This window comes from Hylobates moloch, unplaced genomic scaffold (assembly GCF_009828535.3).
Source record: "Hylobates moloch isolate HMO894 unplaced genomic scaffold, HMol_V3 SCAFFOLD_5, whole genome shotgun sequence".
Taxonomy (NCBI): domain Eukaryota; kingdom Metazoa; phylum Chordata; class Mammalia; order Primates; family Hylobatidae; genus Hylobates; species Hylobates moloch.
In genome coordinates this window covers 96,172,765-96,244,241 of record NW_026652280.1, presented here as the reverse complement: position 1 = coordinate 96,244,241, position 71,477 = coordinate 96,172,765, and the positions used below count along the sequence as shown (strand labels likewise).

At 44.5% G+C, this 71,477-nt stretch overlaps 2 protein-coding genes across 3 annotated transcripts; both read left to right on the top strand.

The window, feature by feature from the left end:
• Positions 1 to 24,096: 24,096 nt before the first annotated feature.
• On the top strand, positions 24,097 to 55,808 carry CADM3 (cell adhesion molecule 3). Of its 2 annotated transcripts, XM_032154045.2 has the most exons (10): positions 24,097 to 24,343; positions 42,604 to 42,705; positions 44,769 to 44,909; positions 45,408 to 45,560; positions 46,253 to 46,390; positions 46,697 to 46,867; positions 49,192 to 49,282; positions 49,716 to 49,885; positions 52,586 to 52,711; positions 53,593 to 55,808. In XM_032154045.2, the coding sequence occupies exons 1-10, from the start codon at positions 24,262 to 24,264 to the stop codon at positions 53,709 to 53,711; spliced, it is 1,293 nt and encodes a 430-aa protein (XP_032009936.1). In that variant the 5' UTR covers positions 24,097 to 24,261; the 3' UTR covers positions 53,712 to 55,808. The 2 variants fall into 2 exon arrangements, with proteins under 2 accessions (XP_032009936.1, XP_032009937.1); XM_032154046.2 differs by lacking the exon at positions 42,604 to 42,705 and having other exon boundaries at positions 24,098 to 24,343.
• A 1,762-nt stretch (positions 55,809 to 57,570) lies between these two features.
• On the top strand, positions 57,571 to 59,240 carry ACKR1 (atypical chemokine receptor 1 (Duffy blood group)). The gene is made up of 2 exons (XM_032154047.2): positions 57,571 to 57,712; positions 58,189 to 59,240. Exons 1-2 carry the CDS (start codon positions 57,692 to 57,694, stop codon positions 59,176 to 59,178), a joined length of 1,011 nt encoding a protein of 336 aa, XP_032009938.1. The 5' UTR covers positions 57,571 to 57,691; the 3' UTR covers positions 59,179 to 59,240.
• Positions 59,241 to 71,477: the final 12,237 nt, after the last annotated feature.

The window sequence follows — 71,477 nt, the reverse complement described above, 5'->3', positions numbered from 1 at the left end:
GATAGTAATAATGATAATAAAGATATTTTGAATTGTCTCATTTTAATCATCAACCAACTTTCCTAGATTGTTGGAAGAGTGATCACCATTATTTTTCTTTTACAAAAGAAGAACCTTGATCAAAGACATTAGATGGCTTGCCCAAAGTAACTCAGCTTGTAAGAGGTGGGACTAGGGTGAGCTACCATACAGTGTCCTGACTTCTGTGACCTCTACATGGAGGCCTCAACAGAAGGTGTCTGCTAAGAGGCACCAGCTGCCTTCATTACAATTTGTTCCAGGAAACAAAATTCTGAGACCTTTCCCCCTAACTTTCTTCCCAGTCTTTGTAACCATCAAAGAGTGCCCTAAGCATAGGACAGGATGGCCAGCCAGTCCTGAGAAAGGCCACAGAGTGAGGTCAAAGGTTGTGCTGCTTAAAAGAGAACAAACAGCACAGGCAGGTGAGTAAGAGAGCTCTCTATGGGTTCTTCTTTAGTGCTCATTCTCCTCCCAGCTACCTTAAGACATAAGAAACTGATTTCCAGATTAAACAAGATCAGTCAGCTTGGCATTCACAAGTCTGGTCCTCCATTCCAGGTTTTCCAACTCCTAATTTGGTGCTTTTTAAAATTTCACTACAGTGTTACTGAGTCACTCTTCTTAAATTTTTATTTTTATTTTTTTAAATTGACCTATAATATCGTATATTTTTACTATGCACAACATGGTATTTTGAAGTACATATACATTGTGGAATGGTTAACTCTAGCTAGCCATTATGGAAAACAGTGTGAAGGTTCTTAAGACATTTAAAAATAGAGCTACCATAGGATCTGGCAATCCCACTACTGGGTATATTTCCAGAGAAATAAAATCAGTATGTTGAGATATTTGCTTGGAATCCCCAACATAATCTTTTTTTTAAATTATTATACTTTAAGTTCTAGGATACATGTCCAGAACGTGCAGGTTTGTTACATAGGTATACATGTGCCATGGTGGTTTGCTGCACCCATCAACCCTTCATCTACATCAGGTATTTCTCCTAATGCTATTCCTCCCCCTGCCCCCCACCCCCCAACAGGCCCCAGTGTGTGATGTTCCTCTCCTTGTGCCCATATGTCCTCATTGTTCAACTCCCACTTATTAGTGAGAAGATGCGGTGTTTGGTTTTCTGTTCCTGTGTTAATTTGCTGAGAATGATGGTTTCCAGCTTCTTCCATGTCCCTGCAAAGGACATGAACTCATTCTTTTCTATAGCTGCACAGTATTCTGTGGTGTATATGTGCCACATTTTCTTTATACAGTCTAACATTGATGGACATTTGGGTTGGTTCCAAGTCTTTGCTATTGTGAATAGTGCTGCAATAAACATATGTGTGCATGTGTTTTGATAGCAGAATGATTTATAATCTTTTGGGTATATATCCAGTAATGGGATTGCTGGGTCAAATGGTATTTCTAATTCTAGATATTTGAGGAATCGCCACCATGTCTTCCACAATGGTTGAACTAATTTACACTCCCATCAACAGTGTAAAAGTGTTCCTATTTTTCCACATCCTCTCCAGCATCTGTTGTTTCCTGACTTTTAAATTCTAACTGGCATGAGACGGTATCTCATTGTGGTTTTGATTTGCATTTCTCTAACGACCAGTGATGATGAGCTTTCTTTCATATGTTTGTTGCCTGCATAAATGGCTTCTTTTGAAAAGTGTCTGTGCATATACTTCGTCCATTTTTGATAAGCTTCTTTGTTTTTTTCTTGTAAATTTGTTTAAGTTCCCTGTAGATTCTGGATATTAGTCCTTTGTCGGAAGGATAAATTGTAAAAATTTTCTCCCATTCTGTAAGTTGCCTGTTTACTCTGGTGAGAGTTTCTTTTGCTGTGCAGAAGCTCTTTAATTTAATTAGATCCCATTCCTCAATTCTGGCTTTTGTTGCCATTGCTTTTGGTGTTTTAGTCATGAAGTCTTTGCTCATGCCTATGTCCTGAATGGTATTGCCTAGATTTTCTTCTAGGGTTTTTATAGTTTTGGGTCTTATGTTTAAGTCTTTAATCCATCTTGGGTTAATTTTTGTATAAGGTGTAAGGAAGGGGTCCAGTTTCAGTTTTCTGCATATGACTAGCCAGTTTTCCCAACATCATTTGTTAAATAGGGAATCCTTTCCCCATTGCTTGTTTTTGTCAGGTTTGACAAAGATCAGATGGTTGTAGATGTGTGGCATTATTTCTGAGGCCTCTGTTCTGTTCCTTTGGTCTATGTATGTGTTTTGGTATCAGTACCATGCTGTTTTGGTTACTGTAGCCTTGTAGTATAGTTTGAAGTCAGGTAGCGTGATGCCTCCAGCTTTGTTCTTTTTGCTTAAGATTGTCTTGGCAATGCAGGCTCTTTTTTGGTTCCATGTGAAATTTAAAGTAGTTCTTTCTAAATCTGTGAAGAAAGTCAATGGTAACTTGATGGGAATAGCATTGAATCTATAAATTACTTCGAGCAGTATGGCCATTTTCACGATATTGATTCTTCCTATCCATGAGCAAGGAATATTTTTACATTTGTTTGTGTCCTCTTTTATTTCCTTGAGCAGTGCTTTGCAGTTCTCCTTGAAGAGGTCCTTCACATCCCTTGTAAGTTGGATTCCTAGGTATTTTATTCTCTGTGTAGCAATTGTGAATGGTAGTTCACTCACGATTTGGCTCTCTGTTTGTCTGTTATTGGTGCATAGGAATGCTTGTGATTTTTGCACATTGATTTTGTATCCTGAGACTTTGCTGAAGTTGCTTATCAGCTTAAGGAGTTTTGGGGCTGAGACGATGGGGTTTTCTAAATATACAATCATGTCATCTGCCAACAGGGATAATATGACTTCCTCTCTTCCTATTTGAATATGCTTTATTTCTTTCTTTTGCCTGATTGCCCTGGCCAGAATTTCCAATAATATATTGAATAGGAGTGGTGAGAGAGAGCACCCTTGTCTTGTGCCGGTTTTCAAAGGGAATGCTTGCAGCTTTTGCCCACTTGGTGTGATATTGGCTGTGGGTTTGTCATAAATAGCTCTTATTATTTTGAGATATGTTCCATCAGTACCTAGTTTATTGAGTGTTTTTAGCTTGAAGGGATGTAGAATTTTATCAAAGGCCTTGCCTGCATCTATTCAGATAATCATGTGGTTTTTGTCATTGGGTCTGTTTATGTGATGGATTATGTTTATTGATTTGCATATGTTGAATCCATCCCAGGGATGAAGCCGACTTGATCGTGGTGAATAACCTTTTTGAGGTGCTGCTGGATTTGCTTTGCCATTATTTTCTTGAGGGGAATCCCCAACATAATCTTTACACAAAGAATGCAGGGAAGGAAAGAGCAGAACACTTTGCATTTATTCTTAACTGGTAAACTAGAAAATCAAAAGCATCAAATAACCTCTTACTGGAATCACAGAATGCTCAAAATGGAAAAGGGTTTTAAAATAATCAAGTCTCTTTTATTCATGGATCAGCTGAATTTTTGTCACATATTCTTATTACTCTTAAAAATTTAGAGAAAAACTAATTTGAAGATCAAACTGATAATGCTAAGTGGGTGAATGTTTGCTCTTTATACTCTATATTTCTATAGTCTGTAATTTTTGTCAAGCCTCTCCATCTGTAATTACATAGATTAATAAACTCAGAACCACAGAAATTAAATCATGTATCCAATATCACAAAAATAGACAAACAGTTATGACCCAATCAGAAAACTATAGACTTTCAACTTGGGATACCCAGGGTTTGAATCTCAGCTGTGTATGATGATGGACACCTAAAGGCACCTAAATGATCTCTGAGATTCAAATTACTTATCTGATTTTAAAAATCCACAGAATTGGCCGGGCACAGTAGCTCACACTTGTAATCCCAGCACTTTGGGAGGCCAAGGTGGGCGGATCACTAGGTTAGGAGTTCGAGACCAGCCTGGCCAACACAGTGAAACCCCATCTCTACTAAAAATACAAAAAATTAGCCAGGTGTGGTGGCGGACACCTGTAATCCCAGCTACTCGGGAGGCTGAGGCAGGAGAATCGCTTGAACCTGGGAGGCAGAGGTTGCAGTGAGCCGAGATCGCGCCACTGCACTCCAGTCCAGGCGACAGTGCGAGACTCCATCTCGAAAAAAAAAAAAATTTACAGAAGTAATAACATCTATCTTGTAAAGTCATTATAAGAAGTAAGTGTGATAAAGAAAGAGAAAATCTTTAGTAGACTAGTGCCTGACAGCCTTTATTTTTAGAAAGAATAGTTAATGCTTGGGTTCTTTCCCCTTTACCCCATCCATTCCTCAACTGACTCCACTCTAGCAACTGTTAAATGTCCTCACTAAAGTCACTAAGGGCTTGTTGCTAATTGTCAAATTCAATAGTTTCACTTCACGTTTCTGCAGCATTCCACACTAGTGACCCCATCTTCACCCTTAGAAATGCTGACTCCTCTTGCTTCTGGGGCATGCCACTCTCTTCTCATTCACCTCCTATCCCTTGGTCCCTCCTTCTCAATCTCTTTCACCAGCTCCTCCTCTTCCTTCTTAAATATCAGTGTTCCAAAGAGTGACACTTATCAGACTGCAAGGCAGAAGGTTAGCAGTACTTTTATATTATTAAATAGCAGAGAAAAGAGGTGATAGAACAGGATATGACAGAATAGAAAAGAAAATAGCCAAGGGTATCACCCTCTAAGAAGACCATGTATTGTTTCATGAAATTTTTGTATCAGCTACATGTGAATGTATATACATAGGCAGATGAGTTGTGTTCAAAAACACTGCCATACACTGTACCTTGGTGCTCTTCTTTATATCTTCTCCCTGGGTGATTGTAAATGGCATGTGTACTATATGTACTACCAGTTATGAGCTGAAAACCCTTAAATCTGTATCTTAAAATCAGACATATTATGTGAAATCCAGATTGGGATACTCAGCTGCCTTTAGATTGCCATCCCTATGTGACTCACAGTGATCTCAACTGTAAAATGTACAAATAAGAACTTACATTTCCCCATAAACCTGTTCTTCATAATCCACTAGTTTATTCATTTTTTTTTTGAGACGGAATCTCACTGTGTCACCCAGGCTGGAGTGCAGTGGTGCAGTCTCAGCTCACTACAACCTCTGCCTCCTGGGCTAAGCAATTCTTCTGCCTCAGCCTCCCTAGTAGCTGGGATTACAGGCACCTGCCACCATGCCCAGCTAATTTTTGTATTTTAGTAGAGACAGGGTTTCACCATGTTGGCTGGGCAGGTCTCGAACTCCTGACCTCAGGTGATCCACCTGCCTCGGCCTCCAAAAGTGCTGGGATTACAGGGGTGAGCCACAACACCCGGCCTAATCCACTAGTTTAATTAATGGTTACCATCATCCACTTACTCATTTATTGATTTATTTGCTCCATAAATCCATAAATACCTACTGTATAATAAGAAATGTGCTGAGTATTGGAGATATAAAGATAATGATTATATCATGTCTATTCTGAAAAAAAATCACAGTCAAAAACAGAAAAATAAACCGTCATTAAACAAAGTTGCCCAACTCTAGAAATCATATGTCCAGCATGCTACAAAAACAAAAATGGGCAAATGAATCCAGTCTGAGGAGTCTAAGAACATTTTCTAGAGCTACAGACCTAAGCAGAGGTTCAAAGTAAGAATAGCTGTAAACAGAGCAAAAGAAGAGGTTAGGGATGGGGGGAGAGATTTTGTGTGTGCGTGTGTGTGTGTCTGTGTGTGTGTGTGTTTGTATGTGTTGGGGGAGCCAAGGAGATAAGACAGGAAAGCATGAGTAAAAATGCAGCAAAAACCATCTTGTCTGTGTAAGAAACTACAAGAAATGAGAAATATTGCTGAAGTTCAAAATCCCAGGCAAGAAGTGACAAGGCATGTGGAAACAAAAATCAGATCATGCAGATCGACATATCTCACGTTAAAGGCCAACTGTAATCCTGTAGGAGATGCAGAGGCAGTGAAGGGTTTTAAGTAAGGGAGAACAATGATTTGATTTGCATTTTGGAAAGATCACACTGGCTGCACAGATAATTTCAAGAGTGCACAGTGAAGAGGCTTTTTCAGTAGTCAAGGTAAGATATAATGCAGATCTGAACCACAGTAATAGAATTGGCTACATAACAGTAAATTGAAAGAAGATTGGTTTGATAAAAACAGTTTCGGGGAGACAAAACTGGCCATCCAGTCTCTTAAGCCAGAAATGTGGAGTGACTCAAGGCTCCTCTTCCCTAAAACTTTATCTTCCAAATTTAATCAGCTACTAAGGTCTATCCACTCTGTCTCTTTAATAGGTCTCAAATGTATGCCTCACTTTCCATTCCCACTGCTCTTGGCTTAGTTCAGATAGTTCATCCTCTGTAGCCAGGACTATTTGTTTGTTTATTTATTTATTTACTTATTTTGTTTTTTTTTATTATACTTTAAGTTCTAGGGTACATGTGCACAATGTGCAGGTTTGTTACGTAGGTATACATGTGCCATGTTGGTTTGCTGCACCCATCAACTCATCATTTACATTAGGTATTTCTCCTAATGCTATCCCTCCCCCAGCTCCCCACCCTCTGACAGGCCCCGCTGTGTGATGTTCCCCACTCTGTGTCCAAGTGTTCTTATTGTTCAGTTCCCACCTATGAGTGAGAACATGCGGTGTTTGGTTTTCTGTCCTTGCAACAGTTTGCTGAGAATGATGGTTTCCAGCTTCATCCATGTCCCCGCAAAGGACATGAACTCATCCTTTTTATGGCTGCATAGTATTCCATGGTATATATGTGCCACATTTTCTTAATCCAGTCTATTATCGATGCACATTTGGGTTCATTCCAAGTCTTTGCTATTGTGAACAGTGCCACAATAAACATACATGTGCATGTGTCTTTATAGTAGCATGATTTATAATCCTTTGGTATATACCAGTAATGGGATTGCTGGGTCAAATGGTATTTCTAGTTCTAGATCCTCGAGGAATCGCCACACTGTCTTCCACAATGGTTGAACTAATTTACACTCCCACCAACAGTGTAAAAGCATTCCTATTTCTCCACATCCTCTCCAGCATCTGTTGTTTCCTGACTTTTTAATGATCGCCATTCTAACTGATGTGAGATGGTATCTCATTGTGGTTTTGATTTGCATTTCTCTGATGACCAGTGATGATGAGCATTTTTTCATGTGTCTGTTGGCTGCATAAATGTCTTCTTTTGAGAAGTGTCTGTTCATATCCTTTGCCCACTTTTTGATGGGGTTGTTTTTTTCTTGTAAATTTGTTTGAGTTCCTTGTAGATTCTGGATATTAGCCCTTTGTCAGATGGGTACATTGCAAAAAATTTTCTCCCATTCTGTAGGTTGCCTGTTTACTCTGATGATAGTTTCTTTTGCTGTGCAGAAACTCTTTAGTTTAATTAGATCCCATTTGTTTATTTTGGCTTTTGTTGCCATTGCCTTTTGTGTTTTAGTCTTGAAGTCCCTGCCCATACCGATGTCCTGAATGGTATTGCCTAGGTTTTCTTCTAGGGTTTTTATGGTTTTAGGTCTTATGTTTAAGTTTTTTAATCCATCTTGAATTAATTTTTGTAAAAGGTGTAAGGAAGGGGTCGGGTTTCAGCTTTCTTCTACACATGGCTAGCCAGTTTTCCCAATACCACTTATTAAATAGGGAATCATTTCCCCATTTCTTGTTTTTGTCAGGTTTGTCAAAGATCAGATGGTTGTAGATGTGTGGTGTTATTTCTGAGGCCTCTGTTCTGTTTCATTGGTCTATATATCTGATTTGGTACCAGTACCATGCTGTTTTGGTTACTGTAGCCTTGTAGTATAGTTTGAAGTCAGGTAGCATGATGCCTCCAGCTTTGTTCTTTTTGCTTAGGATTGTCTTGGCAATGCGGGCTCTTTTTTGGTTCCATATGAACTTTAATTCTGTGAAGAAAGTCATTGGTAGCTTGATGGGGATAGCATTGAATCTATAAATTACTTCGGGCAGTATGGCCATTTTCACGATATTGATTCTTCCTATCCATGAGCATGGAATGTTTTTCCATTTGTTTGTGTCCTCTTTTATTTCCTTGAGCAGTGCTTTGCAGTTCTCCTTGAAGAGGTCCTTCACATCCCTTGTAAGTTGGATTCCTAGGTATTTTATTCTCTTTGTAGCAATTGTGAATGGGCGTTCACTCATGTTTTGGCTGTCTGTTTGTTATTGGTGTATAGTAATGCTTGTGATTTTTGCACATTGATTTTGTATCCTGAGACTTTGCTGAAGTAGCTTATCAGTTTAAGGAGTTTTGGGGCTAAGAAGATGGGGTTTTCTAAGTATACAATCATGTCATCTGCAAAGAGGGACAATTTGACTTCCTCTTTTCCTAATCGAATACCGTTTATTTCCTTCTCCTGCCTGATTGCCCTGGCCCGAACTTCCAATACAATGTTGAATAGGAGTGGTGAGAGAGGGCATCCTTGTCTTGTGCCAGTTTTAAAAGGGAATGCTTCCAGTTTTTGCCCATTCAGTATGATATTGACTGTGGGTCTGTCATGAATAGCTCTTATTATTTTGAGATATCTTCCATCAATACCTAGTTTCTTGAGAGTTTTTAGCTTGAAGGGGTGTTGAATTTTGTCAAAGGCCTTCTCTGCATCTATTGAGATAATCATGTGGTTTTTGTCATTGGATCTGTTCATGTGATGGATTACGTTTATTGATTTGCATATGTTGAACCAGCCCTGCATCCCAGGGATGAAGCTGACTTGATCATGGTGGATAAGCTTTTTGATGTGCTGCTGGATTCGGTTTGCCAGTATTTTATTGAGGATTTTCGCATCAGTGTTAATCAGGGATATTGGCCTAAAATTCTCTTTTTTTGTTGTGTTTCTGCCAGGCTTTGGTATCAGGATGATGCAGCCAGGACTATTTGATATTTTAATAATCCCTCACTTGTCTACCTGTAACCATCCCTGCTCCCTTTCTGGCAATCAGCCACACCACCAACAGATCAATTATAATTTTTCTTGAAGGCAAAACCCCTTAAAGTTCTCTCTTGTCTAAAGAAGAGCCTAAAAGCCATCTGTGATCTGATTCCTGTCCATTTTTGCAACATCAGTTACTATTATCCCTCAGCCTCCCCTCTCAGCTTACATTTTACAATAAGTACTTAGAGTTCCCAAAATGAAAAAAAAAAAGGTTCCTTTTCCATACTAATATGACTTGGTGTGCTGCAATGGTTTCTCTTTTTGGAATGCCTTTCTCATGTCTCCACCCTCACATCTGTCTGGAAGACTGCTCCCCCCCCTTGAAGACTCAGTTTCAATCACCTCATTTTTTATAATATCTTCCTGACATCCACCACAACCCCAAGCAGACTGGATCACACCCATCTTCACACCATTACTGCACCCTGTGCATATGGCTATCGGAGGACTGAGCACTCCATAATGTACTCAATTTTGTGAATCTCTGTTCCTACCAGAGAGAGAGAAACTTGAGTTTTTTTACCTTTGATAGTCTGGGCAGTGCCTGGCACATGGTAGTTGTTCAATATGTTTACCAAAGAAAAAGAATCAACAATCAAAACCACTAGAACAGGTCTTTGTCCTCCTAGCCACATATCATCCTATAATACCACAGTTCTTGATTTTTGTAATGCAAATGTTAGATGGGAACTCGTAAAATGACACTGAGAACTTTAGGCTTCTTCTGCTGGTCTACTTCAAAGTGGTAGAACATTCAACTTTCTCCAGAGCTCCAGTTTTCATATCCAGTCTATTCAATATTTCCTACTCCATGGGTTGCCCTCAGCTTAAACTCAATGTAATCTAACAAAATTGTTATGAATTGATTATGTCTCCTGCAAATTTATATGTTAACACTCTAATCCCTCATGTATTTAGATGTGAGTCCTATGAGAGGTGATTCGGTCATGAAGGTGGAACCCTAATAAATGGAATTAGTGTCATTATAAGAAGAGACACAGGGAAACTATCTCTTTTTCCACCATGTGAAGACACATTGAGAAGGTGGCTGTCTGCAAACCAGAAAGAGGACACTCAACAGGAATCAAATCCACCAGTACCTTGATCTTGGACTTTGCAGCCTCTAGAATCGTGAGAAACCAAAGTCTGTTGTTTAAGCCACATAGATTATGGTATTCTGTTTTAGCAGCCTCAAGTAAGACACTAATCCTCCTTCATTCCAAAATACAACACCCCACAAAAAGTTTCTCCTAATTCCACTATTTCTTTTCACGGTTCAGCATTTTCAAAGTCACTCAAAAGCCAAAACTGAGAGCTGCCTCAGCCTTCTCCCTCTGTCTTGCTTCCCATAACCAACAACAAACATAGCTCCTCTTTTCCATTCCCAATTCCACTGCCCTCGCTCAGGACTCTTTTACTTTGTTCCTGGATTTGTATAATCATCTTTTAACTCATATTCTTAGAATAAGCTTTTAACATAAAAAAATTAATCATTCAATACATAAGCACACCATTATTATAAAAATATGAAGTATATAATATGGACAATTATAATCCACCTTATGACTTAAGTCTCACTCCTAGCCCAGAAAATAATTTTCCAAGTTTAACATGCATCTGAACAATAGAAACACTCAAGTGCCTACTATGTGCCAGGCACTATTTAAAGCACTTTAAATAGATTAATTTATTTAATTCTCACATCATGTAACCCTAGGGGTCACGTAAAATTATCTCTATTTTCCACACAATGAAAAAAAATACTGAGGCAGTTAAGTATCTTGCCTGAAGTCACACAGCCAGTAAGTAACTATTCATTTACTTAAACACATATTTATATGCATGTAAGATTTTACATACACATATGTATATGTTTAAGGCTTTTTTCCCATTTTACACAAAAGGGATAGCAGTATGTGTATTTTCTTTGTATTTTCACTTAACAACATACCTTCTGTATCTTTCCATGTTGGTAGATATAAATTCACCTCATTCTTTTTAACTGCAATGTGTTATTACAGAGTATGATATAGCATAATTTATTTATCCAATTCACTATTGATGAATATTTATGTTGTCTTCAATTTTTCACTACTGGAAAAAAATGATGTGATGCATATCTCTGCACATAAATCAGAGCACTCATGTGTGAACAGATCTATAGCATAATTTGTAGAAATAGCACTGCTGGTATTTCTATTTTTAATTCTGATATATTCTGCCAAAATATCTCCAAAAAGGCTGTGCCAATTTACATCCTCACTAACAATATATAAAGGTGCCTATTTCCCTAAGCACTTGCCAACACTGAGTATTATCCATCATTTTAATTTTTTAACAATCTGATGGGTTCTTTGATGCTTTTTAACAGTCTAGGATCTCTTTGGTGCTGTAACTTGTATTTCTCAAAATCCAAATGCCATTGATCATCTTTTCAGATGTTTATTAGACAATTGTATTTTTTTCTAAGAATTCCTACTCATATCCTTTGCCCAATTTTCTCTTGGACTGTTTGTCTTTTTTATGTTTATTTGCTGACTATTTTGCATGTTAGAAATTTTGATACTTTGGTATATATGTTGCAAATAAAATTTTCCCAGTCTGTGACTTACTTTTACATTTTGTCTATGGGTCTGCAATTATATCAGTTTTAAAAATTAGGCAGTAAATCTTATCAGTCCTTTCCTTTATCAATTTTAGGTGTTGTGTCTTGCTTAGGAAGGTCTTTCCCACTCTAAGATTAAGTATATTTTTCGACAGTTTTTACAAACATTTTTAGTGATGCTTGGTTCATAAAATTTAGCAGGAGTCCACCTGAAATATATTGTTGTATATGGCATAAGGAAAGGCTAAACCTATCCCATACCAACTGACAAATAGATAACCAATTATTCTAATGTCTTTAAACAATACAACCCTCTAGTCACTGATTAGAAGTGTAGTATATAATGAAGGTAGCACTCTTCATACACTAAATTTCCAAGTTGGTTTGTAACTACACTCTCTCTTCTGCTCCATGGTTCTATTTATGTATTCCTGTGCCAAGATTTCATGTTTTAATTGCTATAATTTTAAAGTTGCTTAGGATAGCTAGAAAATCATCCTCCCCCTTAGCCCCATGTGTTTAAAAAATTATGGCTATTTACTCTTGACTTTATCTTCCAAGGGAATGTTAGAATAGGCTAGTCAAGTTCCATAAAATATCTTATTGGAATTTAGCATAGTATCGCATCAAATTTATAAATTAAAAATTACGATCTTTACCACACTGAATCTTAGAATTAATCTCTAAATACTAATTCAATAACATAACATCCTGCTACAATTTTTTTTCCAACTGACATTGGGATAAAGATAAAGCTCTTCGGTGTCTAGTTTTCAAATCCCGCCTCCCAAATTTGGTTTAAACTAAACATCTCATCAAATTGATTTCCCTTATTTTTCATCCACAAAGTTTTTCAAACTAGTATACTGACTCTATCCTAAATAATCCTTCATTCCCTGTGCTAGAGATGCTATGCAATTAGGAAAGGGATAAAGCAGTTATATTCTTTGTCTACACATCCTCACTCTGAAGTGCTAACATTCTGGGTCTATCCAAGATCCATCATTACCCTTTAACAAGGCAAGAATAGGTATACTATTCCTTATTAACTTAAACAGATTTGAGTTTGCAGGGGGAGAAATAGAGCTTTTTATGATTAAATAATCTATGACAATACAGTCATCCCTCAGTATCTGCTGGGGATTGGCTGCAGGACGCCCACACCCTTGCTGCAGGATACCAAAATCTGCACATACTCAAGATCTACAATTGACCCTGTGAAAACAGCGGAACCAGCAGAACCAGGAAACTGGCATATAGAAAAAGTTTGCCCTCCATATCTGCAGGTTGCCCATCCGGAGAATATTGTTTCGTTGCAGATATGGAGCCTGGAGATACAGAGGGCAAACTGTATTTACTGAAAAAAAAACCCACGTATAAGTGGATCCACACAGTTCAAATCCATGTTGTTCAAGGGTCAACTGTACATTGTTTTTTCGTCATTCATGGGAAAGAGAACTTGGTGTTGAGCAAGGAAACAGATAATGTGATCTGAAGCTTGAGGAGACCTCACTGGGTCCAAACTCTCAACATGCAGGAAAGAATTCATGCAGTCTTTGACAGATCGGTAAATATTAAAAAGAAGTGAGAAAAGGTTAGAAGAACTGAGATAACACTACCTGAGAAGAGAAGACTAAAATTAAACTGAAAAATGTTTCAGGTGTGTGTTAAAAGTTGGAGGAGGTGGGAATTGGGTCTGCCAAGAAGTCTGGGAGAGGCTGCATTACAGCAAAGTCACCACACTGAGGGAGCAGAGGATCAGGAATGACAAAGGGTCAGGGTGGCCACACGAGGGTAGTAGAGAGCAGGTTAACAGAGAGACTTTGGCAAAAGTGAAAAAAGTTATTGGAACTGAAAATCTAGATCCAAGCAGTGCTTTATACTCGGACAGTGAACACAGGGCAAGATTCTATGGTACACTCAGAGAAACAGAGGAACATCTCCCTGCTCTAGGGTGAAGAGGTCACAGAGAAAGGTAACTAACAAACATGTATTGAGTTCTATCCTAGGAGTTTTACATAAATGTCCTCATTTAATAATCTTTATAAGCCCACAAGATCGACAATAACAATGTCTGATGTTTAACAAATGAAAAGACTGATCTCAAATGACATAAGTGGCACAGCTGGTATTTAAGCCCAGATGAGTCCACTTTCTAAATCCAGGCTTTCTCACTCTCCTGCACTCTTCTGCCTTTCCAATGAGTCAGAAGTGTCTCCTTGGAGCTGGGCCCAGAACCTGGCTAACTTTCTCAAAGCAGCACACACAGTCATTCCTAGGCCTTCATAGTCCACATGAAAACAAGCTATGGCCTTTTGTGAACATAGTGAGAACACTAAATGTATCTGCATCCATTCTTGGCTTAGCCACAAGGAATAGCAGCAGCAGTCACCAGCCTGACAGGTATGGGCACACAGGCACAGCGGTCCACAAGGAAGCCCTGGGACTGGAAACTGGTGGCAAACCTCAACAGATGTCACCTTGATAGGGCATACTACTTTCAGTAATAGCAAGCTCTGGGATTTTAGGGTTTAAAAAGATTTTAAGACCAAAATGCACCACAAGAAACAGATTAAAAATAATCTGAAAAGAAACAGATTGAAAATAAAGAATAGTAAAAAACATACAAGAGAGCATGGAATAGCATATCATAGCTTATCATGTTCAACTCATGACCATCAGCCATAGCCTCACTCACCTACTGGCCCTGTTCTGAACACAACTATTTAAGTGAAAAGGATCAGAGAAAAAGTACTAAAATGATAAAAGAACTAGCAGAAGGTTAAGAATTAGGACATTTCACCTAATGTAGAGGAGGTTAAGGGGCAATTTAATAACAGCCTTAAATCCTCTAGAGGGACATTATATAGAGGTTCATAAAAAGAAAGAGATACCTTATTTCACGAACCAGAGGAAAAAAGTCTTAAATGGCAGTAGGAGGTTTACTTTGGACCTAAGACAAAAGTTCTTGCTTGTAAAAATCAAAGTGTAAAATCAAAGAATGTGAACGCTCTTCTCCAAATCAACCAGCATTTAATAAGCACCTATTAAGTGCCAGGTACTGTTATGTGCAACATCCCCTAAGTTCCTGGCAACTCGACTTTGATCAAAGTTGACAGGGTTTGTTTGCTCATGGAACTTACATTTACTGGGAGAAGGAATAAAGACAATAATAAACAAAAGGTAAATTATTAGGAAAATAGTAGAAAATGACAAGTGATTGCAAGGGAATGAGACGGCCTTTTTGAGGAAGTTAATTTAGGCTGAGATGTGAAAGCAGAAGTGGCTTAGCATGAAGCAGGGCAGGAGCGTTCTGGTTCAGAAGGAAGAGCCAGTGCAACGGCATAGAATGGGAATGGGCTTGATGTGGTGGAGATACAAAAAAAAAAAAAAAAACCAGATACTGTGGCCATGGGGTTACATGAGGTTAGAGAGACAGGCAAACGCCAGATTACGCAGGATCTTACAAACAAGGTCAGCAATTGCTGGGGAGGAAGAGTCAAGAAAATTTGTTGAAAGACTCTGATATTTTTTGGTTTTACACCTTAACACAACTGTGTTCTAATGAGCTACTTACACATATGGTTCCCTCAGGAGTTAATGAGCGCTTGTCAGTCGACCCAGGCTATGGTGAGTCATTTCTCAGGTTTGTCAGGGCATAGGAATCACCTGGGAGCACCTGTTAGCACTATGGTCAGGAATCTTTATTATTAACCTAGAACCGAAATATCCTAAGTATCTGTATCATTTGTAACAGGTGGCTCCAGGTAACTGTTTGGATCAGGCACAGATGGGTATGCTGGTTTACTGGCATGACCAAGTTTTAGAGACACACCTAAATTAAGATCTCAGCCCCACCAGTTAAGGTGTGACTTGTAGGAAGCTACAAAATTCCTGAGCCTCATTTTCCTCATCTGTAAAATGAGAATAATACTGCCTACAAGTCATAGGGTTGTGCATAAGACTAAATGATAGAGCATAAGCAAGGTGCCAAGTGCATAGTAGGCACTCCATTAATGCTGAATAAATAAATACATGCATGAACATATGAAACCTATGGGTAAATAAAAAGCTAAATATATTCACATTCACTCTTTGTAATGCTTATTGTTTTGAGCCTGCAATGTTCCTTACTGCCAGAGAGAGCCCAAGATCTCGGATAATGAAGGTAGGATCCTGGATAAGAAAAAAACCTCCACATTCTGTCTCCTACTTAGCCTTTCTTCTTCTCTTTCCTCCCATTCAATTGGCCTAGCTGTTCTGACTCACCACCCCCTACCCCTTTCCCACCTCTACCCTCCCCTGAAACAGAAAAAAAAAAAAAAAAAAAAAAAAAAAAAAAAAAAAAAAAAACAAAACCTCACTTGGCTTTCCTCCCCCTCCAATCTGCCCTGGAGATGACCCCCAGCTTGTTGCCAGGGAGATGGTCTGGGTAACAGGTGCTACTGAGGGAAGGCTTTTTCTGTCAGGAACTGCTTAGGGTGACCAACCATCCCAGTTTGCTCAGGACTTTCCCAATGTTAGCACTGAAAGTCCTGAAAAACGACTCAGTCCCTGGCATACTGGGACAGTGCTCATAATCCTTCACACTTTACTCTACAAAAGCTTATGTCACTGCACACAGTTGTCAGCATCTGTGTGCCCTACAGCATTGTCCACACTGCGTATTGGTGTCTGGGTCCTGTAACAGTGTTCTGTGTGCTATCTCTACCTTACCCATAGGAGCTAAGACAGGACCACACTCACTGGGTCCTATTTAATGTCATGGTACTGGATTTGGGTCTCCAGAAGGGTCAGGCTTCTGTATCAAATGATGTGTATCCCTCCAATCCATCCATCCACTACTGCCAGAGTTATCGCTCTAAAATGTAAATCTGGCACTGACATTTCCCTGCTTAAAATCCTTCCGTGACTCCTTGTCTGTAGAATAAAGAGCAATCTCTAGCATAAATTCCTTTCAAAATTTAGCCACAACTAACCATGCTGCTTCCTATTTTACTGTTTTTGCATATGCCATACCCTCTTTTGTAATGTCTTTCATCCCTTAAACCTGCCCCACACCTAGTCTTAAGGTTTTTCACAAATTTACTCTTTGCCTCCTCTCTTCTCTCACTGTGCCTTATACATAATTTTACTGTAGCACTTATCACATGATGTAGTGATTATGTATTCGCAAGCCTATCTTCTCTACTGAACTATGAGTTCCTTGAAGGTAGATTTCATGACTTACTCATCTTTGTATTCTCAAGTGACTAGCACCAGACGTTGACATTTTGTTGTAGCATTTTTTAACATCCACTTCTATTTTATGATTCTGAAAAGAAAACCATGACTGTCAGATTGGTCTTAATTACCAAGTATTTTGCATCCCCAAATATTATCCTATCCCCAACCCTTGCATTATCCTTCACAGCTAAAATGAGTCTCAAAAATGGGGTGGTAATTGGGAATCAGAGTAAGACCACCCACTGAACATTGTATTCTATATATTTTTAAAAGCTAGGAGCTTATAAATTTTTTAATAGGCTGCAACAAAACATCCAGGTCAAAACAATTTCAGCTAGCATTTTGCAGGCACATAGACACGCAAAAAATAAAATGAAATAAATCGCCAGGCGTGTTGGCTCACGCCTGTAATCCCAGGACTTTGGGAGGCTGAGGCAGGTGGATCGCTTGATGTCAGGAGTTTGAGACCAGCCTGACCAACATGGTGAAACACCCTCTCTACTAAAAATACAAAGATTGGCCCTGCATGGTGGCATCCATGTGTAATCCTAGCTACTTGGGAGGCTGAGGCAGGAGAATCGCTTGAATCCAGGGGGGCAGGGGGTTGCAGTGAGTCAAGATTGCACCACTGCACTCCAGCCTGGGCAACAGAGTGAGACTCATCTCAAAAATGATAATAATAATAAATAAATAATATTTTTAGTAAATAAATAGTAAATAATAAAACTATAAATGAATGAATAAATGATCAAGAAGTTCTCTTCTGGACATAATAACTTTTTGTGTTTTTTTTTTTTTTTTTTTTTTTGAAACGGAGTCTCGCTCTTTCACCCAGGCTGGAGTGCGGTGGCGCGATCTCCGCTCACTGCAAGCTCCGCCTCCCGGGTTCACGCCATTCTCCTGCCTCAGCCTCTCCGAGTAGCTGGGACTACAGGCGCCCGCCACCACGCCTGGCTAATTTTTTGTATTTTTAGTAGAGACGGGGTTTCACCATGGTCTCGATCTCCTGACCTCGTGATCCGCCCGCCTCGGCCTCCCAAAGTGCTGGGATTACAAGCGTGAGCCACCGCGCCCGGCCAACTTTTTGTGTTCTTATACACAAACACATTTGTTTCCCAGGCATGATATAAAATTATAAGACTTTTGCTTGAGTTTGTTTATACTAACAAATATACCAGAATGACACTGCTCAGAAACTTTCTAGAACTCCTATTTGGTAACTGCCTTAAGAACCAACAAATAAGTCAGCTTATAAGTCATTAACTATTACTTTACAGCCAAGTCTTGTTTCTTATATTACACAACATGAACCACCAACTTATCCATAAGGCTTGAATCTCAAAGATGTCTGGCTATTTTTTAAATTAAAAGCCAGACTCAAAGGATAAACATTCTCCACAACTGAAGTTATGCAGAGGGCTGTGGCAGGTTCTAAAATCAATTCCAAAAATTACAAAACGTACTTCAAGTAAGTGGATGGAAATATTTGTATATTAGGATGAGTTACTTTATTTTTGGGCATATTATATCAATGTGGTCACATGCATATATAGCTGCAGGGGGTATGCCAATGAAGTCTAGTTATATGCATGTATGTGCTTCTGGGAGTAAAATGATTTGTCAAGCCTATGTATTTATAGACATATCATTTGGGATTACCTCAGAATTAACTAAGAATCTATACTTTTTCAGTTTCTACACAAAGCACTCAGCTAAATGAGATTCACAAAATATCACTCCTGCCCTCAAAGAGCACATGGAGGAGAAAAATACAGACAAATCATTGCAACACAGTGAAATAAATGTAATAGTGGAGATATATATTCAATACAGTGGTAGCACCTAGCAAGGAGTGATTATATGTAGACAGGAAGCTTCAAAGAGAGGAAACACCTAATCAAAGTTTGGATGGATAAACACGAGCACAAGTTTCATCAGGCTTAATGAGATGGGCAATCCAGGTATAGAAAATAGTATGTGCAAAGACACTGAGGCATGAAACAACATAGTGTGTTTGGGAAATTACAAGCCATTTGATATTGCTGGAGCACAGAATCTAAGGGAAAGAATACAGAGATATTTCGTTGGAGAAGCGACTGATAGCCATGTAACTGAAAATGTGTATTTTGGTTTGCAGATGATTATGTGTGTCTACCGTCTTTCCATAGTACATCAATCAGCCTGTAGCTGGAGCAACAGTGACACATGTATTTATTATATGATTTTATTTTTGCCTGAATTTATCACAAAAAAATGTCCCTGGTCTCTGCTCATATGTGTTTTATTCCCCCATTACTCTCTCACCTTTTACTCACTTCCCTCTGCAATCTACTTTCTAGCTCCCTTTCCCCTCGGAGCATCTCCTCCCATATTGATCTGAGTTCATCTACAGTCTCATAGGCCATTCTCTTTTCTAATATCATGCAACTACCATCTTTCCTTCAGAACCAAACTTATATGACCTCTTCTGTGAGAAGCCTTCTTGGCTAAGTGTAATGACTGAAAATTTAGAGTTTGCAGTAAGACAAACTGTTTTGAAACCCGAGTCTGTCATTTACCATCTTTGTGCTCTTGTACAAGTCATTTTGCCTCTTCAAGCCTCACTGTCATCATCTGTAAAATAGGGGTAATGAATACTGACCAGCATGCTTGTGAATATTAAGATGGATAATAAATGCAAAGAACTTAGTATAGAATTTGACCCTTAATAGTTATTGCTAATCATAAATTTAACTTGTCTAGAAATTCTCATGTCTAAGTTATATGTATATATAGGGTGATTTAATTTGGTAGATATTTACCTTGACTTTATCTATTTTTCTGGTAAGCCGTAGGAGGCAGTGCTGCTGCTTTGCACAACTCCAATTTGAACAATGCCCCCTGGAGTTGTGCAATATGGCAACTCTGGGAAAGAGGAGGGTTTTCAGTTTGTTTCTATTTATAGTTTGAATATTTTAACTTTATAAATAAATTAATGTCTTAAAAGTGTCAGTGGGGTCTCTGGGCCAGAAGATTTGGGGGCTTTTGTTGGGTTGGTTTGTATTTTGTATCGCTATTTTAAAAGAAAAAAAAAACTAAAACAATAATAACATGCTTTGAAGAAACTCAGTCTTTTAGAAGTCATTCCAATCAGTACTAGTTTTTAGTAGAAGTTCAATCAAAAAGTATTTGTTGGCAGAAAGAAGAATGAGCACAAGCCTTCAGGTCAAGTAGACCTGGATTTGGATTCACTATTTACAAATTACATAATCGTGTTAAACCTTTGTTTCCTTGATTTGGTAAGGGAGCTAATCATTCCAGACACACTCAGGTACTTTCTGGTACTTAAGTGAGCTACGGTGTACATAAAGTACCCAGCAAAAAATCTGGCATTTGATGGGTTCTCAGTAATGGTACCTATGATCATTTTTATTATGTGCAAGTTGCTGCTCTGGTTGCTGGTTTAAAACTGGTTAGAATCAAGATGCTGGTTAAAATTGGTGATTAAATTCAGGTTGGTATTAGGATTAATAGTCAGAGCCTATAATAGATTAGGGTTAGGACTGAAATTACAATTCAATTAAGGTTACAATTGTAATGCATACAGGGGTTATTATTAAGGTTGGTGTTAATTAAAACTGGATAATAGAAGTAAGAAGCAGTATGAGGAGTACTGGTTTAGCTGGGTGGAAAATTGAAGAGGAAAGCAATGTAGAAACCTATGTAGAATTTACTGATACAGAAAACTCATAGAGGAGAAAAAACGGTTAGAGTACAAAGCAGAATCTGAATGGATATTAAGCCTTCTTAATTTTTTCCCTACAGGTGCTGTCATCTTCTCCCTGATGAATATGTAAAATTCACCCACTCAGGCTGAGTTCTTTCCCTTTTCCCTCCTGGGCAGGAGCAGTGTGGGGAAAGGAATGCCCAGTGCCCACACAGCTGCGTCTAGTCCAGCAACAGTGCCAGCATCACATTCCACACCCCCAGCTACCCAGGCTGTTGCTGAGTGGACAGGGGTATTTAGGAGGCAAAACCCGCCTTCTCTCCACTCCCCTTCCCTGCTTCCTCAGATTTTCACTGTAGCTACCAGCTCTGTAACCCCACAGACAAACTACTCCAGACTTTGTGCACGTCTCTGGGAAATGCATATTGTATGTCACAGCGTTCAGAGGGGAAAGTAACCATAGAGATCACAATCCAACATGGATACTTTTATTTTACCTATTTTCATGATGGGGTTAATCCTTGTAGGTCAATCTTTCTTTGTAAAACTATATTCTTAGTGAGTACGGTGGGCGCCTGTAGGATGCTGGGTGCACATGTAAAAAGGGCATTAGAATGACTATAGGCAAGAAGTTATTCCAAATGCTAACATCCACATCAGTAGGAGAAACTACTCTTTCACTCTGAAATATGCAAGAGTGAGGAATTCCTCAAATAGGACACTGCTCTAGAGTTTTGGGAATGATTCTTCTTATCCTTCCTGCCTCCAAGGGTACTATCTCCCATTCCCCACCCAGTGCTGGTAACCCCTCTACCAGCTAGCTGTATGAACACAGAAAGTCATTTAGCTTCTCTGAGTTTCATTTTCCTCATCTGTTCAACAAGCAGTATTAATTAGATAATCTTGAAGGTCCCATACAACTCTGGCATTCTTTTATTCTATAATTCTAAAAGCCAGTGACTGTTTCCTATTCCCAGGACTTAAACTGCTGCCAAACTGATGCTGATGATGCAGAAAGGAGAAGAGGAGCCAGTAGGAAAAGAGCATTCCAGAGTCTCATTTGCTAACTCTTAATACTCTCTCCAAAACAGCTTTCCTCCTTACCTCTCACCCTTGGTTCTTGTCCCATGCAGTTACAGTAGAGAGCAGGGCCAGACCAGCAAGTATTACAGAATTAAGGGGTCAGGCAGAAGGGGATCGCTGCAGAGCGGCAGATGGAAAAGACAGATTAATTAGAAGACTATGAGACCTAATCCTACATCCTGCCCTCCCTATCCTACCCAACCCCACTCTCACTCCCCTCCCCCTCCATTAACCTGTTCTCTCTTAAGCCCACTTAGATGATCTCTAGGATGTCTTCTAGCTGCAAAGATAATACTCTTTATCCACTAAGACCCTTTAACTAGGGTAGCCTGATCTTTCCCTTCTGAAGCTGATTTCTGTTTTGAAAACACCCACATTACTGCCTGCTCTCTGCATAACTAACTTCATGCCAACATGGCCCCACCTCTGTGGGAAAGTTCAGTCTTTCCCATATCTCTCCCCCATCCGCTAGCCCAGCCTCTTCTCTCTCTTACATCCAGGTTTCCACACCCCTCAAATATAGTACCCCCTTTATTTTCACTTTTTGGAGATTCCAAGATATCAACAAACCCTAGGAGACAGAATGGTCTGGAGTCACTGAGATATGTCAAGTCAGGCAAGTCAGACAGCCAAAGATGGTCAACACTTCCCTGCAAGAAAATCTTAACTATCCAGGCACTCAAGAAATGTCCAAGAGGCACACAGAACTCTTCTCCCAGAAACCACCAACTCTAACAACCCTAAGAGAAAAACTGTGGGGCAGATCCTGACAATCCAGAAGGATTTCCCTGGGGAATATTCTCTCCTGACCTCTCCATCATTGCTTGTAATTTCTATAGGACTTTACTGGTAACCAAGTACTTTCCACACTCCTGCCCATGAGTTTCTGGGTGACAGAGACATTAACTACATCACAGGCGACTGAAAAACTGTTTTCAAGAGGGAAAGATTACCCAAACATTAAGGATTAGCCCAGTGAGACAGTCAGCACAGAAAGAGAGCTGGTCTAAGAGTTAGAAGACATGCACCCAAATCCCTCATCTAGGGATAAAATATCAGCCTCACAGGATTGGAAGACACTTTAAAATCATATTGTTGCACATCCTAGCCAACACTTGTGTCTTCTACTATTAACTGTCAGTGTAACCTTGGTTCAGTTAGCCTCCTTTGAGCCTTAGTTGTACCTATATAATTAAGGGGTTGGAATAGGCATTTTCTAAGAATTCTCACATATCTAAAATCATTTTATTCTAGAATTCTAACATTTAGAAATGTATTTCCAAAAGCTATGTTTCAGTAAAACTGATTTAGAAAGATCTCTTTCTGAGATATATCAAGACTCTTTCGGAGATACTCAGTCACAAAGAATGGCAAATGCCAGGGACTTGGGACACTTAAGCCAAGACCAAGTACAAACACCCTGCATCTCTCATCTTGTTATATCTGGCCTCAGGAATGAGAGCTGCTTTGGTCACAGACGCAGGGGTCCTTGGAGGGTTTCTAGATCAGACTCTTCATCCATGAACCTTACTAACTCAAACTTGAGATAGGCAAGATCCTGCAAAAGATCAAGAAAGAAGAAAAAATATTGGAGAAAAGGACTGGGGGTTAGAGGGATGGAATAAGGAGGGTTAAGAAAGAAAACGACTGAGTTGCTTTGTTAGGCTGCCAGATTGGACAAGAGTCTGGGGTGAAATCATGTTTTCAGAGGGTGAGTTATTTCCTTGACATGAGATTAAGGGAGACATTGGTTCCCAAGGCCTGGGAGTTTGCTGGAAGATGCCTTTCAAGGGAGATTGCCTGGGGCCACGAATTGTTGCTGGACAGGTAACTATGGGCTCTTGGGTAAGAGGAATTAGGGATATTAGCGTTTAGGAGAATGATGAGAGTTAGCAATTATCCACTGGACAGATGTCCCTGGGTACACTGTTGATAGGGGGACCCCAGGGCTTAAGGCCAGGGACCACAAATTGTTGCTGGACAGATAACTATTGGCTCTTGGGTAAGAGGAATTAGGGATGTTAGTGTTTAGGAGAAGGCTGAGAGTTAGTAGTTATCCACTGGAGAGATGTCCCTGGGTACATGGTTGGTGGGTGACCCCAGGGCTTAAGGGGATCCCCAGTTGCCAAAGGATGGAGGGCGGAGTTGGAGGATCTCAGGCTAGTGGGCACGCCCTTGCCCAGGCCTGCAGTGGCCGCACTCGCCAGCTGGCCCATGGCCCTATCCGACTCCCCTCCCTCCACCCCAAGCCTAAAGGGGTGAGCGCGGGGTCCCACTGCTGAGCCAGCTCCCTCCCTCTGATCCACACCCGAGCCTGGCTGGCGGAGCTCCCGGGGGAGAGGGTGGAAGGCACCACCAAGGCAAGGAGGGGGTGTGGGAGGCGGGGGGAGTGGGGAATGCGGCAGCCTGGCCCCCCCGCGACCAGCCCAGCCCCCCGCCAAACCCCCTCCACCTCCAACCAAATGGTTTGCTCCGAGCGCCCTATTTAATCCCCGCGACTGCAGCAGCGCCGGCTCCCTCCCGGTCCCCACCTCGGCCCCGGGCTCCAAAGCGGCTCGGGGGCGCCCTTTCGGTCAACATCGTAGTCCACCCCCTCCCCATCCCCAGCCCCCGGGGATTCAGGCTCGCCAGCGCCCAGCCAGGGAGCCGGCCGGGAAGCGCTATGGGGGCCCCAGCCGCCTCTCTCCTGCTCCTGCTGTTCGCCTGCTGCTGGGCGCCCGGTGGGGCCAACCTCTCCCAGGACGGTGAGTGAGGGAGGGGGCGGCGCCTGGGGAGGTGGGGAGTGACCCGAGGCGGGGGCTGGGATCGGGAGTCTGGCTGAGGGAGCCTGTTGGCTTTGTTTGGAACAGGGGTTAAAGTCACCAGCCGCTGCTAATACCCTTGTGTCTGTCTCTGAGCATCCGTGTCTCTGTGGACTGTGGGTGTGCCGGCGTGTGCACCCTTCTGTGTACACCACCGAGCGTGTGTCTGCGTGTGCACCGGGGTTTGGCTGTCGGGGCTGATGTCCGTTAGGAGCAGCCCGGGGTCTGGATGTGTTGCTGTCCGTGTGCGCGCGCGTCTGTGTTGGTGTCTGGCTCTGCGTTTCTGTGTCAGTATCTGTGTGTATGTCTGTGTCAGTGTGTGTTGGGGGCGGAGTGAGATTTGTCGCTGTTTCAGTCAGGGCGTGTGTCGGGTGTTTGTGTATGTATATCTGTAGGGGTTGGGTAGCCAGCGCAATCCCCCAAACTGCTGTATGCAAACATTTCTGCTCCCCCCGCCCGTCCCCCCTCAACCCGCGGCGCAGCTCCGAGTGGGCAGAGAAGGGGGCCTGGGTGAGGCTGCTGAGGGGGGCGTGGGCAAAGACGGGGGCCCTTATCCTTGCAGCAAAACAACAACACAGGGCGGAGGGGGCCCAGGATGGCAATATCCCTGGCAGTGGTAGAAGCTGGGAAAAGAAATCCGACAGGAGCAGAGGCGGGGTGGGGGTAGGGGGGAGCGCAAAAGAAAGAATCAAGATATTTGGGGAGGAGGATGCATGAGAAACCCAAAGCTTTCCTGGGCTAAGCACTGATTTTCCCAAATTTGGGATGGGGTAGCATACCTAGCCCCTTTGCCCCAGTCTGGAACTCAAAACCTTCTTTGGTTCCTAATGGTAGACAGATGAAGGAAGGGAGTCGGGGGAGAAAGGAGGCGGGGCCAGGGGTGAGGGGACTTGGGGAAGAGCCCCTCCCGCCCTGGGCCGGGCTATGTAGGTCAGCGCTGTGGGGGCACCTCAGCTTTCTTAAAGGCTACTAACGGTTAGTAGGATGGCAGAGGGGCAGCGTGTAGGGAAACCCGGAAGGGGTCCACAGCTCCGAGCCTCAGGTCCCTGAGGAGGGAGGGCAGGCTGTGAAGAGACTAAAGGAATGCATCCTCCTCTCCCCGCCGCCCTGTCGGAAGAGGAGGAGGGCTGGAATGGAGGAAGGGGGAGAGGGAACAGGACCTCTGTGGAGCAAAGGGAAGTGGGGAGAGTGAAGGGGGAGGGTGGTGGCTATGCCCGGCCAGATGCCAACGAAAAACAGAAAGAACCGCAGGGGAGGAGAAAGGGGAGGTGGCTCCTGGGCGATGGACCCAGTGGCCAGCAGGGATGGGCACAGGGCGGGGCGGGGGTGGAGAGGGGAGGGGTTGAAACTGGGGAGGATGATGTAGAGAATTTCATCTGAGGAAAACAGGCGAAGAGCCAGGGTGCTGGAGGAATAATCGCTCCACCTCGCCTGACCTCCCCCAGCCCTGTCTCCATCGTGATAAAGGGGCTTCCCCTGGTATGGGGGCCCTGGGGATCCCCTCCCTATAGTTGGCTGGCTGACTCCTTCCGCCCTCTACCCATCAAACTCCCCAAAGGGAGTTCCCGCCCTAGTCACCACAGAGACAGCAGCCTCTCCTTTCCCCTATGTGGAATCCCCTTCCCCAGAGGACTGCACTGATGACCCCACTCACTGAGGAGCTGAAGGGAGTCCTTGGGGAGAGCAGGCTAAGTGCACGACAGAGAGGCTGCTGGGTGTTTGTGCTTCACTAATGACCCTCCTACTAGGCCTTGACTTTCAGCTGTAGCCCCTGGCCTTCCTAACCTGCTGAGTTTTATGACGAGAGGCAAATATGATCCAAACTGCAACTGTTCAGCAATGGGAACTGATGGTGCTAGGCTGGGCCCCAAAAAGAGAGAAAGACGTCATCCAGAAAGCTGTGAGCTCTTCTACTCTAAGATGTAAAAAAAACTATAGACTAGAGTAAGTCAATATACTAGCCAAGTCTTTCTTCACCAACTACACTCTTCTTTCTTGGTCCTCAAACTGGGGACTCAGCCCCTATTCAGGCTTAAAGTTGAGAGGAAGAGAAATGTTATATACTCATATTTAGAAATATGCTTCAGAGCAGTGGCTGAGAGAAACAGTGGAAAGCAGTAACTTCTGAATGGGGAATTTCTAGAGGAGAGGTGGGGAAGTGGGAGATGAACAGGAGGGGTCTGTTTCCAAAAAAGAGTCAAACCAAGCATCATTTTCCTTGGAAAGCATTATCTTTACAGATAATGGACATCTGTCTGGTGTGCAGTATCTCAGGACACACTGATGCATGAGACATAACCACCATATCTTCTGTCTTAAATTAATTCTATCTTTTAGTTTCTGGATCTAAGAAGGCCAGTGCTGGTGGTGGGAGGTAAATGCATAGATTTAATGCTCACGGACAGTAATCCTGAAGACTATTTTGCACACGATCATGGGCATGTGTTTCGTACCCCTGAGTTGGCCTGGAGCCCCTAGGAAGAAAACTAGGCAATATGTATATGTATCTTAACTGGTAATGTTTGACCAAAACTATGAGAGATGTGGTGGGAAGGTTTAAGGACAAGATACTCTTATGCTGATGTTTGAATTGTCAAGGGTGTTGTGGTAGCATTCCTATTCCCATTTAGAAAAAGGAAAACAAACTTAATGTGCTGCTGGGGCATATCATTCCCTGGAGCACAGCATAAATCTTTTAAGCTTCATAAGGCTGAACAGGGATTGAGAGGGCAAGCAACTGATAACTAAGACTGGCCATGAGTGTTGTGGCTAGAAGCTCAGGAACAGGTAAGACATTTAGAATGTCCCATCTGCCCTTCCTTCTCACATTTCCCCACTAGTTTTCACAGTGGTTGACAATTCTGGGTTTGGAGGACACAAGTCCTATGAACTTAATGTGTCCTCTCCCTGGTGAACAGCTCAATATTCAACACTGTGACCAGCTTTCTTGGGCTCTTCCTTCTGAAGTTATTTCCAGCACTCTGTGGCTTGACCTAGGGTAAAGATAGATAGACGGATAGCCTCTCTTTGTTTCAGATAAGGTTACAGCAATTTAACCTTGTACTGCACTGCCCCACACATGAACATCTATTTCTTCTCAATGACCTCTGTCCGCTACCATTCATTCTACAGCCCCCTGGCCAGATGCCCAGTGAGGACATCATGCCCAATGTGCCAGAGAAGTCCAGCAGGCATTCACTCTACTGCTGTCCACAGATCTGTTTGGCAGATCGACTCCATCCAGTTTCTGTTCCTAGTTGCAGCTGTAACTGTTCTGTTTCTGTTCCTGTTCTCCTCCTAGTTGCAGCTGTAACTCTTGGGAAGGATATGCTCTCCTTTTAGACATGTGCATTTTCTGCCACAGAAAAGTTAAGACTATCACAGAGACACTTGTATAGCAGAGTTTAGTTAATTCCATGAAGAATCAGTGTGTTTCATGTAGGTCCTAATGTATGTAATGTCAACTGCCTACCCAGCAGTTATGCCATTCTATTCTAAGCTTCTTCATAGATCTGGATAGCACTGTTAGTTTTAATAGTTTCCTCTAGGGCAGCAGTTTTCTCATTTGTTTTTAAAACAAAGATGTGAGACATTTTTAACAAATGAGGAAAACATATCAAAGGAGAACTGCTGTTGTTGAAATAGTGAAGTAAGACCTATATCCCTTTTCCCTGTCTTACTGGCTTTTACACATTCTTATAATCCTTAAGGAACTACCTGGGGTTCTACCGCACAGTTCAAAATCCTCTGTCCTAAACTGATAGAATGAGCCAGCTTACTACCCTTAGGCTCTTTCTCTTTCCTCTTCCAAGTGAAGAAGAAAGAAGGTCCAAATCTAATTGCAAGAGTGCCTTGTTGGAGATATTCACTATTCACTTGGAGAGAGTGACTCATAGTTCTGCAGCCATAAAATTCCACAGACAGCATCTCTTTGGCGTTCTGGTTACTTTGAAATAACAAACTGAGAGGTTGTGCCATTGCTCTGTAAATTCTTAGATTTGATTTTGGTACTTCTTGATGTTACTACTTTCTTGCAGTCCAAATAATATGTAAAACAGGATCAAAAGTTTATTTTCCTTAAATCACTTGGTAGGAAAAAATATCACCAGAGGAAGAAAACCCCTGGGGCTGTTATTAGTCTTATTCTTTGTTGTTTCCTACTCCAGTGGAACTGCATACTGGCTCAACAATCCCTTTTTTGTCATCTAATTCTCAGTAATGGAATTTTACCTAAGGATGGTGATCTAGGTTCCAGATTATTGTTGAAAGTAAGCTGTGGATTGGACCAGCTCCTTACTGACTACTGAGTGAAAAATTCAAAGTTATTATAAGGTTTTGGTAATTATATTTTCTTTTATTTTTCATGTTAGAATGTAATGTTTCATGTTTAACACTGACTATAGGCCCATGTACTAGAACATTTTGTTTCCTGTATGGGGTCTTGTTTTAGAGGTCCACCCTTAATCTCTGAGAATAGCAATCCCCGTGGAAATGCTTACAAAAGACAGAAACAAACCATCAGAAAAGGACCCTGGAGAAGCAAGCCATCAGAAAAAGATTCTGTTTCTAAAAACTTGCTCAGATTAAGTATAAACACTCCAAATCATCATAAAATGAAGAAGAACAAGTTTCCAGGGCTAGAGACCTGTCTCTGCCTCTAGGATCAGCAGTAGTGATGATTTTTTACAAGATCAGAACTAGCTGGTGCCCAGGGCTCCAATAACTACCCAAGTAAAAACCCAGTCCAATTCTATTATATATGACAAGAAGATCCATCTCTTCTAGTACAGAGAAGTTGAGCTCTCAGGAGGCTTGAACACATGAATCTGTTGAGATTTTTACACAATAGAAGCTAAGATGCTAAGAAGTAAAGGTACATATTCTTCACTGAAGCAACAACTACTAAAGAATCATTTCTCTCTTTACCAAAATTTTCCTAAGCCTTAAGACTGTCATCAAATTCCTCAACTAACAGAGAAACTTCTAAATCCTGAGAACAATACTCTTCTTAAGAGGCACGATTCCATACCTCTCTTCTAGTGTGATTGTCTGAACTACTTACAGCAATTTTGGATACATTGGGACATTCTGAGTCTGATACGTCTCATACCCTACCTGACGAAAATACATATTTTGACTTTCTTGCGTCCTACTGTCTCTGAGGGGGCACAGGCCCTCTGTTCCCTCTTTAGAAGATAGGCCTAATTTTACTCATGATAAGTTGTACCACATTAAAAGCCCCTCCATCACCACTAATATCTAGGTATCTAACATAATCACAGAGGCTCATGTTGACAAACTGAGTCTGGTGGTGGTCCTCATTTTTCAGCACAGTCTCTTGGCTGTGTATCAACCTGACAAGTTCAAATAAAGCACTTCAGGAGGCCTTATAGAGCAAGTGATGAGCGTAGAGTTATCCTAATAGAAGCCATGATGTCTGTTCTTTTAGTTCCTGTGCTTGAGAGCTGGCTGCCTTACCCCATGATCCCAGTTCTCCTGTTCTTTATGGAGCAAACTATTATACCTGTGCCTTGAACTCTCCATGGTGCTAGCCCCTGACAGTGACACTCCAGGCTTTTCTTGTTGCTCTCCATGGTCCTGTTTTACCTCCAAGTTTCATAATCTCCTTATTCTCCACAGTGCAGTCCCCAGAACAGGGCTGGAATCTCCCTCCCTGCCACCACAAACACACACATGTTCTTGGTTATGCTCCCCGACCTGTTCCACCACAAACACATAACAAAACTGTGAGATATAGATCTAGGAAGTCCTCACAGCCATCTGATCAACTGCAGAAAGGGAACAGAAGGGCAAGCAATTCTTAGGTTAAAAAAGAAGTGCTAGAAGGTTTTTCTAAGATGCTCAGGAAATTGTGGCCTACAGTGGCCTCAAATGGCCTCAGAAGAACTGAATGTTTTGTCATATCTGGATTCATAGATTAAAAATACAACTATATATAGTTCTGTTTTAGATTGAGATAGTATTGCTCTTATATGATAACCATATACAGTTGTACTTTGGTACCCATGAAGGATTGGTTCCAGGACCTCCCACAGATACTAAAATCTGCAGATGCACAAGTCCTTGATACAAATGGAGTGGTATTTGCATATAACCTGTGCACATTCTCCTGTATACTTTGTCATCTCTAGATTACTTATAATACCATATACAATCTAAATGCTATGTAAATAGTTGTTTTACTGTATTGTTTAGGCAATAATGACAGGGGAAAATGTCTATACAAGTTTAGTACTGGCACAGGTTTTAAAAATATTTTCAATCTGCAATTGATTGAATTTATGGAGGTGGAACCCATGGATATGCAGGATTGACTGTATACACTTTAAGTGTGGAGTGTAAAATGAATCCTACTCAGTTTATAAACATGTACCTCTTAAGAGCACTCTGAGCATGACAACCAACTTTAACTTTCCTGTCATGGTGCTTTTTTACCCTTTTCCCTCAACCTTAGCAAAGACAATACATAACAATGGGTTATCAGAATAGATAATGCAGGAATCCGGTAAATGAGAGGCATAGAAAACAAGTATCAAGTATACATCCATACCATCCTGAATGCACCGGATCTTGTCTGATCTCGGAAGCTAAGCAGGGTTAGGCCTGGTTAGTACATGTATAAGAGAAAACAAATATCAAAATCTTGACTTAACTTCCCCACCTTTATAACCACCTTGTACAAAACTAAATGGCTTTAAATATAACCATCTTCTCCCAGAGCACAGGTCTTTGGCCATATCTCAGTAGATGCATCTTTAAACTGTACTCTGCTATGCTTTGAGGGTATCTTCCAATAAGCTGATGATATCAAACGGGGTAGGGAGCTGAGAGTGCTCAGCCCCTGTCAGTCTTAGATTAGCCAACCTGTTCTTCACATCACATCAGAACTACACAAGCTTCTCATCCCCTAAATGCTGATTTTCCCATGTCAATTTATGGATAAGAGTTAATATAATAGTTAATACTTATGAGTGACCTACAGCAGAGTCTAGTTGGAGAGGTAGGCTTCCAGGATGAATTTCCAGGACTCCTCTTTCATTTCTTCATTTGAAACAAGGAGAAACTTCATTCCTCAAGGACAGGTAATGAGAGTGATTTATCTCTATGAGCGAGCCTTCAGCAAGACAGAATTAGGGTTATAGTAACAGCTGGAGTGTCTCCCATCTACTCATCTTCCTAAGCCCCCTGTTCTCATGAAGAGCAGGCAGGTTTCAGAAAGGACTCAAATACAGAAATCTCAACATATTTTTCAGCACATATATCATTCTTTAATGTGAACTCTTACCCCTGGGATTCTTCAACCTTCTCTTCTCTCTCTTTCTCTTGGAAGTCTCCAAGAGAACAATAAGAAAGCTAAATAACTTAAAGAACAAACTAAAATGTTGTCTTCTCTAAGGATTTATTTTCCCTTTCCCCAGCCAGACTTACACTAATTGTGTATTGATTGCTAATTATAAGCACCTTTAGCTCATTTACTTCTAGTTCAGGGTCAAGAAGGTCAGGTGCATCACCTTGCCCTGGGGAAAAAAAAAGAAAAAGAAATGAAGGCTGATCTCAGGCACTCATCTGTAGGCTAGCCATTATTCATTTCTCCCCTTTCTTCATATACTCCCAAATACTGGCAAGGTAGGATGAAGAACTAGTACTTCTGACACCAGATTTTATTGGAAATATGCAGATTCTTGTTTCATATTTTACTTTTACCCTCCTATGACCTGGCGCTTTACTTCCAATTCTGATTTCAGTAAGTACATCAATGACAGGTAACTTGGAACTTAGCATAGCGGTCAGTCAGTCTTTGAAGAGCCTGGAGCTGAGTTCTTGAGTTATTATAAAATTAGAAGCCAGTTTTACCATCTGCTCCTAATCATTTTTTTTTTTTTGCCCAGCAAATGCAAAAATTACAGTGGAACAATTGCACTCACTAGTTCTTGCTGTAGTTCTTAAGGATGAGACCTTTCCAAATACATATTATATGTTTCTTCCCATAATTTCTATCTGCTAATCTCACACAAATATAAAAATTACCACCACCAAGCCCCTGAGCCTCCCATATTTTCATTTATCCTCAATTGCCACTTAATGCCAACTCTTTTCTGGTTTCCAAGCCCTGGAGTCCAATGTCGGTGACAGATGGACTGAGCCTCAGCCCTGGAGAGGAGAGGATTCTGGCCCTCTCCTGGGGAGTTTGAGCAGAAGAGAGAGCCTGAATTCTGCTTTGGGGAGAATCTCTGAGTTTAAGCCATATGGTTTTCTGGAAGTAAGGGGTTCTGATTAATATGGGCATGTGAAAAGGGCTCTGTATCTAGGTCATAATAAAATCCGTGTGTTCATGTCAGAAAAAAAAAACCCAGAAATACGATTAGTGAGAATCAGAGTGTCTTGTGTGTATTGAGGGGCACATGTCAAAACATGCATCTATCTTAGGGAACAAAAATGCGTGTTTGCCCACATCAAATAAGAGACACTCAATGGAGATTTAAGAAGAGAGATAAGAGTTCTTTATGTCATTTTCCATTTTGGGGACTGTGAGAAAATGTTATTTTCCATTTTGGGGACTGTGAGATCTGTGGACTTGGGAGAATGTATCTATTTCACAGAAGAGTTAAATTCTCAGGAAGGTACAAAGTGAGGCTAATGCGAACAATGTACCGCAATTTTAAAAATACAGATTTTTTTTTAAGTGAGAAGAGTGCAGGGAGACTAAATAGCAGTTAGGATTGGGGGAATCAGTGAAACTAGAGTAGTGTGGGTGTGTAGAGCAGAACACATTTTTCTTCATGTAATGCTCCTAACCATTGCCCTGAACCTGTCATCCACACCCTGACTCTGATCATCCAGTGAAGGGAAACAGTAAAAACAAGTCAGGAAAATCAGAACCAGCAGAGATGAGTGCTTTCTTGCTTGACTTCTAACAAATTAAACTTTTCCACAGCATTGTTATCCCACCACACCAAGCCATCAGCCTGAAATATCTAAAGTGCAACATAAGGAGCATAGGAGAATAAGACAGAGCCCATTGAGAAAGGGAATTCATCCACGCCCTCAGACAGGTATTGGGGCACTGGGATAGGTACTGCAGAGTATGAGAAAGTTGTTGGAACCTGGGCTGAGATTTTTCATCTCCAGAGAATATATTCTTTACTTCTCCTAATTTTCTGGGATTTCTGGCCTATTCCCAGTCTCTATTTTCCCATACCCTTCCAATGAGCTAAACTGAGTTCTGCGTTTGACTCTGTTATGTTCCCTTTCTCAAGTACTTTCCTAAGATGAGGAACTTTTTCCCCCCAGTTCTATTACATATGTGTGAAAGCAGCAAGATAAATTGAGGGAAAGGGTATAAAATCCCTCTACTTAGTTTAAGAGGACAACTAAGAGTTCAAAGTCTGACCTCCTGACTGTATTGCATTAGAATGCAGATTTCAAGTCATACCTGTCCGTATGTCTAAAGTGTTTGATCATAGTGAGAAGGGAATGAGGAGATGAGATAAACAGGCACTCCTAAAATGGCTCAGGGCTGTTATCATCCTGTCTTCAGGGGCCTACTCCAAAACAACTGAAGAGAGTCAGTACCTGCACAGAATCTGTGCTCTAGAGGTCCTCACTGAGCCCTCCCCTGTGCTCAGTTTCACCTCACCCTCTCATCCTCTTAGGGCAGAACACTAGATGCTTGTCTAGAGCACACAGCCCAGTCCCAGAAGGAAGCAGCTAAGGCAAGGAAGAGACTCTTTTGGGATCAAATCCCCTTCCATTTTGTCTCTCCACTGCAGTTCTCCTTGCTCCAACTCAGTATTGGCTACAGAGGGGCTTGTTTTGGTTGGGGGCCAGCCTAGGGCTCCCTCCTGGTGCTAATGCACCAAGAACACTGACTCAATAGCAAATCAAAGCAACAGCTGTCCCCACCTCCTTCCCTGCCACCCACTTCCCAGTCTCTGCTCCTCGGAATCTTAACTAAGTCTCTGAGGGCCCCCCTCAGCCTACCACAAGCCCACTTCTGCCTCCAGATTTTTTCTCTCTCCAGCTCAAGAATAGGACATGTTCCTCTGCTTTTTTTTTTTTTCTCTTCTCTTCTGGCCCCTGTCTCCGGCTTCACAATCAGGTTAGCATTCCCTCAGCTCTTCACCTTGCAGATGCCAGCAAACACACACACACACACACACACACACGCACACACACATGCGACCTGTCCTCACAGTCACCCTTTTTAGCTCCAAAGGATATGGCAGTGACTTCTGCCCAATGGCCTCTTCTTCTGTGTGAACTGGAACCTGCCAGTAAATCCCTGAAGTGTAAGAAGATGCCATCTGCCCCATCTTCAGGGACTCCCTCTTCATCATAACCCAACTTCTCCAACCTACTGGGCATTTAGTAGACTTACTTCTCTTAAGGTCCACGGTCCTGGAGTTCCTCAGTATCATGCACAGGAGATGGGGCATAGAAAGAGTGGGTGTCAGTGGAAATATAATCACACTTAGTGTCAAATTAACCACTGAATTAGCCAGTCCACAAGGACTGCTATAAACTATCAATGAGTACAGGTCTCACTCACTGCCTGTGTGACCATGCTCAAGTTCCTAAACCTCTCTGAGTCTTGGTTCCTCATCTTTAAAATAAGAGGATTGGACCAGATGATGCTTAATATCTTGTCAACTATAAAAATCTACACTTCTAAGAATCATAGAGGGGAGAATACTTTGGGCAGAATTAGGTGCAACAGAAAGAAAAAAGGAATTACTGAACTTGGCAATAGAGAGTCAGAAAGGGCATTAGTTCCATCCTTCTGTAAAACCAAAAGGATCTTAGAAATAACCACCTCTGACCCTTAGGATTCAGTAGGCTATGACCAGATACGCAAGTTGGCTGCAAGGTTTTAGGAAATATGTAAAATATATATATTCATAATACCTTAAAAGTTTGGATAGGGGAAAACATTTGAATTTTCTCTTAAACTTTGGATATTAAAAAATGTTAAGAATAATTGTTTTTCATTGCGAACCAAGGGTTAACTCTAAGATAAGCTTTTCATTTTAACCCCAACTTAACACCCACCACAGGCAAGGTAGCTAACTATCTCAAAGATTCCCTCCTCATTCAGCCTGAAAAAGCCTAGCCACACACCATTCCCAAAGCAGAAAACAAAAGCCTTTCATTTTTAACCTGCTTAGGATGGAACCAAAAGATGTCTGCCAAGGTGTAATAATAAACCTGTTTGAGCCCAGATTGGGTACAGGTTCCTTCCAAATCTAAATCTCTCAGATAATCTAATAGTGTAGGACCCCTGGGTCCATAAATCCTGGATCTCTGGCCCAGGATTTACCAAGTTAAGCAGCTAATACACGTTAGGACTTCTTATAGTGAAGATTCTGTTCTCCATTCCTATTGACCATCTATCTTCACTCACATCCTGTATGCCTCCTAGGAGAGTAAAGCAAAGCTGGGACCGAGTAGTTTATCAAGAGGCTGCTTGATAAACAAGACTATAGGAGGGAAAACCAGAGAGCAACAGAAATAATAGAGGGAGGAAACAAGGGGGAGCAAGGTCTCAGTAGCCCAGCCAGAAAGAGGGTGGATGGGGCAGTGAGGTGGAGAGAAGGCCTAGATCAGGGAGGTAGGCAGCTGAAGCGTGACTGAGCTCTGAAGTTCCAAAGTGGACGTGAGCTGGAGCGCACTGGAGCTAAGGAAAGGAGATCCTGCTGCCTGTGAGGGGACAAGAGGCCTTTCCCTGAGGAGCAACGAAAAAGGAAAAAATAGTATCTGAAAAGAAAGAGGGTACCAGATGACAGAATAACTCCCACCCCATATGGCCCAGCTTCTATTTGACTGCACTATTATAACGTGGCCATTAGGGAATTAGGAATTTAATGGAGGGCAGACAGAGTTAGAAAGGAATGGAAGGCAAGAAATAAGAGAATATTTTGACATTCAGGCAATCAAAGTCTCAGATTAGGAAATTACAAAGTGACTTCAGTAAATGAGGCATCGCTGCTGGCTGCCCAAGAACAACCGAAGGAAGTTAACTGTACAGAGTTCCTTCTGACCGGCATTTTGTGCTCTAAAGTTAAAGCAACTCCCCCAAATTTTGAAGTTTTCAGCTAAATCAAAATTCAGATAGAAGTGGTCTGATTTCTTCCAAATGCACAACCAAACATTCACTGTCAAAGAAAACTGTCACTCTGAGCATAAAGAAAAGCTCCAGGGGCTGAGTTCTAATCCTGATTTTGCTATGGCCAGTCTCTTGTGTGTGTGATCCTACTGTACATAGAATTCACTAAGAAGCTGGGGTTAGGGAAAAATGAGAATGACATAATCTGGACAAGGAGCCCGGCAATGGATGTAGATAAACCATTCTAAAAGTGGGTCCCTTCAGTATTCTGGGCCGCAGCCCCCAATATGTTTTTCCCTTGGAGATAACACTCCTCCACCCACCTGTCATGGTAGTCGTGAGGAATAACAAGTAGGCTGGGATGAACAGTATTTTTAACTCTGGAGTTAGAGAAATGCTGAGTCATCATCATCATCATCACCATCATCATCAACTCCTACTCAGGGAGCTTTTTTTTTCTACAGTCAGGGAAGTGGGACTCTGGACCCAAGCACTGGCAAGGCCAGCAGCAGTTATTCAGGAGAGCTCTGTCCTCTTGTTTCACCATTTGACCTGTGCACCTGTGACCCTGTTTATGGCTGTAAGGCCAATATGTTGTAGGTCCCCAAAACAGACACGGCAGGGACAATATATAAACCAAGCAATCCGGGGTTATACTGGCAGACTTTCATAGACTTTCCACTAAAGTTACTTAAATTCAAGACAATACATTTTTATTTATTTGAGTTACTCATTTATTTATTCAATAAATATTTATTGAGCACTTATTATGTGTGAGACTCTGTGCTATGAGTGAAAAACTGAGTAACAGGTGCCAATGCTGCTTTAAATAAGCACATTAGTAATTCTCCAATTCCCACCTCTGCCACTCTTAATATGAACAATCAATAAGAAGAAAATCAGTGGGTTAAAGGGCTGCTTTGTCCTTTAAAATGCTGGAAATCCTAAAGATACTAGAACCCATGAGCAAATAAACCAAGAATTAAGAAACCTCCAAAGCAATTCAGAACAGATAAGAAGATAATTTTTTAGTTTTCAGCCTAGGTGCTAGAGTGCTATGAAAACACAAGGAGATTTTTTTTTTAACTAGACATGCCATTTGCTTGGTTATCTGACGAATCCCACGTGGTAAGGCACTTACGGGTCCATGAAATAGTCCCAAAGGTATAGATGCAGGCACATTAAGGCATCCAAGTAAAAATGCAATTCAGTGGGTACAAACCACAGGACCGTCAACACCACAGGCGCCCATTTCCAATTTGCTATACTGTCATTTTCATCATACTGCAGGTGAATGTTGTAAATATTGTTTAGGTGAGTCACCCCTGGCCAGCAGTGCAACAAGGAATCTTTCCCAGCTTACGCTCTACCCTACCACCACACACACAAAATACATGCTTCTGCAGAGGGGGACAGTGTAGTAAAGAAGTGCAGAAAGCCTGGGGCTTTGTGGTCAGAGAGGTCTAAGTTTAAAGTCCATCCTATCCCAGTACTTATTAGATACATCATAAGGACAAGTTTCTTAACTCGGCTTTCACATGTATGTAATAATATCTATCTATTAAAACGTTGTTCTGGAATAATGAATATACAGCAACTAATTTGGATCCTGACATATAGAAACTGTTGATAAATACCAATTTCTTCTGTCTTATAGTTTTCTAGGTAGTCTACCATCTCCCTTGGCCTGTTTCTTCATCTCCTGTTTGGTTTGCTGTTTCCTCTCTACTGGCAGATTTTGAACCTAATTCTTACAATAGTAGATACTTAGTATCTGATTCATTTAATAAAGAAATATTTATTAAGCACCTTCTATAAGCAATATGCTATATTAGGGCCAATACTGGATGCAAAATGCATCAGACCCTACCTATGGAATCCTTATAATTTGGGAGGAAAGTCAAACTTGCAGTACAAAGTAGAAAGAAATGCATAATTTAAGAAAAAGCAGATAAAGTGTGTAACTCAGAGAAATGGGGAATTATTTCAATCTGGGACAATCAGGGAAGACTTCTGGAAAGAAATGCCACAAAATGTAGGCTTTATTCATAGATAAAGTTTAGACATGTGAAGATGGGTGAAGGGCATTATCAGCAAACTTACTGCAGGCAAAGGAGCAGATGCAGGAAAACAAAGCATTCATAGAGAGAATTCCAAAAGGCTTCACATGCCTGGAATGCGGAGTGAGTGGAGTAGAGAAAAGACAAAACTGAAAGGGAGCTCGGCATCAGACTGCACAGGACCTTGAAGGCTAGGCTGACAACTCTGGGTATTATCTGCAGAGAGTGGAGAGTCAGTGACGGTTTCTAAGCAGGGAAAGAATATGACCGATATTACTGAAGATCTCTTCATCTGTTCTTCTACCTGAGCAGCCTGAGCCTTCTCTCACTAATGGTTGTATGGTCTCAATGACAGAAGCTCCTTCCGAGCTCCTATTTCCACTTCAAATTCCATACCACCCATTCAGAGTACTCCTAAGTTTTCCTTTCCAGTCTGCATTCATTGAGAGAATTCATGCTGATGTCATAAATGACTGACACAATCTGAATCCAAAGAAGGTACAAGTCTTTCACAACCCAGGTTATAATTTCTGCTACTTATCCATGTTTCTGTTGATAGCATTATAATCACTCAGCCACTCCCTGGGGAGTGGCCATTCGGAATTTATTATACAGGCTTACAATTTTATAAAATGACAGGATAACTTTCAAGCGTATTAAGAGACAGTTCTCAAGAGAAGACATGAGATTATAAGTGCATTTCAAACTTAGAGGGAGAAATGTCACCCCCAGGGGAAGGAAAAAAACAGCCACCTCTTACACAGTTTCTTAAGACACCACAAACCAGAGTTCTCTGTAAACCCATAAAGGCAATACATCATGCATATCCCAAATATGCCATTTATTGGAGATGATTTGGTTATCAGTCCTCTCATCTGAACAATTCAGTTTGGTTTGAATGATCTGCATCACCATTTCACTTATTCATCCTATGCAGAAAAAAGATGCCTGTGAAATGCAGGAGGAGGGGAGGGAAGAAAGAAATATGAGCAAGGAGAAAAGCAACTGAGGAGGATGCAGAAAAAAGCACAGATGAAAGAAGAAGCAGGAGAGTGAAGACTAAGCCCATGCTGTTGGACAGAATACATGCTCTGCCTGATTAACAATATACATAGCACAGTGCCAAGTGTGGCTGAATGAATTACCAGAGCCAATTAAATGCACCGAGAGCCCACTATGGGCTAAGTGCTAAAGATACAACGATGAATAACTTAAGGCTCCTGCTCTTAACCAGCTCAAAGTTTAGATGAGGAGACTGATAACTAAACAAGTAAATCACACTGGAATGCCATAAGAAACATAAAATGTCAAAAAAGCCCCCAAAGCACCATCAGAGGCAGAAAGGATTCTGGAGAGGTATGCTATTTGTGTGCCTTTAGGTAAGTAATTGAACCTCATTGTAAAAAGCAGTTCTATCTGGCTGCCTATCTCTTGAGTTTGTTTTGAGATTAAACGAATTCGTGGTTGAAAATCCACTCTGCAAACTGAAAGTCCTATACTATGGTATGAGACGGCTATTTCCTCCACTCATTTGAGCAAAGGCCTATTTAGTACTCACTGTGCACTGGATACCAATACCGAGGGGCTAAGTGTGAGCCCTCTCTGTCTTCTCCCTGTCCCTCTGCCATCCCACACCTTGGCACAACCAATTTGGTTCCCTACTGTGTGTTGATGTTGACACAGTGCACCCATGAACACACAACCAGAAAAACAATATGAGCACTCACCACCTTCAGGTTGCCTCCATCCTCCATGTGCACAGAAGGTAGCAGGGTAAGTGTGGGGCACTCAGGGAGAGCCCCTGCTGGATGTGACAGTCCTGGCCCTCTCCCCAGCCCCCTTTCCTTCTCTCATTCTCATCCTGCTTGCCTCTCTTTAATCTGACAATTCCCTTTCCCGCCTTTCCTGCCTACTTCTCTCTATTTGTGACTGTTTTTCTCTGTTTTCTCCGCTTTACTCCTTCTCAGCATTTGGGCATTAGCGCTTCTCCCATTTAAGAACAGAGTAATTCCTAAAATCTCCTGGAAGCTGTCTGTGAGGAGCGGAGAAGAGGGGAGGTGTCTCCATGGAGGCCAGGGAAACTCCGCAGCTGTCTCAGAGCCCCATTCCCATGCTAGGACTCTCTAACGCTGCCCGCTTCCTGCCTGACTCCCTCCCCCCTCCGGCCTCCCCTTCTCTCCCTTCTCTCTCCACCCCTCTTTCTCCTATACCCCTCCTCTTCTCCCTCCCCTCTCCCCTCTCCTCTCTCCCCTCGCCTCTCTTTCCCTTTGCTTCTGATTAGGCAATTCTCTCCCTAGTCCTGTCCTTTTCTTCCTCAGGGACCCTAAGCCCACGTCCCACTTTTCTTTGTAATCTCGACCTCCTGGCCCCCGCGCGCCCTCTCTTGGTCCTAGCGCCCCTTTCTCCCCTCTCCTCTCCCACCTGCCTCTCCCCAGCTGGCTCTGGGTCGCGCTGGGACGACTGACGAAGTTCACCCGGGACTCCAGAGCCCGGACACGTAGCAGCTCCGGGCTCTGCTCAGCAGCGGATGAGCTCACTGAATTTTGCGCACTTGATTGGCTACTTCGGGGCCCTGCGGCGGGAGACCTTGAAAAGATTCGCAAGGCCGGTTTCTTTGTCCCTCCGCCTTTTCAGGTTGGGCTAGGTACTTAGGCCATTGGGTATTTCTTGGAAATGGAATTCCAGTAACCAAGAAAGGAATACGCAGACAGGTAGGGGTAAGGTAGGTGCCAAAGGGAGCGTGGAATTGATTTAAAATTCTCTGCAGGGGAATGTAGGAAGTAAGTTTCTTGGTTTCCTTAGTTTTCCTTGCAGGACCTCAAGAAAGGCTTTAGGAGCTACCTTATAGGAAGAGAGGTGAGGAGGTGACGCAGGCCCTGGAAAAGGGGTTTGTTGTCCCAGAGGAAAGAGCAGACTCAGTCATTTAGAGGGGCTAAGGGTAGAGTAGGAAAAAAAGATAATTTGAGTATCCCATAGAAGGTAGCAATCTGGGAAGACATCGTACAACTTTCAGCCCTAACTATGATCTGTTTCTTCAATGGTGGGAGTCTCACAATGAAACAAACAGAGCTTTGTATTTAAAATCAGGCATTGAATTTCTAGTCTTCATCTCCTATTTGTATGACACTGGGCGAGTCATTTCATTCTGTTTCCACTCTGCAAAATAGGAATGATAATGTCCTTGCACTTATTTTACAGGTTTATTTATTTATTTATTTATTTATTTATTTATTTATTATTTTTTATTTTTTATTTTTTTTTGAGACGGAGTCTCGCTCTGTCACCCAGGCTGGAGTGCAGTGGCGCAATCTCGGCTCACTGCAAGCTCCGCCTCCCGGGTTCACGCCATTCTCCTGCCTCAGCCTCTCCGAGTAGCTGGGACTACAGGCGCCTAATTTTTTTGTATTTTTAATAGAGACGGGGTTTCACCGTGATGTCGATCTCCTGACCTCGTGATCTGTCCGCCTCGGCCTCCCAAAGTGCTGGGATTACAAGCGTGAGCCACCACGCTCGGCCTGTTTTACAGGTTTATTAAGAGGATTACATATGAAAGTATTTTCTAATTATTAAATGCGTAGTAATTTTAGTGAATCATATGGTGGAGCAGAAAGAATTCTGGGTAAGGAATGAGAAATCTTTGGTGGTCTTTCATTTTTCTATAGTGACCTTCACCAAGTCACTTTTAACCTTTAAGTATTTCATTGTCCTCATCTGCGAAGTGGGAGAACTAGACTGGATGAACTCTTAAGATCTCTTTGGCGCTAACATTCTATGACTGACTGATAAAAGTTAGCATCCTCCTTTATTTAATTCACGCCTTTGGAGAAAAAGTCACTTCCTTTTTCAGAACTCTAGTTAATTTCTCCCCTTGGTAAGAACCCTACCTTCTCTTAGGTATCCTGGTGAAACTATTTTTCACAGGGACCTAGCCTTTCCCACATGCCCAGCAATGAAAGTAGAGCCCCACACTGTAGCAGGATACATGTAGGGCTCATGCTTGATGGAGATTCTCTCCCCAGGCTACTGGCAGGAGCAGGATTTGGAGCTGGGAACTCTGGCTCCACTCGACGAGGCCATCAGCTCCACAGTCTGGAGCAGCCCTGACATGCTGGCCAGTCAAGGTGAGAATCCAGGCCCCCTCATCTCAATGTCCCTCAGTTCCCTCACTCATCCTCACATCCTCTCCCACTCATGTTGCCTTCACCACATGTTCTCACTCCTCTCATTACCACACAGCACTTTCTCCTTTCCATCTGACATTTTAGTTCTTAGTCTGCACCACCAAATTCTGTTGCACCTACTCCTTCTTCCCTTACTCCAGTACAGAGACCTCTGTACACCCTACACTTCTTTCCAAAAATAAAATGATTCCAGGGGAATATATTACTCAGAATAAAGAGGTTCTGGAAAGACACAATCAAGGTAGAATTCTTCAAAGGGAACCAGGGACAAAGGGATGACTGGTCAAAAATTGGCACGTGGCTATGGTAAATGAAAGGTTTATCAAACCCTTTGAGAGGTTTTAGGAATATATCACTTTCAACTTTACTCAGCCAGCTCAGTCCCTGGTACACTAATCTCAAAATCATAGTTTTAATGCTCAATTTAGACGATGACTTGAGAAGCATTTCAATGAAAAGGGCACCGTATTGAAAGACACAGGAACAGAGTTCTAGTTCTAACTCAGATTAGTACAATGAACTTAGGCAATCATTGCATCTCCATTGCCTCATTGCCTACATTTGTAAAATGAGGGATTCCATGATCCCAAAGATCTCACTCAGTTCTACTAATTTTTACAATTCTTAATGCTGAAACTAACCACCAGGCTTGTGCTTCAATTTGGGAACAGTCACCCTGAACAGTCGATGCTATCAGTCAATAGCATCAACTCCAGCACGCACATCTTCATTCCTCAGGGCCTCTGCTCTGCTGGGAGCACCCATTGGCTATTTCTTGGAAATGGAATTCCAGTAACCAAGAAAGGAATAAGCAGACAGGCAGGGGTAAGGTAGGTGCCAAAGGGAGCATGGAATTGTTTTAAAGTTCTCTACAGGGGAATGTAGGAAGTAAGTTTCTTAGCTTCCTATTCAGACATAAGCAATGTTGGTGAAACAATTTAGTGTCAAAGAACAGATTTTTGTGGATGCATTAGAATCAGAGCTGGAAGGTGTTGTCTATTTTAGATTTGTTCAGTGGGGATCAGTGCTACTGAGTCACAGAGTCAGTCCTGAAGATGAGGGAATCAGTACAGGAAATCAGAATCCATGCTGTGGGGAACAAGGAACAACAGGAAGAAAGTGTCATGGAGCCTGAGGGGCTCCCAGGTAGGCCTGACCAGAAGGCACAGTTGAGATTCAAATGCCTCATCCATAAGATACCTTCCTAGTCCTTTTTGTTTTGTTTTGTTTTGTTTAACTTGACTAAGGAGAGAAGGATTAGAAAGCATGTTTTCATCACATTGAAGAGAAAACCTTAATCCTTCCCTCTTTAAAATGACAACATCAGGATGGTGATTTGGGTTGCGTGTTGGGTGGCGGGTAACACTAATACCATGGGGAATATGCTAAGGGCTTTGATTGAAGGGAAGTTATTGTTAGACGAATTGAAATGTATGTAAAAATGTTTCACTTTTTAAAATATTTTGTTTGTTTTGCAGTTTTCTACCAGCTACCTCTTGTGTAAATGAATGTGCAATCCAAGAGCTGGTTTAGCCTTTTCCCCATTTTAGTTTTAGGATTATTAGTCACAACTGCTTCTCCTGTTCTTGTTCTTATATGTAGGTGGTGGCAGGAAGGCAAAACGTAGAACGACAGATATGTATGTGTGTTTTCAGAGGTAAATGGTAGAACCATATCAGCAAAGACACATGTGGAGTGGTATGTGCACATTTGGGGCGCCTTTACTCCTCTAAATGTTCGTGGCCCTGTCAGTTCATTCAGGAAACATTTAACAAGTGACTATTTGTTTTTCTGTGTATTCAAAGTAAGTAAAACTAAGATGTCTTTCCCTCCACCGCCACCACCACCTCTTTTCCTTCTCCCATGAAACCTTAATGGTACACAGAGACCTTGTGTACACCAGGGCCTTGGATGGTCTGAATTAGATGAGGTGTACTTTGGCTCAGAAATGGGAGGAGGGGCTAGGGGTCCTCAGGAAACTTAACACTCTTCTACTCCTGCAGACAGCCAGCCCTGGACATCTGATGAAACAGTGGTGGCTGGTGGCACCGTGGTGCTCAAGTGCCAAGTGAAAGATCACGAGGACTCATCCCTGCAATGGTCTAACCCTGCTCAGCAGACTCTCTACTTTGGGGAGAAGAGAGGTAGTATTTCATGAGTTGTCTTTCTCCGTGAAAACCATGGGCTAGAGGAGGGGACTGCAGACACCAAGGGGAACTGTCCCTGTCGTCCAGAGGCTGAGAAACATGGTGGTCTGCTGTTTGAGGATATAATAAGCCATGAGTTCCCCAACCGGTTCCAATATTGCAGCTCTGGTTTAGAGCATGCATAGTCTTACAGGGTTCTGGAGTGATTTCACCTCACAGGAACTCTAACAGGAAGCTGAAGTCAATGTTGCCCCAGGTATCTGACAAGGAAGCTCACGAAATCCAACCTATTTTCTGAGTATCTCTTAGGCTACTATGTCTAATGACCCAGAAAAGTGATTGAATGACTTAAAGACTGCTTAAACTCAGGAGCAGTTACTTTTTCCCCACCCACCATACTAGACCCCTTCCCCCAAAGAAGCTGGCCTGGGATTGGAAGGTAAACATGAAAGGTGCCAGTAAAATCCTTGCTTTCCATTCTCTTGATTTCCCCAGCCCTTCGAGATAATCGAATTCAGCTGGTTACCTCTACTCCCCACGAGCTCAGCATCAGCATCAGCAATGTGGCCCTGGCAGACGAGGGCGAGTACACCTGCTCAATCTTCACTATGCCTGTGCGAACTGCCAAGTCCCTTGTCACTGTGCTAGGTGAGACTCCCAAACCCCAGTGTCTCTACAGCATGCTTCCTTGCAAACAAACCTCTCTAGATGGGTCCCTGAAGCATCTGGGAGCCAGGCAAGTCTCCAAGCACTTTAGGAAAGTTCAGCCTGTGTTCCCCTGGCGATGGGATAAAATGTAAAAAGAAATGGGTTTTAATCCTTTGTGCTCTACTTGCTGTTTGATCTAGGACAAAGTTCTTACTCTCTCTGAATCTGAATTTTCTCTTATAACAGAGAGATGATCATATCCCTTCCACTTACCTCCCAAGATGGTGTGAGGAAAACACAAGACATGCATGTGTTATAATTTCCAAAATAAGTACCCCAGTTGCTTACATGCTCTCATCTTCATCCTATATTTCATCCTATATTTCAACTTCCTTCTTTGCCTCTCTGAGACTCACACTATTTCTGTGGCCACCCAGTTGTGCTGTAAGTGGAGGGTCATGTATCATGTCTGTGCTATGGCGTAGCTCCTCACTGCCATGCTGTCTCCCGCAGGCCTTCCCTTCTGGTCCTCAGGGAGGAGATAAAAAAGAAAGATGATTTATCTAGTCTTCTACCCATCAGAAATTATAGTAGAACCTAGGTACACAGAGAAGCCATCTCCACAGGGAGAGCAGAAGTGTGACCCCATGGGGCCTCTCCTTCCTATCCTGGCCATCCCCTATCCATGGCAGGAATTCCACAGAAGCCCACCATCACCGGTTATAAATCTTCATTACGGGAAAAGGACACAGCCACCCTAAACTGTCAGTCTTCTGGGAGCAAGCCTGCAGCCCGGCTCACCTGGAGAAAGGGTGACCAGGAACTCCACGGTGAGTACCTCCTGCCTTGGGGTTACAGGAGAAAGTGGTGCTGGAAAGAGAGAGAAGTGCCTGTCTATGAATGTACACAGGAGGCATTCCATGGTATGGAAGAGAAAAGGGGAATGACATATATTTTGTGTGCCTATGTGTGTGTTGGGGCCTACATTCTCCCTGCCACAACTTTCTAAGTTTATCTAGGTTGGGACTCACCATCTGTACGTCTACAATGAGGCCCACATGATATCTGTATGTTAGGTTTACTCTGTGTCTCTCTCTCTGTGTGTTTGTGTGTGTGCCACTGTTTCTGCACTCTAGGAGAACCAACCCGCATACAGGAAGATCCCAATGGTAAAACCTTCACTGTCAGCAGCTCGGTGACATTCCAGGTTACCCGGGAGGATGATGGGGCGAACATCGTGTGCTCTGTGAACCATGAATCTCTAAAGGGAGCTGACAGATCCACCTCTCAACGCATTGAAGTTTTATGTATGTCATGGGCTTGGGGATGAAGAAGGATGAGGTATGAGATGAGGACCAGGGAGAAAGAGAATGCAGGTGACTGTGCATGAAACAACATGCACAGTTAAGTGAATAGGTAAGAAATGAAACAAGGACTGCCAGGACAAGGCCAGGGTTGGCAAACTCTTTACAGAGGCCCCATAATGAATATTTTAGGCTTTGAGACCCACACAGTCTCTGTGTCAACTACTTAATTCTGCTGTTGTTGTAGGGATGCAGTCATAGACAATATGTAAACAAACGAGCTGGGCTGTGTTCCAGTAAAACTTTATTTACAGAAGAATGCAGGTGGCAGGATTTGGTCCAAGGGGATACCAACCCCTGGGTTAGGCCAGTGTAATGTAGCCAGACTGCAAACTGTCGTGGTAACTGTGGTCACTCAGAATTCCCAGGAAGTAGCTTCTAGTCTGCACTCCACCACTTACTAGCTCTGTGATATTCAGAAAATTACTTCACCCCACTGAGCTTGATTCTATATTTGCTAAGTGAAAGAGATGAGCATGGGGATCACTACAGTTTTATCTTGGTTTAACAATTTATGATTTCAAGAAAATATGGGTGGTAGGAAAGCACAGTTTCCCTGGCATCATTATTCCCAGATCTTTTCCTTACTGACTACTCTCCTATTTTCCCCAGCACCATGTATTTTCCTGGGATTCTGACCTGAAATGGCCACTGTCACTTTCACTACTCCTAGCCCTTCCAAGGACACTGACACCCTCTGTGGAATTTGCCTTTAGTATGGTTAGGACACTTTTGAGGAAGTTTGGAAATGGGAATTTCTCATCTGAGGAAATTCGGAAATTTGTAAAGAACAGCCTTTCTGGGTGGAGGAACCAAAGGGAAAAGAATCAGCTAAAGTCCAACGGGAGAAGTTAGAGTTAGTAAATGGTGTATTTCTTGTCTTAACTTACCTAAAAGTTGGGCAGTTTTCAAAATAATCAAAGCCCTTCATCCTCTTCTTGTGGAATCAACCTAGGCCCAATTATTTTCCTAACTTCAGTGTTATTTAATCATATCTTAGACCCACTACTCAAACTTTAACCTGAGGTAGGTTTAGGTTGGCATCACTATTCATTTAGCAGATTCAATCCACAGGCCGACAATCCAGATTCTAGCTGCAGTGCTGCCACTTACTAGTTGTACTCCTTTGGCCAAAGCATTTCATCTGTCTGAGGCTCCTGCTTAAGTCACTGAGTTATTGTGAGGATAAATAAAACAATGCATGTGAAAGAACTTTGTAAATATCAAAGTTCTATATTCCTATAAGGTGCTTCTCTAATTATTAGTTCCTAGTGTGAGGCCCTGGCCTGGAGCTTTTCCCCCCGCCCCCTGGTCCCTGGCCAGAGCTAAAGCCTTGGTCCCCTGCCTGAGCCCCAGAGACTCCTCTGTTAGATACCAGACCATCTGGCAGTTACTCGCCAGGGACCCTTGTGGCCCAACTGTGATCAGCAGTCAGTCAACAAATGCTATACTCCAGGCACTGTGCTAGAGGTTTCTGTGGCTGTGGGGTCCCGGAACACCCATTCTTTCACCTGGCCTGATTCTCTGTGTCCCGTTTGATTTGGCCGAAACACGTTCATTAACTGGTTGTTAAGGTTGGCTCTATCCTTAGGGGAAGCTCAGCCTCTTTATCTGTTGTTCTCGACCAGCATCTGGTTGTATTGTTCTGAGCGGCCATCTGGACCTAGCCTCCTAAGCAGCCCTTTGGCGTCAATGGCAGATGCCATTCTTCCTTCACAGAGCCCTTCTATATTGTGTCAGTGCCTTTTTGCAGCCAAAATATGACCCCGGTCTCTTGCTGTTTCAAAGCTCTCACTTCGTGTTTGCACTGACCATTCAAAATGACGTTTTGTATTCAAGCATTGCTTCCAGTTCTAAGCTCCCTTGCAGAGCAGAGAGAACTGAGAAGTTGTGAGCTCAGTATGTCGCAAGTTCAAGTTTATTTGTTCTGTGAAAAATATGCATTAAGTCCTTCCTATTTGCTAGGAGGTTTGCTAGACACAGGTAAACCACTCATTTCCCTTCTCAGCTTTCTGTTAAGACATCTCTTAGGGCCCACCAAGGACAGACCTTCCAGAATCCTATCACACAAGGTTGCAAGAGAAGTTGCTCACATATTCAATAGCAATGATGGTCCTTGTTCATAGGAAGTAGGAGAAGGAAGGTCTTCGTTGTGCTTCTTGGGCTGCAGAAACATTTAGAGGTAGAAGCTGTAGGGTGCAACTAAGTGAGAGAATCTCCTAAGCCGTGTGGGGAGGTTTTCATTGACACCATTTCCTTCTCCACAGACACACCGACTGCGATGATTAGGCCAGACCCTCCCCATCCTCGTGAGGGCCAGAAGCTGTTGCTACACTGTGAGGGTCGCGGCAATCCAGTGTAAGAAGATCCATTTCCTGGTCTCCTCCTTACTCTCCACATTCTCAGATTGTCTTCTTCATATAACAGCTCCTTCCTATCTCCTCTGTATTGTCTGACCTGAGCCTCTCATTTCCCTGACTGTCCAATAATGTCCGCCTGCAATTAGTTCTTCTGCAAAGCAGCACAAGTGGGAAGGGGCCACTCTCTAACTCAGTCCCTGAGTTTCCCACAAAGGCCAAGTTAAAGTAAGATACAAGTCAGGAGATCTACAGCTTCCCCAGAACGAACCCCAAGAGGCCACCTGGAGTATAGCAGCTCCAATGTCTCTGGCCCCGATAATTTCTCCAGCTTCATCAAACAGTCCTTGACATCCCTGCTCCCAGTTATTTTTTTTTCTTTTAGCTCCCTGGCTATGCTCTCCTGAGCTCTTCTGATTTGTCTGCCTCGACAGCCCCCAGCAGTACCTATGGGAGAAGGAGGGCAGTGTGCCACCCCTGAAGATGACCCAGGAGAGTGCCTTGATCTTCCCTTTCCTCAACAAGAGTGACAGCGGCACCTACGGCTGCACAGCCACCAGCAACATGGGCAGCTACAAGGCCTACTATACTCTCAACGTTAATGGTGAGCCCTCCTCACTTCTCTTCCTCCAGAATCTCCTTTCTCTGTCCATCTTATTCCCTTTTTAAAAATGCTTCCTGATAACATCCCCAAACTGTGACAGGGAGTGGAGCAAAGGAAAACCTGCCCACCACTGGGGTCCCTGAGGGCTTAGGTCCCAGGTCCACTCTAGAATGTGTAAAGGCCGCTTAGTGAAAAAACATTAGAAGGGTGGGCTCTCATCTGCCTTTCTTTGGTAGTGGTGGCCTGGGTGACACCATCTTCCATCCCCTGCACTTGTCTGACAAGAACAATAATTCTGTGTGCAGAGGCCCCAAAGCCTCTCAAGTACAGGTGCAGGTGCATTTCCTTCTCTAACTGGCTCTTCTCAGAGTTGCTTCTCCTAAGACTAGGTATTGGGTGCATGCAACTGCTGTCATTTTTTTTTTCTTCCCACCTTAAGCACAGTGTACTGGGTCTGGACAGAAAATAGAGAGAAGCTTGTACTATGCCAAGAGACAGAATCTTTTCTCAGATGCCGTATCTTCTAGAAGGACCAGGTGATGCTCCTTCTCCGAAGTTCTTCTCAAAGCTGTGACCACAAAACCCAGCTTCAGGACTAGTGACAGGGTGGCACAGAGGCCCCTTTATGGAGAGTTGACGGGAGATTTTTTTGAAGATCCCAATGGCTGTGGGTCCCGCCAGAAAGTCTTATCTTTTCTCAGAATAGGGGAAATGCATTGTCGGGGAAACATCAGAGGCTCCCTTACTTGAAACACTCATTAAAACAGTTGAGGGGATAAGAGCCAGGCCTCCCAGTGATAAGAGGTCTGAGTTCTTGGGATCAGAATGTCTGGATGGGTGATTCCCACTCCCGGGGCAGACCTCAGCATGTGGGAGCTGCCTCAGCACAACAAGGCTATTGTAGGATGCCAAGAGCAAGGACAATGCACTGAGCCCCGGCCTCTGCCCCCAGATCTCTCCAGACCAATCTGATGATGACTGGCAGTGAGAGAAAGTTCTTGTGCCCTTGTGGTTGGTATCTTGCTGATCTCCCCTCTGCCCTGTGCTCAACAGCCAGGCAGAGGGAGTCCTGTTGGACTGTGTCTGTTTCCAGTGCTGACGCCTGGTGGTAGAAGGAGCTACTGCATCTTCTTCCAGGAATATCCTTAAGTGGGCGGCACTGGAATGAAATTAAATGCAGCTCTACCTAAAGACAGGGACCTGTAATTGATGACCCCAGAGGTCGTTTGGCAATGGAAACCTGTGCTTTTCTAAGGAACTGCCATTTCCATAGCCTGTGGAATAAGTATCTAGGATTGATTTTCCATGTGGACTGTGTCTCGCATACTCCCTGAGAGAGAGACAGCAGGTAAACTCACTCTGCTTCCTCCAAGTTACACCATCACCTCCACCCCAATCATATCACAGATTTCCTGGACTTGTCCTCTCCCTTCCTCCCAAGCAGGGCATAAAAAACCAGAACACAAATGTTTTCTTTTCAAATAAGGTGTAGACAGGCAAGGAACTGAAACGCGGGCCCAGCCAAGCCTGAGGAGACATAAGGTAGGAAAGACAAAATATGTAAGGAGTCAATGAGGCATTAAGACTCAAGCTGAGTCCACGGAAAACAGCAGCTCTCCCATGGGTAGGAGAGTTATGTCTATGGCTACATCAGAACCATGTGCTGGGCCCGTGTGAGCCCTCAGATATTTGGGACTCTGGCTGTGGCTGCTGCTGTCTTTGCCACACCCGGCCCAGTCTGTGCTGTTGATCCTCTATATAGGTTGTCAATCCTCTACGTAGGTTGCCAGTCCTCTATATAGGTTGCCATGGAGGACAGATGCTACATATTCAATGGCAGAGACATCCACTAGCATGAGAGAAAGCATCTTTTCCTTTGCACAAACGCTTTGAGGGTGGAAAAGTGAAGATGGAGTCCCAGGCCTCCTTCTCAGGAAAGACTAGAGGCTTGGGGTTTCGCTGGAACACTAAACTCCCCTGCCACAAAGGAACAGTGTTCTTTACATAGATGACAGATTGTGGCCCCTTACAACTATCATCTTTCATAAGGTGCTATCAAAGTGCTTAATTCTTGGCTCTATCAGGTTTTACTGTTCCTTCGCTATCTGATCTTAGGGCAGTGGGTGAATAGGCTGAGAAGGCCCTTAGAGCTAGGGGAGCTGGCTCAGAATATCAAGCACACAGGAGGGTAAGAGGGCATGGGGACAGAGAAGGAACACTCTGATAACCCAGAAATTAAAAAGAAAAAGAGGGAGAAAAGAAAGAAGGAAATAAGAGCAGGAGGAGGGAGGAAAGAAGGAAGAGAGGCAGGAAGAAGGAAGGAAAAGAAGAGGGAGAGTGAGGGAGGGAGGAAGGAAGGAAGGAAGAAAGGAAGAAATGGAAGGATGGAGGGCAGGAAGCAGAGGCATTAAAGCAATGATCTTTGACCAAGGCCAAGCTTCAGTGCCAAGAACTCAACTTAGATGACTAGGTATGGGCAGATTTATTTATTTATTCATTAATCCATCAATTTGTTTTAACAAATACTATAATCCAGGCGTGGCATATAAGCACAAGATAAGGCATGATGAGTGATACTGCTCCATTTTCCTGATGTTAGTACCTGTTCCCTGCTGTGTAAGACTATTCATGGCCAAGTTGGAATGCTATAAGATAAGGGCTCTCCCCAGATCTGACTGTGTGTGTTGCCCTTTCCTCCAGACCCCAGTCCGGTGCCCTCCTCCTCCAGCACCTACCACGCCATCATCGGCGGGATCGTGGCTTTCATTGTCTTCCTGCTGCTCATCATGCTCATCTTCCTCGGCCACTACTTGATCCGGCACAAAGGTCAGAGGCACAAGGAGAGCATCAGCAGAACTTGGGAGGGGCAGGGAGACCAATCAGAGGCAGGCATGAGGAGAAGCAGACAGTGGAAAGGGCCTTCAGAGACTTGTCAGCCCTTTGGAGTGTTTAGGGAATTAAAAATGGAGCCAACCCTATCATTGCCAACCCTGTGATAACTGAGCACCACCAACCCCGCAGTAAAGCCTGATCACTTGGGGATCGTCCAAGTGAAATCAAACCTTCCCACTCAGTCAGCGGTTGCTCCCATGCTGCTCTACCTCCAGGTCTCCTGCTGCAAGACAGAGAGCTCCTGAAACTGCATCTCCATCTCATTGCTTCCTGCGCTTTCTTCCTTTCTGTCTGTTTAACCTCGTTTTCTTTCTCCTTTGATCTCATTGCCTTTCTTTCCTCTCCCCCTTTTCTACCTTCTCTCTTATATCCATGCCTTCTCTCTACCCTCTTCTCACATTCCTTCCTCTCAGACTCCCTGCTCTGCTATTAATTCTAGCCAGTGGCCTGACTCCATAGGCTGATCATACATAAGCCAGATCTCAATTGCTTTGCTCATGAAGCTGACATAGCAGATCCCCCGTCACCAAGTTGCGTGTACACGCATGCGTACACACACACACACAGTTCTCTTTCTTGCTTTGTATTATAGATGAGATTCTACTTAGGGGTAGGATTCATTATTCATGAAGGGTGTGGTCAGGTGAGGCATGTTGGAAGCAAAATGTGAATTAGGTAAGGTGGAGTAGAAGAGAGCTATTGGCAAGAGAAAAATTACTTGAGCAGTGTGTGAGTGGGTGGGTGAGAAAGTGGGCAGGGTGGACTCAGAGGTTGGGAAGCTGCTCCTGAGAGGAGAAGCCTCTGTCTCTATACAGGAACCTACCTGACACATGAGGCGAAAGGCTCCGACGATGCCCCAGACGCGGACACGGCCATCATCAATGCAGAAGGCGGGCAGTCGGGAGGGGACGACAAGAAGGAATATTTCATCTAGGGGCACCTGCCCACTTCCTGCGCCCCCCAGGGGCCCCGTGGGGACTGCTGGGGCCGTCACCAACCCGGACTTGTACAGAGCGACCCCAGGGCCGCCCCTCCCGCTTGCTCCCCAGCCCACCCACCCCCCTGTACAGAATGTCTGCTTTGGGTGCGGTTTTGTACTCGGTTTGGAATGGGGAGGGAGGAGGGCGGGGGGGAGGGGAGGGTTGCCCTCAGCCCTTTCCGTGGCTTCTCTGCATTTGGGTTATTATTATTTTTGTAACAATCCCAAATCAAATCTGTCTCCAGGCTGGAGAGGCGGGAGCCCTGGGGTGAGAAAAGCAAAAAACAACAACAAAAAAAACAAAACCCTGGAGTGTTAGGAGGAGAGTGCAGGTAGAGGGGTGAGGAAGGGTAAGGGGCAGGGCTGGTTTGGAGCTGGGGGCTCTCACCAGCCCTCCTTTCAGCCTCTACAACAGAGCAGCTTCCCAGACTTCTCCAGGAACCCAGAAACGGGATGGTTCTCGGCGAAGGTTGGGAGTGGCTTTCCCTCTGGTAGCCACACACCTGAGCACTACGGACAGGGAGGCAGGTGCCACCCTGACACCCCTCTTCAATAGCAATGGGAAAGTGATGAGTGGGGGAGTCCTGAGGAGATGTGGCCTGCAGAAGACACACAGCCATGCAGGGACCCAGGGCTTTAACCTGGGGAGGACGCAGGTCCCTGCAAGGAAGAGTAGATTTGGAGAGGAAGGATGGAGGTGGACTATCGCCCCATTCCCCCAGCAAATGAACAAAGCTGGGCCCTTTCCATAGGAACTGCCCTTGGAGATAGCAGAGTGTGGCTGCCCCTCCTTGCTCCAGCAGCTGTGGGAGAGGCACTGCTCTGGGGCCTGAACTGCCTCTGCTTCCCCCGCTGAGGGGCCCCTCACTCTTACCCAAGACTCTGGATTGTTGCACGGCAACCACTCCTCCCATGGCATTGCTCAGCAACTACTCCTCCCATCCTGGCCACCCTGTGCCCCCTTCCTGGTCCCAACGCCAGCCCTTAGTCCTTCCTCCCTCAGCAGCCAGGCAGACATAACAACAAAACTACTAAAAGGAGCTTCACTGCACCAAGCTGTTTCCTGCCCAAACTAAGGGAATAATGTGAACTGTGTGCACAAGTGTGTAGTGTGTATGCATGCATGCATGTGTGCGTGTGTGTGCATGTGTGTGTGAGTGAGAGACAGAGCGAGGGCCTGAGGAGGAGGGCTAAGAGCCAGGGGTCCTGGGCAGGTGGACAGGGCTGTGGGACATGTTGGGGAGGCTTTGGGAATGGGGTATTCCTAGTCAGGGTTCACACCTCACCTGGGATGTTGTTCCATGCTGGTATTTCCTCTGCCACCCCCAATGCCCATCTGTCTTGGAGAAAGGAGTCCCCAGGTGTGTGTTTGCCCAGCTGTCCATTCTATCTCTCCCTTAAACACAGAGCATTCAGCTCTTCCCTGGATTTCCCTCCTCTGAGCCATGGAGTCAGTGCCACAGCCTTTGCTATGCACCTCTCAGGCCTCTCCTTGGCGTTGACCCTGGAATGACCTACCACCACCTATTTTTCCCATAGTCTGTACCCAGTGAGTTGAAGGCTGGGTCCCCACCCTTCCTTTTGGTTTCCTGTCTTCCTTCTCATGGCCCCAGCTGGTTGCCATGGAGATGAGGTTCCTGGTCCTCCCTGTCCTTGCCGGACTGCCCCGCCTCAGATCCAGGATGCCCTTGGCATCGCTCCCACCCTCCACCAGCTTCTCCTCCCTGGTCTGACAATGGGCAAGCAAAAAGGGGCAGCTGTGATCTAGCAGGCCTGCCCACCCCCCTTCAGTTCAGGTAATACAGTTGTGAATCTTCCGGCCGCTGGTTAGGGCCCTGGGCACCACAGGCAGCCCCTCACCTAAGCCAGGGCCTACTCCTCTTACAACAGCAAGGGAGCCCTGGGGCCCCAGGCCTGTCGAGCTTCTTATCTCCCAGCACCCGCTTTTGGGAAAATGACTTTTCCTCTTTGAGCTGAACCACTCTGTCCATATTACACAGAAGCCATATTTGTATGGGGGGTGGGAGGGAGAGGGGCTGTTGTGCTGTGTGTGTCTGTCCAGGGGTGGGGGGGTGGGGGAAGGGAGCAGGGAGGGGACCGTGTATCTTTATAATCTTTCTAACTCTCCTGTGCTAATCTCGGAGGGGCCACCCTCAATATATCTGGATTATCTGTGTCATTCAGCTGCCTCCTTTCTGCTCCTCTTGCTGCTGCTGGGATGTGTGTATGTGAGGGTCTTCTTCCCATACTCCTTGCACCTGGTGCCTGGTGCCTCAAAAGGTGGTGTGTCCCTTGCCAGGCCACTCCCAAGGATATCTATGTACAGCAACAATATAACTCTACAAGGGAGAGAAGTGTATTCACTTCCTTTTGCTAACCCCTTCCTTTCCGGAGAGTGTCTTGGGGGGCATCTGACCGCTTCCCCCCACCCTCTGCCAGACATCGCTGGAGAATGTTAAGACGGCGATGGAGACACCATCAACGCCACCCTGGAGTGCATCACCAGACACCACCAGACCAAATTCACTTTCCAGCCCCTGCATGTTGAACCTGAAACTTGAGCTAGTGTCTTGGGAGAAAAGGGGGAAATCTCTACGAGGTACCCATCCTTCTGCACCTTAGGTCTGAGGTGCTTGGCCCCCTAGGAAGTCCTAAATGAATGAGACGAAGGTCCTTAACAACACTGGGGATGAAGCAGCCGATGCTGTTTTGGACAAATGAAACAGTGTCCCCTAACCAGCCCTTTCTAGCTCATTGCTCTGACTTGGACACGCCATGGCTCACCGATCCCAAAGTCCCCACTATGTCTCCCCAGCTGAGGAAATAAAAGCAGAAAGGGGTGATGAAACAGTGAAGATCCTTGGGAAACAGCTGAGGAGGGGAGGCAGGGGGAAGAGGCCACTAAAAAAGTGAAATGGGCTTAGGAGAATTGGCCTGCCTGCAGGATAGATGCCCTTTCTCTCTGCTGGCCAGCTCTGCCCCTCAATGAGAAACTTCACATATTGCTAAGATGCCTGGCCAATGAAACAGTTCCAGAGACTTTATGTCCCCCAGTAGAAATATGAATAGAAATCACTCTGTGGGCAATGGTCCCATTTTAAAATATGCTGTCCCATTGTCCCCTAGAGCCTACTCTAACTTGTCAGACCATGTATTCCACTTCATATGCAAGAGGCATGCACTGAACCCATAGGTGGCTGGGCAAACACCCAATAGCTCCCTGAAATGGCTTCATTATGCAGCCTCGACAGCCACGCCAACCCTCCCACTCTCACACTGAAACACCCAGACCTAGAGATAGCCAGACACACCCAGACACCCGCCAAGCCCCTCACATACAGATATATGCACACTGATACACAGCAAACATACACAGAGATCAGTACACACAAAAAGCTCACGCCCACATGCACACACCCCTCAGGTGGGACAGAGTTGACCACCACCACCTTTCTCTCAAACACATGGCTTTTGAACTGCCTTTCCTTGGATCAAGTTCAAGGGGATGGAGGAGCAGTGAGAGTCAGCCGCCCTTCCCCTCCAATTTCCCAGCACCTCCCTTATCTCTGCCTCACAAGTCACCCAGCCCCCCTCTCTTCCTTCCTTGTGCTTGAAGAATCTCTACTTGCTGGAAAGCCCCCTGTTTTCTCAATCTCCCTTTCCACTTCGGTAAAATGCCCACTTTCTGGTCCCCACCTTTTTCCTGAGTGTAGTCCCAACCAGTCAAATCCAACCTCAAAACAGGAAGCCCCGAGGCCAGTGCCCCCCAATAGGCCTGAGGCTTGTGCAGGCAGTGGGCGTGGGGTGAGGCTTCCTGATGCCCCCTGTCCCTGCCTGGAACCTGATGGCCCTCATTAGTCCTTGACTCTTATCTTGGAAGCACAGGCACTGACCGTCCCAGCCCTTCTGTCTTCGGGCCTGAACCAAACGGTGCCATGGGAAACTGTCTGCACCCGGTGAGTATGGGGCCAGGGCCCAGAGTCCCTTACCCCTATGCCCCTCATTTCCCGCGCTGTTTGACCCTCAGTCTTTATATCTCTTCCTTTTCCTCTTCATCTTTTCTCCCTTCCTTCTTTTTCCACTTCCTTTAAAGTCTTTTTCCTTCTCCCCTTCCTATGCTAGCCTCCTAGCTCCCTCTTGTGTCCCTCCCTTTGCCTTTGAGTTAGTTCCATCCTGGTCTCTTGGTGCCTTCCCTTCTGACCTTGCACTGCTCCTCCAGCCCCAGCTGCCCTGGCTTCCCCAGGACCGTTCCTGCTCCGGCTCTTCAGGCTCCCTGCTTTGTCCTTTTCCACTGTTCACACTGCATCTGACTCCTGCAGAGACCTTGTTCTCCCACCCGACCTTCCTCTCTGCCCTCCCCTCCCACCTGCCCCTCAATTCCCAGGAAACTCTTCCGGTGTAACTGATGGCCTCCTCTGGGTATGTCCTCCAGGCGGAGCTCTCCCCCTCAACTGAGAACTCAAGTCAGCTGAACTTTGAAGATTTATGGGATTTTTCCTATGGTGGGAATGATTCCTTCCCAGATGTAGACTACGATGCCAACCTGGATGCAGCTGCCCCCTGCCACTCCTGTAACCTGCTGGATGACTCTGCACTGCCCTTCTTCATCCTCACCAGTGTCCTGGGCATCCTAGCTAGCAGCACTGTCCTCTTCATGCTTTTCAGACCTCTCTTCCGCTGGCAGCTCTGCCCTGGCTGGCCTGTCCTGGCACAGCTGGCTGTGGGCAGTGCCCTCTTCAGCATTGTGGTGCCCATCTTGGCCCCAGGGCTAGGTAGCACTCGCAGCTCCGCCCTGTGTAGCCTGGGCTACTGTGTCTGGTATGGCTCAGCCTTTGCCCAGGCTTTGCTGCTAGGGTGCCATGCCTCCCTGGGCCACAAACTGGGTGCAGGCCAGGTCCCAGGCCTCACCCTGGGGCTCACTGTGGGAATTTGGGGAGTGGCTGCCCTACTGACACTGCCTGTCACCTTGGCCAGTGGTGCTTCTGGTGGACTCTGCACCCCGATATACAGCACGGAGCTGAAGGCTTTGCAGGCCACACACACTGTAGCCTGTCTTGCCATCTTTGTCTTGTTGCCATTGGGTTTGTCTGGAGCCAAGGGGCTGAAGAAAGCATTGGGTATGGGGCCAGGACCCTGGATGAATATCTTGTGGGCCTGGTTTATTTTCTGGTGGCCTCATGGGGTGCTTCTAGGACTGGATTTCCTGGTGAGGTCCAAGCTGTTGCTGTTGTCAACATGTCTGGCCCAGCAGGCTCTGGACCTGCTGCTGAACCTGGCAGAAGCCCTGGCAATTTTGCACTGTGTGGCTACACCCCTGCTCCTCGCCCTATTCTGCCACCAGGCCACCCGCACCCTCTTGCCCTCTCTGCCCCTCCCTGAAGGACGGTCTTCTCATTTGGACACCCTTGGAAGCAAATCCTAGTTCTCTTCCCACCTGTCAACCTGAATTAAAGTCTACACTGCCTTTGTGAAGCGGGTGGTTTCTTATTTTGTCTGGGGAGAAGAAGGAGAATGGAGAGAGACATTTTTATGTCAGACTTTCTTGCCAGTGTCTGTTTCTATAGCTGGCCTGGGAAGAAGGTGAATGATGAATAAATACCCTCAGGGTACACAGATATTCTCTTGAGGTGTAGGGTCACTGCCATCTCAAGGGAGAAGGGAAGAGGAACCAGAGCATGAGGGGAGTCGCTAAACCAAAAAAACCAGAAGGGATGGCTTAGCTGGAAAAAAAAGCTGTTCTGGGAAGCAAATGGAATAGGAACCCAAACTGAGAGATAAACAGGGAAGAGTGATGACAAAGCCCAGAGCAATACCACCTCCCCATGTCCTACCTGACCAGCCTCTCTCTGTCTTCTGTCTCCTCTCTGGCTTTGTTTAGTGATTAGGACGGTGGTGGGGAAGGTGAAAGAAGCATCCGAGGGGATGTTACTTAGTTCAGGGAACATATCAAGATAATTTAAAAAGCCACTTCCTGGGAGTCATCTCTCCCAGGTTCCTCAGCATGACCTGAATGTGAGTGTGCGTGTGCGTGTGTGTGTGTGTGTGTGTGTATACATCTGTTTCTCGATCTGTTAGAATCTACTTTTATGTTAGATGTATGCATGTAAAAACATATGTCCACCCACGAGCTTGCATCTCTGTCAGCACCTGAACTGCGCACACCTGTGCCTGTGCACTGACTTTTCTCAGGACCCAAACCCCCACTCAATTCTGCACCCATCCCTGTTCACAGGATACAGAATCGGGATTTATGACTCACTCTTTACCCAAATGAGTTTTCTTTACCCTGGTTTTTAAGCCTAGTCTTTTCTGTGTAGGATGTGTGGAGGGAAGAAAAGATCAAGAAGTTGTGAAGGGTGGAGAAACTTGAAGGGGGAGGCCCTGATCTGATTCATCTTCTGCTTGGAATTCCCTGAATTTCCCTTTCAAAATCTCAGCTTTTGAAATAAACCTTTATTTCCCAAATACATCTTTCCTTCCACCTTCCACACAATACCCCAATCCCCTGGGCACCTCTTTCCCAAATATACCCCTGATTCTCTGGCTGCTTAATCATGACCTTTGAGATTTTTCTCAGTCTCTACCTACCCAAGTTTAGATGGCTCGAAGGACAGAAGCCCCTCCTCATTAGGGGCACAGCTTTTACCACCAAGAGCAGATTCACCCTCTACCCAAGTGGCTACAAAACAGTTAGTTCCTACCTCTAACCCAACTAAAGGCTGGGGAAACTTGAGCAGATACGTTCTATCAGTTGAACCCAATTACCATCTTTCCATTTTCCTAAGATATGCTATACCTGGTTTCTTTACTAAAATGTTTCTGCTTGACTCTCTGGGCTTGGGAATAGTAGGTGAGTGCGGGAGAGGTGCAGAGATGAGTTAGAATAGCTTAGGCAGGAGGGTGCAAAAAGCTTTAGGGAATTTTCCTGGGTGGGTGCCACGACAAAGCCTCTAAATCTCCCACCTCCTGTCTCTTAGCAACCACCAGGTTAGCTCCTGATTGGTTCGTCCTAAATTGAAAGGCGGGATTTAGGGACCGATTGAGACGCGGGAGACATTCTGAAACAGAAAAGAAGGGAAAGAAAATGAAGAGAAAGGAAATAATTTACAAACCTAAATTATGCTCTGGTTTCCAACCACAGTTCGTGAATGTGTTCTAGTATTTTTCCCCCGCTTTTTTTTTTCCAGGCTCCTCTCAATATCCCCCTCCCGTCCTTGACCACTCTTCCAATTCTACCAGATGTTGCTGTCCTCCCTTACAAGGTACTGATTTGGAAGCTGACCTAGTTGAGGAGGAGGAGAGGGCATTTTTGACTCCCTGAATCTTCCAGTGTCAACCTGATGCAAGGGAGGCTTAATTTAAGACCACTTGGCTTGTCTTATCTGCCCCCGACCCTGTGCCTCTGGATAGAAATCCCTGGTCAGTCAGTCCAGTTAGAAACAACCTCAGACTCCTGGGTAATAGCTTGGCAGCTCTCATGGCTTTCACAAAGGAAAAGCAGCTGCAGAAGCCCGAAGCTGCTAAGAGGTTAGGGTGGGCTGGAGACAGTGCCCCACCCCTGCCCCCTGCTACATCCTCCTCATCCCCACCCCCACCGGGATTGTTCCAGGCCTTTTGGGCTGCCCTTTCCCTACCATTACCTAGGCAGCACTTGGAGAGCTCCTCCTTAAGTCTAACCCGGACCTCAGTCATTTCTTTAAAGCTTCCTTGGGGACCTGCCACTCCATGCATTTAACCCACTACATGCCATCAACCACTCTAAAATTGGTCTCAATCTGGCATCTTTTCTGCAACCCTTCAGGAATACAAATCCTGTCTCCTTAGAGCCCTTAAGAATTTAATCTTAGGGTTGGCAGGGACTTTAGCTGTGTATGAGATATTGTGCCTCCTGGCTAAAGAAAAAAATCCTCTCAGAAAGATGAGAGCCAGGGAAGCAAGCTCTTGGGAAAACACAGGACCCTGAGGAAGGTCAGTTTGCTTTGCTTTCTAAAGGAGAGAGATCTATTATTCAAGGGAAGTTTGAACATCACATTGACGCTCATAGTTCATTTATTCCAAGCTGAGCCCCCTCCCTTAGAATTTAGAAAACAAATGCTTGGTCCTCACACCCTTTTTCCATTCCTATTTCCCTATCCCCCAACCCCATCACCACCTTCCTCCCTCAGAGGAATTCTGATTGAGAACTTCACTGGGATTTCAAACCCAATTCATCGCCAACTCTAATTGCCAGAGATTTGCATGAAAACCATCGTATGCTATCTAATTATTCTGACAACAGCAGCCCGCCGTCTGGGCACAAGGAGAATCGCAGTTTTAATTAACAATAATGCACCTTGCCGACGAATGTGACTGTTTAGGTTAATTAACAAGTCCAAGTCCTTCCAAATCATCTCTAGACATCTTCTAGGTGATTTGGGCAGGAGGGGTGTGGGGAACACAGGGAGAGATGCGGAATGTTTAAACATCATTTTAACAAAAATGCATGTTAGCTTTCTTCTTTCCTGTAACTATTTGGTGAAGGGAAGAGAAAATCTCTGAGAGACTGGCTCTGGAAAATTGGTTGGGGGATTTTGGGAACATCTTCTTCTTCTTTTTTTTTTTTTTTTTTTTTTGAGACAGAGTCTCACTCTGTTGCCCAGGCTGAGGTGTAGTGGCAGAATTTCAGCTCACTGCAACCTCCGCCTCCCAGGTTCAAGCGATTCTCCTGCCTCAGCCTCCTGAGTAGCTGGGATTACAGGCGTGCACCACCACGCCAGGCTAATTTTTTGTATTTTTAGTAGAGACGGGGGTCTCACCAGTTTGGCCAGCCTGGTCTCAAACTCTGACTTCAGGTGATCCACCTGCCTCAGCCTCCCAGAGTGCTGGGATTACAGGTGTGAGCCACTGTGCCTGGCGGGAACATCATTTTAAGGGGATGTATCAGACATCTTTATGTTGCACTTAGATTTAGGAAATCTTTTGGACACATTTTTATAAATGAGAAGATTAAGTTCTTATAGCTCTGTAGTATCTTGAAATCATTGCCTGATTGTTTGCAAACTTGGTTTCTAGCATGAAAGCCTCAACTTCCCCATCAATGCCATTTGTCCTCAGCTTTCTTTATATGTTCCTACCACATCTGTGGTCATTTAAAGTTGCCTACTGCTTGTGAACCCAGGAGGTGGAGCTTACAGTAAGCCGAGATCGCGCCACTGCACTCTAGCCTGGGCGACAGAGTGAGACTCCATCTCAAAAAAATAAAAATAAAAAAAAGAAGTTGCCTACTGCCTTTGATTTCCCAGATACCGTGTCAAGTTTCACCCTTGCCCTCTTCAAATATAACTGTATTTTTTTCCTGGGTAGTTCTCTGTATCATGCAAAAACACATTGTATGTAGCTCCAAACTGTACCTTTCATCTTTCTAGTCTTTCTAAGAGCATGGACCTAGTCTTCTTCCTCTAAATCAGGTATTACTAATGTTTAGGGGATAGGAGGAGGGTTATAGGCCTCTTAGAAAATCCAATGAAAGTAATAAAGTTGCTTTTTAGAAAAATCCAATATTATACCCTAAATTTGGCATCTAGTTCTTCGCTACTGCGTTTGAGTTAATCCTGAGTGTTTCTGTACTCTCTGACAGGACTTCCACGATTAGCCGGTGGCCTTGTCTCCCCACAGCTCAAGAAGCTTTATGCCCCGGGGTGAATTTTGTTCTTTGAAGGGGCAAATCTGTTTTCCACTCTAAGAGTCTTTGCACTTGATATCTCTTCTGCCCCAAATGCTCCTTCCTGTGCTCTTTATGTGACTGACAACTTCTTGTCCTTGGGGTCTCTGTGCAAATATCACCTCCCTCAGGAGTGATCTTCCCTGACATCCAGTGGAATGTAGCCTGGCCATGCCACACCCAATTATTCTCTACCAGTTCACCTTGGATGTTTCCATTGTAGCATTTATCACGTTAAAATTTTGTTTATTCGTTTATTTGCTTATCAGTTTACTGCTTGTCTACCTCCTCCCTCCAACACTAGAAAAGAAACTTCAACCATGCAAGAGTCCTTTCTCTGACTGGCACGTGATCAGAGCTCAGGAAACATCTACTTAATACCCAAGTTAATTTCATGAATAAAGATTCATTGCCCACACTGGAACATTCACAGTCCAGAGAGGGAATAGGAACAAGTAAGCAAATAATTGATGCAGAAAACTGACCTCTTCTCCCTAAGTCCTCCAGAGCCTCTCCCATGTCATTCCAGTGTCTGGGGGCTGAAGAGGCTAGAGAATCTTCTGTAGATTTCTGGCCTGTGAACCTGTTTTTTGTGTGTGTGAATTCATGGCTGACTGGAGCTGAGGACTTCACCACAGTTCCTGAACCACGCATTAAAGAAACAATGCTTCCTTTCCTTTGGGATACTGCCGGGTTTTTGGCCAGCAGGGGAAAACTGGGAAAGGTTGTTATTTTTCATCTTTGCTTGAGGAAAAGTGAGTCACTGAGACTCCCCCAGAGTTCTGGGAGACAAAGTCCTTCACTGGCTCAGAATCAAATTCATAGTCCAGCCACCTCCTCAGATTGCATCATTCTCAGGCAGAGCCCACTGCCCCCCTTGGACCGAAAAGTCACCATGTTGACTTTTTTTTCTTCGGTTTTCTCTCCTTCCTTTTGGTTTCAACTTAGCTCCCCTTCCAACCCTACCCCTTCCCCACCTGTGAAAGCTGGTTCCTACTCTCACCTTCTGGCCTCTGTCGCCCCCCTGTGGCAATTGATCTCTCTGCAGTTTTGGGAACAGGATCACCCTTTAAGGCACTTAAGGATGTATAATTAATTTCATTTAAAGAATTTGTTGAGTACCTACTACATTCAAGATGCTAGTGAAAGTACTGGAATACTTGGAAATGAATCATACACAATTATTGACATCAGAATCTCTCTGGACCCACCTGGTCCCCCATCCCCTCCCTTCCTTCCTTCCTTCCTTCCTTCCTTCCTTCCTTCCTTCCTTCCTCATTTCTCAAATTTTCCCAGTCCTCTCGCAAACAACCTTGAACAAATTTGGATCCCAGGACACACAGAAAATCCACAAATCCCTCAGTCACCTAGACTTCTCAGAGCAAACTTCTATTTCACAGTCAAAGGCCCATAGCAAATTGCACAGCCTCTAGTCAGTGGGTGTTCCTGTCTCTGTGTCATGTTCAGAAGTGTTCCTTACATGCAGACGCACAGAAGATACAAGAGCAAGAATCTCTTGCCCTTTCACACTCCTCCAGGGTGGTTGCGGTGGATTCTGGAAGCCAATACACTGAAAGACAATTACCCAGAGTAGAGGGAATGGGTGTGGAGCCTTGGAGAAGGAAGTTCTTTACAAATTAGTTGGCCCTTTCCTGTCTGTGACCTGACGAAGAGGTGAGGAAGAAGTGGACTGTCTGTGCTATCTGCCTGGATGCTTCCAAAAACACGACCATGCTTCTCCTCCCCCCATCATCTCCCTCAAGCCTCAGAACAGGGTTGTTCCCTTCACATACTGGGTTGATTGACAGGGGGGACTTCCATGGAATGCTTTGGGGAGTGTGACAAGAGCAAGGGAAGGGAAGGTCACTGGGATAGCAAACGTATGCAGAAATTAAATAAAATATAATAGGGATTATGCAAAACCTGCGTTTAAAAAATCAATTGCACAAAAACAGGATGGAAGATACCTGGCTCAACAGAAGTTCTTGTAAAAAAATATTTAAAAGACTTAGAGGTTTCGCTTGGCTACAAGCTAAAGATGATTCAATAGTGCATGTGGTAGCCAAAACGCTAATGCAGACTCAAACTGCATTAAGAGACAAAGTGTACAAGATGAGGGAGTGCACAGCACCACCCCTGCCCTGGACAGGCCATATTTAGAATAGAGGGCTTGGCTCTGGGTACTGCATGTTTAAAGGCCACTAACAAATGAGAGTTCTTAAAAAGGGGGTGGCCAGGCTGGGTGCAGCTGCTCACGCTTATAATCGTAACATTCTGGAAGGCTGAGGTGGGCAGATTGCTTAAGCCCAGGAGTTCCAGGCCAGTCTGGGTAACATGATTAAACCCCATCTGTACACACACACACACACACACACACACACACACACACACAAATAATACAAAAATTAGCTGGGCTTGGTGGTGTGTGCCTGCAGTATCAACTACACAAGGGGCTGAGGTGGGAAGATCCCTTGAGTCTGGGAGGTTGAGGCTGCAGTGAGCCGTGATTGTGTCACTGCACTCCAGCCTGGGCGACAGAGTGAGACCTTGTCTGAAAAAAGAAAAAAGTGAAGACAAGGGAGAGGGAACCAGTGGCTAAAATGTTGACAATCTAGAGACGATGTTACTTCTACACGGAAAGACTAAAGGTGCAAGGGAGTCAGGGGTCGGGGAAATTTACAATGGAAATGTGTAGAAAATATATAGTTGTCTTTAACTCAACAGTTGTGCTGTTCAAAAAGCATTAGGCATGTATGTAGCTTCAGAATTAGAAACACTGAATGAGAAGAAGTAACAGGGAGGCTGATTTTGGCTGAATGTTAGGAAGAGCTTTTGACAATTCAATCTGAGCCACAGAGATGGGCGTCACATTCTGAAGGGAGGGAGGGAGAGAGGGAAGGAAGAAGTGGAGGGAGGAAGAAAATGCGTATGAGCAGACCATGTGTTAGGCACTGCTCTGTGTTCTTGTTTTACAGTGGTGAGCATATCAGATGTGGGCCTTGCCTTTGTGGTGTTTGGAGACTAAAGTGAAAGGCAGTAATTAGACACATAAACACACAAATAAATTACAAATGCTGTTATGAGATAACAGCATTTAAGAGAAATGCAAATAAAAAAATTGCTTCTCTGGTGCAAATAAGAGAAAGAAAATAAGAAGATAAAAGTGAGAGGTGACAGCGTGCTGGCAGCCCTCACAGCCCTCGCTCGCTCTGGGCACCTCCCCTGCCTGGGCTCCCACTTTGGCGGCACTTGAGGAGCCCTTCAGCCCACCGCTGCACTGTGGGAGCCCCTTTCTGGGCTGGCCAAGGCGGGAGCCTGCTCCCTCAGCTTGCAGGGAGGTGTGGAGGGAGAGGCGCGAGCAGGAACCAGGGCTGCGCGCAGTGCTTGCGGGTCAGCTGGAGTTCTGGGTGGGTGTGGGCTTGGCGGCCCCGCACTCGGAGCGGCCGGTGGGCCCTGCCGGCCCTGGGCAATTAGGGACTTAGCACCCAGGCCAGCGGCTGTGGAGGGTGTACTGGGTCCCCCAGCAGTGCCAGCCCACCGGCGCTGCGCTCGATTTCTCACCAGACCTTAGCTGCCTTCCCGCGGGGCAGGGCTGGGGACCTGCAGCCCACCATGCCTGAGCCTCCCACCCCCTCCATGGGCTCCTGTGCGGCCCGAGCCTCCCCGATCAGGGCCACCCCCTGCTCCACGGCGCCCAGTCCCATCGACCACCCAAGGGCTGAGGAGTGCAAGCGCACGGTGAGGACTGGCAGGCAGCTCCACCTGCAGCCCTGGTGCAGGATCCACTGAGTGAAGCCAGCTGGGCTCCTGAGTCTGGTGGAGATGTGGAGAACCTTTATGTCTACCTCAGGGATTGTAAATGCACCAATCAGCACCCACTGTCTAGCTCACGGTCTGTGAATGCACCAATCGACACTCTGTATCTAGCTACTCTGGTGGGGCCTTGGAAAACCTTTATGTCTAGCTCAAGGATTGTAAATACACCAATTGACACTCTGTATCTAGCTCAAGGTTTGTAAACACACCAATCAGCACCCTGTGTCTAGCTCAGGATTTGTGAGTGCACCAATCGACACTCTGTATCTAGCTGCTCTGGTGGGGCCTTGGAGAACCTTTGTGTCCATACTCTGTATCTAACTGATCTGATGGGGATGTGGAGAACCTTTATGTCTAGCTCAGGGATTGTAAATGCACCAATCAGTGCACTGTCAAAACAGACCACTGGGCTCTACCAATTAGCAGGACGTGGGTGGGACCAGATGAGAGAATAAAAGCAGGCTGCCCCAGCCAGCAGTGGCAACCCAGTCGGGTCCCCTTCCACACTGTGGAAGCTTTGTTCTTTCACTCTTTGCAATAAATCTTGCTACTGCTCACTCTTTGGGTCCACACTGCTTTTATGAGCTATAACACTCACCGCAAAGGTCTGCAGCTTCACTCCTGAAGCCAGCGAGACCACGAGCCCACTGGGAGGAACGAACAACTCCAGACGCGCCGCCTTAAGAGCTGTAACACTCACCACGAAGGTCTGCAGCTTCGCTCCTGAGCCAGCGAGACCACGAACCCACCAGAAGGAAGAAACTCCGCACACATCAGAACATCAGAAGGAACAAACTCCAGACGCGCCACCTTAAGAGCTGTAACACTCACTGCGAGGGTCCGCGGCTTCATTCTTCAAGTCAGTGAGATCAAGAACCCACCAATTCCGGACACAAAAGTAATTCGAGTTATGAGTTCATAGCTACAGAAAGGATCCAAGCTATGGCTTGATGGTAATAAATTATCAAAATGTCACAGAAAGCATCCCCTGAATTGGGTTAAAGCTGGGACCAGTCCAACTGCTTTCTTTCAAATTGGCAATACATTGGAATCACCTAGAGGAAGATTTTCAATAGTCCTTGATCTGATCCAAGATACCATTAATCATAATTTTTGGAACTAGAAGACTCTGAAACTCTATGATAATATGTTAAGTGAAAGAACTAGACTAAAATGCATAATCTTTGATTCTGGTGTCTGGGTTTCACTTGTGATGACTTTAGTCTCTTTGCTTGGGTTATGGAACTAAATTCCTCTGGTGCAGAGCTAGGATAACTTTGTCTCTTCAGGAGACCAAACAACGAAGGGGTTCCTAGCCAGATATGCACCTAACCTGAATTTTTCCAAGAGGTGGGTACCATTCCAGGCACTAGCTGCTGCAGAGAAATTGTAGCTGGTTCCTGGGGTCCCTCTAGTGGTCAGAAGCTGTCACTTCAATTCTCTTCTCTTTGGCCCAGGTTTGGCCAGAGAATTTGCTGATACGGGCTCTAAGAGGGATGCCGGAGTCACGCAAAAAGCAGGCAGAGAAACCTAAATACATGTATATTTCAGAAGGTTCTTCTCTATAATTAACATTAAAAATAGAGGTGACATAACTCAGGAATTTCTTTCCAAATTTTTCCTGACCCTTTTTACCTTGTCTTGGCTAATTTAAATTTAGAGAAAGAAGGGAGTTGACGGAGATACAACTTTTAGAAATCAGAGTAGACAGCTCCCCAGGATACCAGGCCATCAGTTAGGGATTCCAAGTTTCATTTTCATTCCCTGGCAAAATGCAAAACATATCAGAGTTGGGTAGTCAGATAGAGCACTGGGTTGAGTAGGGAGATATGAGTTGTGCATTCTGAGCTGTGACACTTCGCAGCTTTCGAAGTTTCTAAGAGAAAAAGCAGGTAATGACGCCTTCCTTGCCTGGCTCACAGGTCTGATGTAAAGATTAAATGCACTGACAGATGTGGAAGCTCTGAAATCAGTTACAGCTGGGAGGAAATACACTGCAATTAGTATTAAAGAAGAGTTTGCCCTGCAGGCAATTTGAAAAATGTCCATTGCCTTTTGGGGCCATTTCACCTAAACACAAGTTCTCACAAAGGCAGCAGCACGTGGGAGCTGGACTGCTAGGAGTTACCCTTCCAGCTCTGTCCTTGGATGCGTTCTCAGCCCTGTGACCAAAGGACTCACAGAATCTACCTAAAACAGTGTTTCATAGGGACCTCTAAGGAAGAATTCCCTTACAACAGAGGTCAACGGGGGGGCGAGGGAAGGGAGCAGGTGATAGTGATGGTAATGGGAGCTGTTGGTGGGTATTTTAATGGGATTTGGGCTGGTTTTTCTGCATTATAGTATTGTTTAGAGAAGGGCTTAAAATGCTCTTGAACTGCCACAAAATCTTTTATCATACTTAACCTTATACACGGACCCTCAAATGACCACATTGCAACTTTTCTCACAACCCTCTCCTGTGGATTCTGTTCCTTGGTGTCCTTTGGAAGCTCCTTGTTGTGGGAGGGTGGAGTGGTTGGGAGAACTCATCTGCTTATCAGCCACGGAGCTCCCCACAACTCATTGGAAATACATTAATGCCACGTCATCTACTAATGCCATTCAAGTTGTGGGCTATGGATCAATATCAGCATCACCGGGGAGCTTGTAGGAAATGCAGACTTTCAGGTTCCACACCAGATCTGCTGCTGAATCAGAAGCCGCACTTTCACAAGATCCTAAGTGATTCGTTTGCACACTGAAGTTTAAGAAGCACCCCACATTTTGTTGGATATTCAACAAAATGAGAACCTGACTTTAGGGTTTCCTTTCTCCCACCCTACCACTACCTCCAGCAGTCTCCTTGTCTTCCAGATTCCACCTTAAAATTCAGGAATCACCACGCACTGAGGACAGCCCTGCACAAACATCAAGTTCCCATGCTTTAGGAAAAGTGACAAAAACCCACACCGCCTTTCTTTCCCAGGCTCCCTTTGTCCCAGAAAAATAGACCTTCCTCAAATCTTCCTCCAAGGCCGGGCGCAGTGGCTCACACCTGTAATCCCAGCACTTTGGGAGGCCGAGGCAGGAGGATCACCTGAGGTCAGGAGTTCAAGACCAGCCTGGCCAACATGGTGAAACCCCATCTCTACAAAAATAAGAAAATTAGCCGAGCGTGGGGGTGGTGCCTGTAGTCCCAGGTACTCGGGAGGCTGAGGGAGGAGAATCACTTGAACCCGGGAGGGAGAGGTTGCAGTGAGCTGAGATTGCTCCACTGCACTCCAGCCTGGGTAACAGAGAGAGACTCTTCTTAAAAAAAATGAAATAAATAAATAAATAAATCTTCCCCTAAATGGCACAGATCTGAGCGCTGTGTGGCAGTGGGGGACACAACCTTTCTACCTGTCTTTCTTTCTCCTGCTTTGGGTGGGAGGGGCCTCTGGAAAGAAAGGTGACTGTGCGGAACCATCACTGTGTCAGGTGTGATGCAGAAGTAAGATCAGAAGTGAGTGCTGAGGGGTGCCAAGGAGCTGGGCATAGGATGGAAGAATGTGCCCCCGGAAGGTAGCAGAGAGACCACACAGAGTCACGAGGCATGTGGGGTCTCAGGCTGTGCACCCCCAGACACCAGGGCAAGTGGGCACACTCACACGCACATGTGTACGCAGCCACACACAGTCTACTGCTTCTGGACTCTGTGTCCAGGTACACATCGCAGAAGGCAGGCAGAGGCCATGCCACCCCATTCCCAGTGGCCAGACCTTGTCCATGCTCTGTGGCACAGACACCTCATAGCCCAGTCCCCACACTCTGTACTCAGTCTGCTGATGCCTGAAATGACTGCAACGAGAGATCGCTCTCCTTGGCAAACATTGTCCCCTCTCTGTGCTCCTCTTTTAACACAGACATTTCTCCAAGAGGAGCAATGGATTAAATAACAGATACTCCTTGTAAGTTAATGAATCAGAAATGTTGCCACAGGGAGGGTCAAGGGCAACAGGAGAAAAACAGGCAGCTGAGGAGGGACAAGGAGCTGAAAGAAAGAAGAAGCAGGGGCGGGGCAGCCGGAAGACAGATTTTACCTGCATCACAATTACACCAAGGAGCAGTGCTGGTCTGTAGTGCAGGATGGGGGCCTGGATTACACAGACCTGACTTCTCAGGGACATATGGGGGAACTAGCATTTCCAGGCTTCTGATGGGCCTCCTGGGATCTAGCCAGA

Bases quoted from the DNA above. Each gene is read 5' to 3' on its own strand.
- CADM3 (XM_032154045.2), top strand. From the start codon at position 24,262: ATGGGGGCCCCAGCCGCCTCTCTCCTGCTCCTGCTGTTCGCCTGCTGC. The intron at 24,344-42,603 runs GTGAGTGAGGGA...TTCTCTCCCCAG, and splicing joins GGCCAACCTCTCCCAGGACG to GCTACTGGCAGGAGCAGGAT. The intron at 44,910-45,407 runs GTAGTATTTCAT...TGATTTCCCCAG, and splicing joins CTACTTTGGGGAGAAGAGAG to CCCTTCGAGATAATCGAATT.
- ACKR1 (XM_032154047.2), top strand. From the start codon at position 57,692: ATGGGAAACTGTCTGCACCCG. The intron at 57,713-58,188 runs GTGAGTATGGGG...TATGTCCTCCAG, and splicing joins TGGGAAACTGTCTGCACCCG to GCGGAGCTCTCCCCCTCAAC.